General features: G+C 29.1%; 3 protein-coding genes and 1 long non-coding RNA gene across 4 annotated transcripts; 1 reads left to right on the forward strand and 3 right to left on the reverse strand.

The window, feature by feature from the left end:
• Positions 1-8,761: 8,761 nt before the first annotated feature.
• LOC113365887 (cytochrome b-c1 complex subunit 2, mitochondrial) lies at positions 8,762-13,787 on the reverse strand. Its single transcript, XM_026607427.1, has 7 exons — positions 13,593-13,787; positions 13,340-13,482; positions 12,925-13,231; positions 12,442-12,704; positions 10,701-10,965; positions 9,068-9,289; positions 8,762-8,999 (listed from the first exon to the last, which is right to left on the reverse strand). The coding sequence occupies exons 1-7, from the start codon at positions 13,635-13,637 to the stop codon at positions 8,913-8,915; spliced, it is 1,332 nt and encodes a 443-aa protein (XP_026463212.1). The 5' UTR covers positions 13,638-13,787; the 3' UTR covers positions 8,762-8,912.
• Positions 13,788-26,556: 12,769 nt separating this feature from the next.
• Positions 26,557-29,418, reverse strand: LOC113368358. Its single transcript, XR_003366386.1, has 3 exons — positions 29,295-29,418; positions 29,038-29,219; positions 26,557-26,682 (listed from the first exon to the last, which is right to left on the reverse strand). It is a non-coding gene; the product is annotated as an uncharacterized LOC113368358 (long non-coding RNA).
• Positions 29,419-29,756: 338 nt separating this feature from the next.
• Positions 29,757-30,466, forward strand: LOC113366411 (60S ribosomal protein L37). Its single transcript, XM_026608009.1, has 2 exons — positions 29,757-29,910; positions 30,103-30,466. Exon 2 carries the CDS (start codon positions 30,113-30,115, stop codon positions 30,392-30,394), a length of 282 nt encoding a protein of 93 aa, XP_026463794.1. The 5' UTR covers positions 29,757-29,910; positions 30,103-30,112; the 3' UTR covers positions 30,395-30,466.
• Positions 30,467-32,845: 2,379 nt separating this feature from the next.
• On the reverse strand, positions 32,846-33,834 carry LOC113366235 (cytochrome c oxidase subunit 5A, mitochondrial). Its single transcript, XM_026607806.1, has 3 exons — positions 33,615-33,834; positions 33,371-33,526; positions 32,846-33,310 (listed from the first exon to the last, which is right to left on the reverse strand). The coding sequence occupies exons 1-3, from the start codon at positions 33,746-33,748 to the stop codon at positions 33,145-33,147; spliced, it is 456 nt and encodes a 151-aa protein (XP_026463591.1). The 5' UTR covers positions 33,749-33,834; the 3' UTR covers positions 32,846-33,144.
• Between the last annotated feature and the right edge of the window lie 38,255 nt (positions 33,835-72,089).

The following is a 72,089-nucleotide window of genomic DNA, read 5'->3' on the forward strand; positions in this document are numbered from 1 at the left end:
CAGTCAAGTACTTGATCATTTCATTAAATATTTATGTATTGATGATAAACTAAAGATCAAGTTACAAATATTATTAGAAAAACATGTATTATATAATTTTAATTTTCTTTGCCAAAAGCATAATTTAAAACAATTTTTTTTAGATTCATTTATATTATTTTTTATTAACACTTGGAATAGAAGTGTTAATAGGTATCTCACAGGAAAGTATATAAATGAAAATGAGCAGGACCCAATAAAAAGAATGGCTTTAGCTAAATATAAAAAAAGTCTCAGATCTTATAGTGCTCGTTTGAGACACAAAAATCCAAATATTTTTTCGGTGAAAATTCATTAATCGCTTTCTCATCATAATTGTTTATTTATTTTGTTTCCAATTTTTTATTGCTCTCATTTTTATTTAATATTTTTCTGATCAATATTCATTTAATGATATTTCCATTTTCCATTATAATTTTATTCATTTTTTCCAATCTTTTATGGCTCTCATTGTTATTTTGCTAAACATGTTTTTCTAATTTATTTATAATTGATTCCAGTTATCGTCAATATTATAATATATGAAGTGGTTTCAGTAGGATGCATTTTATAAATATTTCAAGTTTTACATCTTGTTACTTGCCGGCTGTGGTCTATGTAATTTCTATATCAATTCAAGGATTCTTTCTCTCGAAATGATAAATTGTTGAAAGTAATTTAAGGCAGATTTTTAATTTTTTTTTAATTTTATTTTTATTTATTTTATTTTATTTTTCTTTTGTTAATCTTTCTTTATAATTTAATTTTTAATTTTACTTTTATTTTATGTTATTTTAATTTTTTTTTTTTTTCTTTTATGGTCTGCATTGAATACATAACTATTTTATTGACACTATTAAATTACAGATTATTACTTCGCATCTTTGTGATATTCATGCTTTTATTTTTGTTTGATGAAAATGGTCTTGACATAAGTTTGTCATTGTATTTAATAGGATTATTTTTAACATTAACAAATGTGAATAGACTTATAAAGCGATATCATGCCTGATATTTTAATGTTTTTCTATTGAAGGTAAGGTTTATAATATTCTTCTCTAAATAACTTTAGCAACATCTCAATATAGAGTTTAAATTCAGGATATATTTACTACCGACCTTGGAAATGAAAAACATTGCTTTTACCTTTTAATTCATGAACAATTGCATGTGCATAAAACTTTCTTCTGTTCATAGTAAACACAATGTTGATACTTTTTGATCTTTTATGGCAATTTTGATGATAATGTTTTCATCATGATCATGACACGGTTGAATGTAATGTTTAGAAAACATTCATATAGAATCTATTCAAAGATTTCGTCAAATGCAGCTTTATTAATGATTGATTAGATAGCAAAATAACTATTAAATGCAGAGTTAATAAAGAAGAATGTCTCGTAAATGAATTTTAATCCTAGGAATTCAGTTTACTCTCAATTTTGATATCAATATATTTATATATATATATATATATATATATATATATTATGCTCTTATGATTTTTTGTTTATGAAGTATTTGTACTTTTTAACAAGTTATTTGTTTTTTTTAACTTTTTAAATTTTTGCATTATTTGTGATTCCTTCTGAATTTGTTATTCCGAACTACACAATCTCTGTTATATATTACTGATCACTAAGTAATTCATATTGATCGTTCCTTTTAAGTTTAACATTTTATTGTAAATGCTTCTACACAATTTCTGTGTAGTAGTTGCTATATATTATTGATCATTAAGTAATTCATATTGATCGTTCCTTATAAGTTTAACATTTTATTGTAAATGCTTCTACACAATCTCTGTGTCGTAGTTGCTATATATTATTGATCATTAAGTAATTCATATTGATCGTACCTTGTAAATTTATCATACCATTGTGAATACTTTTTTTAGTTACTTATAATTGTAAAATTATAATACTTATTATTGTGTATATATTGATTATTACATTTATAAAAATTTTAATTGTTATGTAAAAATGTTTGTGATATATTTGAAAATATATTTTGTACTTCGTATATTTTTTTTCTCATTTCCAATATAAGAAATTATTTAGGTTTTCTTATTTTGAATTACGTATGCGAACCATATCTAGGAATAATACCAGCGGTTGATTTATATACTGAACAAGTGCTGCCTCCTTTAGATCGCTAAAAATATTAAAATGGCGGTAATGTCAAATGGCCTCAGATAGCGATCTATTTATGTTTACTTATCTATGGTAATGTCAAATGGCCTCAGATAGCGATCTACTTATGTTTACTTATCTATGGGTTTAGTTATAGTTTTAACTAAACTTCCTTGCAATAAAAACTGGATTAAAACGATAGATAGGTTTGAGCTACAATTGGTATAAATTAAAAATAGTTCAAGGTTTTGGTTGTGGTTTAAAAAAACACTTATACAGAAACTATTCAAAGATTTCGTCAAATGTAAGTTTATTAATGATTGATTAGATAGCAAAATAACTATTAAATGGAGAGATAATAAAGAAGAATGTCTCGTAAATAAATTTTAATCCTAGGAATTTAGTTTTATCTCAATTTGGATATCAATATATATATATATTTCGTTTTTTAAATTATTTTGTCTGGGAAGTATTCGTTCTTTCTTGAAAATTTGCTGTTCTTTTTATTCTTTTAAATTTTTGCATTACTTGTCATTTCTTTAAACTTTGTCATTCCATCGTCAATACTCCTGCGCTTTTCACTTCTTGGTTTTTAAATTTTTATTATATTATTATTAGTCATTAAGTAATTAATATTAATAAGTTCTCTTTAATTTGTAGTACTTTAAAAATATATCTGTAATATACTTTAATTAATAGTAGTCAGTTATTTCCGTTTAGTTTATAATTCTTAAAAAATATGTTTGTGATATATTTGAAAATATATTTTGTATTTCGTATGTTTTGTTCTTATTTCAAATATTAAATTTTTTTCAGATTTTTTGGCTATATTGATTATATGTACAAATGTAGAAGTAATACCAGGGGTTAATTTACATACTGTATGTACATGTGCTGCCATGTTGTGAACAATTCGTAAATTAAAATGAGTGTAACGTCAAATCGCCCGAGATAGCGATCTATTTATGCTTATTTATCTAGGCTCCTACTTCAAGTTGTATTTTTTGGTCTCTATAGGCTATGTGCGAAGGCATGGAAGGGGAAGTCAAATCGACCGAAGCGTTCGTAGTGGCTACTTTGAGCATTAAAGTTAGCTATTATAACAGAAATTTTAAATGAAAACACATAAAATATTTGTTTATTTCAAATTTAAATAGGATAATTAAAAATGAGCCACCAAAGCTGTTGTATAGTGGGTTGTAGAAATACTAGCAGGAAAAGTGACTGCAAATTCTATACATTTTCTACAGCTAAGTGGAAAAAAAATCAACGGAAAAAGTGGATCGCTGCGGTTAGAAGATTAAAGTAAGTATCATAACCTTATTGTTATAAAAATACAATTAGGAGTATTATGAATAGTTGTAAAATTGTTATGTTTAGCAAAAAGAAAAATTATAAGTCAATAAATTGTTATATTATTGTTGTTTAAAGCTTACTAGAAAAAATTGTTTTGCAAACAATGTAATTAATACAAGACTGAAATAATGAAAAATAAATATTTATATATTGTATATTGATTATGTATAACTATTATCTATATATTAATTACATTTTATTATATAATAATTGTAATTTTATGATTAAAAGAAAAATGAAAGTTATCACATAGCGCTAAAATGTTTATTTTGCAAACAGTTTATTTAATACAATGCTGAAATAATGCAAAATATATATTTGTAGTGTTGATGGATCACCGCCGTGGGTTCCCAAGACCTATGATCGCATTTGCGAACATTTCATTAGAGGAAAAAAATCGGACGAGGTATTGAGTCCTATATCTACTTGCCAACAATATTTCCTTCAATTTACAAGCCTCGAAAAGTTAAAGTAGTTTTTTTTCCTGCAATTTTATCTGACGGTTGATGGAATCAAATCATGTCTTTATAATAATGTCTATTGTAAGTCTTTAGTTTGACCAAAAATAATAAAAAATGAGTAAATTAATTTATTATTTACTTATTCTATTGATAAAATATTTTTATCATCATTATATTGTTGAAGTAAAACTTCTTTAGGCGCGATATGGGTGTAAAAATTTCTGTAGGCGCGACACGGGTGTAAATCCGTACAAATGCAACGAAAACGCCAGCGTGAAGTTGAACACTACGACACAGGTAGGCTCTGATGTCGCGAGTCGCGATCCACTCCCGTCATGTCATGCGTAAGTCAAACGCTAAACCCGCTAAACCCTATATGAACTTGCATTAATTGAATCACGTTTTTTTTTACAAAAGAAGAGGTTGCTGTATTATGTCCTCATGGAATAAGACTTTTCTTAGAGAATAAATGTGTCATGGAATATAATAAATTTATATTGAATTGAAAGTCTCGTTGAAGACAAAATAATATGTACTGCCACGGATATTTATGTAGGTTGCCATGCGACAGATCAACAATCATACATTCGTCAGCAGTTTCACAAAAATCGGTTATTGATACCGGGGGTTTGCCGCATGAAATAATTTTAGTTCTGAATAAATTTTACATAATAACAACTAATATTGATGTAAGTGATGGCTTAACTAATGGTTGTGTAGGAAAATTAATGTACATAGAACGTGGCGATAATGATGGACTTCTACGTTTATGGTTTGAATTTCCTGGTAAGATAGGTAACAAAATTAGGAAGAAAGCTTCACATCATATTCAAACTCTTAATATCAGTAGGACAGCTGTGCCGATGCTCAGGAGATCTTATTATTATTGATGTTATGTGATTATTAAAAGATGATTTTTAAAATTCAAATATGACGTTTTTTTATTTTTATCTTAATTGCCTACTCATACAATATTAAAAGTTTTACTTCAATCGCGTGTGATCCTTACGCGCACTCTTTTTTTTTTGAAGTAAAACTTCTTTAGGCGCGATATGGGTGTAAAAATTTCTTTAGGCTACACGGGTGTAAATCCGTACAAATGCAACGAAAACGCCAACGTGAAGTTGAACACTACGACGCCGTAAGCGCTGATGTCGCGAGTATCCTTTAGGCGCGAGTCATGTCATGCGTAAGTCGAACGCTAAACCCTATATGAACTTGCATTAATTGAATCACGTTTTTTATGTTATGTCCGCATGGAATAAGACTTTTCTTAGAGAATAAATGTGTCATCGAATATAATAAATTTATATTGAATCTCGTTGAAGACAAAATATTATCTACTGCCACGGATATTTATGAAGGTTGCCATGCGACAGATCAACAATCATACATTCGTCAGCAGTTTCACAAAAATCGGTTATTGATACCGGGGGTTTGCCGTATGAAATAATTTCAGTTCTGAATAAATTTTACATAATAACAACTAATATTGATGTAAGTGATGGCTTAGCTAATGGTTGTGTAGGAAAATTAGTGTACATAGAACGTGGCGATAATGATGAACTTCTACGTTTATGGTTTGAATTTCCTGGTAAGATAGGTAACAAAATTAGGAAGAAAGCTGCACATCATATTCAAATTCTTAATATCAGTAGGACAGCTGTGCCGATTCTCAGGAGATCTTCATCTATTCCAATGAATAGAAATAAAATCATATTTGCCAAAAGAAATCATTTTCCTTTAGTGTCTGCTTGTGCACTCACAATACACAAATCACAAGGTGGTACTTTTGATGAAATTGTATATGAATACAATAAAACACATAATCAGCAGCTTCTATATGTTGCATTATCACGAGGTACCAGCATTAATGGATTGTTCATCATTTCTAAAACAACGACAAAAAATTTTATCATGGAAGAAAACGGCCAGCAGGATTATTGGACTTACAAACTGAATTCCAAAGACTTTCAACTTGTAGATTAATAACACAAGAAAAAAAATTGAGTGAGATAATAAGTTTGAACGACATTTCATTGTTTTCCTTTAACTGCCAAAGTTTACGAGCTCATTTGCCTGATCTGCAAGATAAAGTGCTACAACGTTGTACGTTTTTGTTATTTTCGGAAACTTGAATTAATAATGAATAACGAATTGATATTCAGAACTATTACTGCATTACTCAATACAAACGATCAAACTCAAGAGCAGGTGGTGTAGCTGTCTAATGTCTATCATTCATGTTCAGATACTGTTCATAATGCCACTCCTATGCAGTTTCTTGCGCCAACAATATTACTGGATATTCCTAATGAAATTACACAAGTAGGTGATATATTGCAGTTGTCCGCTGTGTGAACACTCAGAATCAAACATTAATTATAGTCGTCCTTTAAATTTCTCCCAATAAAAACATATCAAATATTATTAAATTTCTTCATCAGCAGTTACTTCATTTTTCTAATGAGGGTGCAAAACTTTTAAACACTAATCACAACGAGATACCATTAATTCTTGCTGGAGATTTCAATGTCAATTTTCGTTCAGAAGAATCTCAACCATTAATTGATTTTTTAAATAATAAATTTAATTTAACCATGAATAATTCTCCATTTGAATCAACCACAAGATATGGCACGACTATTGATGCAGTTTTCTCCAGAAATGTACATAGTTTACAAAGCAAAATTTATGTCTCTCATTTCAGTTATCACAAACCTATTATATCATATATGAAATATGATAGCAATTAATCTATCGCTGTTGTTTTAAAATGTGTCATTGATGTTATGTGATTATTAATAAATGATTTTTAAAATTCAAATATGATGTTTTTTTATTTTTATCTTAATTGCCTACTCATACAATATTAAAAGTTTTACTTCAATCGCATGTGATCCTTACGCGCACTCTTTTTTTTTATTAAGAACTATTCCGAGATTATGACATAAGCTTTGAGGCACTTAACCTTAAAAATGTTTACTGCATTTCTTTATTTAATTAATCATTATACTTAATTATGTTTTAAGAACGTTGAATAATTTCAATAAACATTCGGCGTTCACATTATTACTCTGTCGTGTTTATTATTATTTATAATAATTATTTAATATCTTTTTTCTTTAACAAACATATAAAACCCATGAAAACCACACACTGATAGCCGTCATTAGTTCATATTTATTACGGCGCTGCATGGGCGCTGCAGTCACGCTCTGAGCGAATACATAACGATAAAAATGGTTGTACCAACTCTGAGTCTCTCATAGCACGGTTCCCATACTGCACTATGTAAGGTTCTATAGAACGCACTACGAATTAGCCTGAATTGTATGTTAAATACGAGTTTTTTATAGCACGGTCCCCATGCTGCACGGTACACACTTGCCGCGTAAAGCGAGGGTTTACTGTATTTCTGTTATTTTGAATATAGAATTTTGCCTAATTTGGATATAACTATTGCATATATTATAATATATCTGTTCTTTTTTCAATTAGTAAAAATAATATATTTTTTGAACTGTCATTTTTCTTCAAAAATCATAAATCGTTTTTTCTTGAAGTTTTCTTAAATATCGACATTTGTCATTTTAGTGTATAGTTTTTCTTTTAGTAAATTTCTGTCAAAATTTGTGGAAATTTATAAAAAATATATATTTCTATATTAAATGTATTTTTCAAAATTTCCAATAACCTAAGTTGGATATATACGCACACGATGAGCAAATAAAATTTAAAATTGATTCAGTAGTTTAGGCGCGTCCATCGCGAACCAACATCGTGACACGAGGTTTAAATATAGCCAATGCGTCGAATGTAGAAAGTTTATTTTAATTTTTTATACGTTTGGAGACTAGATGTGTCTCATCATTTAGCTAAAAAAAATTACAATATAAAGAAAAATTTTAAAAATTTAAATTATACATTAGAAAAACTAATTGAAAAAACCAAATTATACACAACAGATCAAGAAAAACCACACTTTACTATCACATTTTACAACACAACAATCATATGCTAATACTGTAGGAAAACAAAAACAATTTAAGAAAGAACGGAAAAAGGTAAATAATGTAAAAAACACATAATTATTTGTTTCTAACAAAGATAGCACAAGCACAATCAGCCATCGTGCGACCAATACGCGATGCATGGAGGGGACGTACGCGATTCAGGGGCATAGTAGGGAATCAGATTTACAGAAATTAATTATATTTTGATAGCTTTCTGAAAGTAAGCAAGAAGAACTCCGTTTGTTCACACAATTTGAATTTAAAAGGATAAAACAGAATTCATAAAACTTCTAAGGTCCACATTTTTTTCTTTATATAAAATTATAGGATGATCAGTATTAAAAGAGTGTTTGAAATTAATAACGTGCTCAGAAAACATTGTTTTAAATTGTTTAGGGTTTTTTGAATTATAAATATGCTGATTCATTCTCTTGCTGATGTATTGGGAACTTTCACGGATGTAACAACTGTCACAATCTAAACAGTTAATTTTATAAACGGAATCGGTGATTCTGTCAGACGGAGATTTTGATTATAATGTAGAAAACAGGGAACTGAGTGTGTTATCAAAAGTAAAAGCTAAAAGAAAACCCTGTTTTCTACTTCAAAATCAAAACACACAAACAAGTATACTTTCTAATGAATGAAAATGTTTTCTTATATGATCTCAAAATATTCAGAATGACTGGAAATGTCAGAAAAAATGCATAAGTAGTTTCATGTGTATTTATTTGAAGCCCATTGATTACTTTCCTTCAATTTTATATTCAGAATTTATTAAGACAAATTCTAGTTGGAACAAGTGGATCAAAAATTTGCTACAACATCAACAAGCAACAATAATATTAAAATTTAATTTATTTAAAATAATAATTATCTCATCTTCACTTCTGATTTATATTAAATATTACTTTTAAGCTAAAAAAAATCTATTTCAACTGATCAAGATATGGAACATTTTTCAAATTTCCAATAGCAGCTAATGATAACTTTCCTGCAGCAGCTCTCTTGGCCACCTAAATATTAAGGAAAAATCATTAATTGCAAGAACATTTATCAAATAACGTTTGAAAGATGTACTCACAGCTGTTACATCGGATACACTGACAGCATCAATAGCTGCTGCAATTACTGGAGCTGATTTCACAGTTCCTGTGAGTAAAGCTTGCATTCCCATATCACTTGTAAATGAATCTCCAGATTCCAGTGACATTAACACTGCTGACTTCAGCTGATTTTTCGCCCTTGCAACTGCTTCTGAAGAAATGTTACCAGACCTTAAAGCACTTAGCGCTTTTTCCACAGCCTGTTCAGATTGATAATACAAAATTTTATTGAACATTTGAAAATACATATTATATTTAAATAGGACTTGCAGAATTTGTGTAAACAATAGTTTTTGATACAACTCAATTTTTAATTTTTTAATATACACACACACACACACATATATATATATATATATATATATATATATATATATAGGGTGGTCCTTAAAATGGTCATTTTCGAATTTCCTTGCTCCCAGGGGCTCAAATGGTTCCATGTAGATAAAAAACAATTCTCTGAAAGTTTTAGCTCTTAATATTAACGTTTAGATAAAGCGCAATTCAATCAAAGTTTTGTATGGAAATAGCATGGAAATATTTTCAAAAGTTTTAAAAATGTTTTTTAGATGTAATTTAGCGAACAAATGAATGAATAAAACTCATTCATTTGTCGCTAAGTTATACCTAAAACATTTTTTTTTAATTTTCAAAAATTTTTCCATGCTCTTTCCATACGAAGTTTGATTGAATTGCGCTCTATCTAAACGTTAATATTAAGAGCTAAAACTTTCAGAGAATTGTTTTTTATCTATTTGGAACCATTTGAGCCCCTGGGAGCAAAGAAATTCGAAAATGACCATTTTAAGGACCACCCTAATATATATATATATATTAATTGTTTAATATGAACAAAACAGCACTCAGATTTTTTTATCACAACTTTATTTTATTATTACAAACGTTTCGAGACTAAGGTGTGCCTCATCATCAGTGTAATTTCAATAACAGTTATTTATTACTAAACATTCTTTTTAATATTTTATTTAAAACTAAATTTGGACTTTTTAATATAAAACATCAACTATACCTTGCATTGACATTATTAATAATTTATAATTTTTTCATTTATCTTGTTCTTTTCAATAAATTAATCTGTTTTTTTTTATATTTATCGATTTTTGTATGCAAGCGCCTTCCTTTGTTTACATTTTAATGTTACCCATCCTGTCTCCGTTAGATACTTCAGTTTTGTTTCAAATAATTCTGTAAATGTCACATGTCAGTCAGTAGTGTCAAGCATTGATTGAAACAATTGTCACTTGCCAATGCAAGGTATAGTTGATGTTTTATATTAAAAAGTCCAAATTTAGTTTTAAATAAAATATTAAAAAGAATGTTTAGTAATAAATAACTGTTATTGAAATTACACTGATGATGAGGCACACCTTAGTCTCGAAACGTTTGTAATAATAAAATAAAGTTGTGATAAAAAAAATCTGAGTGCTGTTTTGTTCATATTAAACAATTAATATTCGTTCCACTCATATCATAAAATTCTATATTATATATATATATATATATATATATATATATATGTGTGTGTGTGTATATATATGTACACTTTAATTTGCACAAATACATAAATATTTGAAAAATTTATAAGTTTACCTCGCCTACATGTTCTGCTGGAGCTGTTACTAAAACACCAAACAAACCATTATCACTGTAACTTGCATTAAAAGCTGTAGCTCCAACATTGGGAATATTTGATAATGCTTTTCCTAATGGTGAATTACTGTTTCCCCAAACAACATTGGAACCCGTTCCCAGTGCATGCTGAAGCACAGAAAATGCTAGAACTTCCTCTGCATTATTCAGGCCAGCACCAGATACACCCAGAGCAACACTTGCCAGATCGCCTCCTTTATCTTTTCTGAAAGTAAAATAAAACATGTATGTCTTTACTGAACTATAATTATACTCCTAGTGCAAAAGGTTTCATTTACATTTTTTTTAAGTAACAAGTACTTTATTTCCAAGACCTAGATATCTAAGATCAAAATATTCAAGAGTTTTGATTTCTATACTTTTTTAATTACAATGTTTCTGATCAACCAAATGTTTATTTGAATTTATTCAATGTAACTAAAGCTTCTCAACCTATTTATAATTAAGTTATTTGTAGTAAATGTTATATCATGTGACTATATCAATTTATATAAATTTGATATAATTTATAATTAAATTATTTTGTGACTAAATTTCAGATTCGTCCTACAATACAAGCAATAATTAACCCATTTGCGACACCATTTGTGCAATAGCTTTCCGAGACTATAAGACCAGTTGCACACCGTGCGTGCAATGATAATAATAAGCAATTACCAGTTATTCTGAGTTAAATAGTCGCCAAGATAGGATTTTTTTCAATTAATATTATCTGTAAAGTATAGAAAAACAAAATTTGGCATTGGTTTTATTGCATACCAAAACAAAACAAAACATTTTGTTTGAAATTTCGAAATCTACATTGTTATGAAATATCATTGTAAGAACCCATATTTATCGAATTCTATTTTTCAAATTTTTCACCATAGCAATAGTATCGCCTTCTATATATACCGCCTAAACAAACAATGTAAGAAGTAATTTATTTCTTATTTATATTATTTTCTTCATTATTGAATTTATTCTTTTGACTTTCTACTATTAAAAATTTTCTTTGCATTATATTTTGTTCTTCATTATTGAAAGCAACTTAACAATTTCATATTATCTAAATATTTTTAAAATAAATGTTTATCAATTTTAATAATGTCTATTTATATTACTTTACATTGCACACATGGTATTCAATCCGCTCCTCGCAATAAAAATTTTATGAGGAGCGAATTGCACACACGGTGTGCAATCATCTTATTTAAGCAAATTTGCTTACGAATTGGGTGATTTCCATAGTAAACAAGTTTTTTTTATTAAAAATGAACACAGTAAACAAATAAAAAATTCGCTCCTGAAGACCGCGTTCGAAAAAAATCGCCGTCTCGAATGGGTTAAACTCAACTAACTACAGCAATTTGCTTAATAGTTATTTATGGAATTATATCAAACTTGTTTTTGATCTCTTTACTATAATATAATGCAGATTTACATACTGATGCCACTGAATCTTATGTAACAATGAGAGTAATTAAAATTTCATCAAAAACCTACATAGTCTATAATCACAAAAGTAGTGGTGTTTCAATAATAGTAATAAATCTTATCCATAAAAATAATAGTTCATAGCATTCTATTTTATAATATAAATTATATTAATGATAGATTTACATGTAAATAATAAAACAGACAATTTTCATCCTTGCGTACAACTCAGAAATAATGAAAACTTTTATATTCCCATATTTACCTTAATTCACCGCCAACATACTTTGCTGTAGTACAGCTTGGTTCACCACACTCCAAAGCAAGCATATTTTGAGCAAAGTTCACTATTTCATCATGTCTAGTACCTAATCCCACAACAGCAGTACGATTTGTTGTGAAATTTGTTGCTACAAAATGAGATAAGGCTTCTGAGCTAATTTTTCCAATTTGCCATTTAGGACAATATATTGAATTTCCCAATCCTGTACGAAAAGCTGCTTTGTGTAACATATCAATAGCGCGGACCTAAAAGTTTTCAATGTAGTATTACGAAAATTGCTTCTATTAACAAAGAATAGGCTAAGTCGAACAACAAACGAGTTACATATAATAGTGTGTGATGTATAAAATGTGGTACATATTGTATATTTGCACATATAGTTGAATCTGATCATATGGAGTATATATTTGTAAAATGTTAATAAATTATAAGCATTAGACAGAGTATAATATATGAATAACATACTGAATGGCTGGAACTGGCTAATTCATACTTCAGTCTTGGCAAGCTATCTAACAGTTCCCAAGGGTAAAAGACTTGCTTGCACGACACATCTGATAAGAATTTCAATCCCTGCTCTAATTTATCTCTTGGTATATCTAAAGTATATGCAATAGTTTCTCGATCTGATGTGCATGTCAATCTACCACCAAGCTGTTGAATGCTACGAGTTATTGCAAACTGAGAAGAGTTTTTTGTGGAAAGACCTGCAGCAATACGTAACATGTGTGCACAGCCTTGATTGCTGTATTCTTCATATCGTGAACCAGCTCTACAATAACATGCATAAGATTGGTATGTTAAGACATGAACACAATGAACAAAACATACAAAATTATATGAATAATGTAAATGGCATATTAATATAAAAAACACATACTTTACTAAAACTGAAACTCTTGAAACTGCACTACGATTTTCGGCAGTGGCAACAGAAAGCTTGTTTGGCAAGAGAGTTCCTTCAATTTCAAGAGTCTTTAAAGAAGCAGGTTGCGCCTGTGGCTTCGCACTATAGCCCCTTGCCTTAAAATAGAATGACAAATAAAGTACTGCTTAGTTTACGTAATAATTAAATGAAAGATATACTCATTAAGAACTGTCTATCAACGACAAAATTTGATGTTATAACTTACACTCAAGCTCCGCATAAAGAACGTTTTCGAAGCGTTTGAAGTCATTTTTTGCGTAATCGAAAATCAGAACACGGTATAAATTTATTACGCAGGCTGTCACAATTCAAGGCAATGCCGATACCGATATAAAATAGACAAGATACCCATAGATAAAAATTTTATTGATTAAGATATGACCACTTCGACATATTCACTTACAATAAACTTCTCACGCCTAGGTTGTGGCCTCGTCTCGTGTGATGGCGCGGTGGCTACAAGTCCATTAGCGAATTCATATTACAAGTTTATGAAGTTATCGACAATTAAAAGTTATTAAATTAGCCCTCTGAACACTTTGAATTCTCTTCTGATGCTGTAAATATATAAATTAATAAAAAAGATATATTTTTAGTTTATATCTTGACTTGAGCCGTCTGTGGGCACTGTGAAAATACGCTTGGTTGCGCATTCATTCAGTTGCACATGCATACAGTTACGTTTGTGAACCCACGGTGATCCATCCATAGATAAAAGAAGAGTATATAGATCCATCAACACTACAAATATTAATTAATATAATAATTAAACTGTTTGCAAAATAAACATTTTTTCGCCATGTGATTACTTTTATTTTTTTTTTAATCATAAAATTACAATTATTATATTTTAAAATGTAATTAATATATAGATAATAGTTATACATAATCAATATACAATATATAAATATATTAGTGATGTGCCAAGTCGAATCAAGTGATTCGAATCATTCGAATCAAGCCTTTAACGACTTGATTCGAATCAGATTTTACTTGATTCGAATCAACTCGTATCAAGCCGCAAAATATTTACTGTGATAAAACATGTATGAACACAAATTTTCATAAATATAAAAAAATGTTTTAATTTAATTCAATATTATAATAATATAAATAATAATAATAATAAATATAAAATATTACACCGCTTTAATACGCTCAAATGTATCACCCGACTCCAATTTATATGACTTTAACCGCATTCATTGACTAACAATATCATCCGACTTCATATGACCCAAACCGAATCATTCCGACTTCAAGCCGATATAACTTCATCCGAGTTCATATGACTCAAACCGAATCATTCCGACCTCAAGTCGATATGAATTCATCCGAGTTCATATGACTCAAACTGAATCATTCCGATTTGAGTTCGAAACATGTTTCTGTGTTTTAGCGTATCGACTATCGAGATGCAGTGCGTATGGGTCTTGAAGTCTTGAGTGTTTGTTTATTTTTGACTAAGCGCTGAGAGCAAATTTGTTCATGAAATATCAAGAACTTATTTAGATAATAAATACGCGATTTAAATTTTAAATATTATCAAAATAAACTACACAACGAGTTTCATACACATACAAAATTATCATATTTTAATTATGCAAGTAATGGCAAATTCACACAAATGAAATAATATCAATCTTTACAGTATTGGATTGAATTTTAAGTCATTCGTAAGACGTTAGATTCAGCCCCCTGTTTAGATTAGATCTAAGCAATCAATAATATAAACATGCATTCGTTCAACGTAAGGTTAAGAATATTGTTTTATATGCTTTAGTGATAAAGAAGTGTTTGGTTATATTTTACTGTAAATTCATTTGAAATATTAGTTCTATTTGTAGCTAGTTTATTATTATATATATATATATAAATGTATTAATCTCTGCACTTTTTAGAATTAATTGCTTAATAAATTAATTATTTTACTTATAAAATTATTAAAGTGATATTATTTCTTGTCTTAAATTATAATTGTTCATATATCAACTTGATTTGAATTGATTCGAATCAGGTTTTTTTTTCTGATTCGAATCACTCGAATCAGGAAATTTTCGAGTCGGCACATCACTAAAATATATGTTTTTCATTATTTCAGCCTTGTATTAATTACATTGGTTGCAAAACAATTTTTTTTAGTAAGCATTAAGTTTTGATAATATAACAATTTATTGACTTATAATTTTTCTTTTTGCTAAACATAACAATTTTACAATTATTCATAGTACTCCGAATTGAATTTTTATAGCAATAAGGTTATGATACTTACTTTATTCTTCTACCCCCAGCGATCCACTTTTCCCGTTGATTTTCTTTCCACTTAGCTATAGAAAATGTATAGAATTTGCCTTTACTTTTTCTGCTAGTATTTCTACAACTCACTATACAACAGCTTTGTTGGCTCATTTTTAATTATTTTATTTAAATTTGAAATAAACAAATATTTTATGTGTTTTTGTTCAAAATTTCTGTTATAATCATGGGGGGCAAACATTGCATAGAACAAATGACCTTTTTATCGTATTAGTATTCCGCTCCTGCGATAGAGAGTTTTACTGTTCCCAAATTCAAAATGTGCGAAGGCATGGAAGGGGAAGTCAAATCGACCGAAGCGTTCGTAGTGGCTAACTTGAAGCACTAAAAGGGGCTATTATAAACAAAATTTTAAACAAAAATACATAAAATATTTATTTATTTCAAATTTAAATAAGATAATTAAAAATAAGCCACCATATCTGTTGTGTAGTGGGTTGTAGAAATACCAGCAGAAAAAGTGACTGCAAATTCTATATATTTTGTACAGCTAAGTGGAAAGAAAATCAACGGGAAAAGTGAATCGCAGCGGTTAGAAGAATAAAGTAAGTATCATAACCTTATTGTTATAAAAATACAATTTGGAGTATTATGAATAGTTGTAAAATTGTTATGTTTAGCAAAAAGAAAAATTATAAGTCAATAAATTGTTGTATTATCAAAATTTAATGCTTACTAAAAAAAAATGTTTTGTAAAACAATGTAATTAATACAAGCCTGAAATAATGTAAAATACATATTTATATATTGTATATTGATTATGTATAACTATTATTTATATATTAATTACATTTTATTATATAATAATTGTAATTTTATGATTAAAAGAAAAATAAAAGTTATCAGATAGCGCTAAAATGTTTATTTTGCAAACAGTTTATTTGATACAATGCTGAAATTATGCGAAATATATATTTGTAGTGTTGATGGATCACCGTGGGTTCCCAAGCCCTATGATCGCATTTGCAGTGAATCGGTCGAGGTATTGAGTCCTACCTACTTGTCAACAATATTTCCTTCAATTTACAAGTCTCGAAAAGTTAATGTAGTTTTTTTCCTGCAATTTTATTTGATGGGTCTTGTCTTTGATAATAATGTCTAAATTATGTCTTTATAATAGTGTCTAAGTCTTTAGTTTGACCAAAAAAAGAGTGCGCGTAAGGATCACACGCGATTGAAGTAAAACTTTTAATATTGTATGAGTAGGCAATTAAGATAAAAATAAAAAAAACATCATATTTGAATTTTAAAAATCATTTATTAATAATCACATAACATCAATAACACAGTTTAAAGCAACAGCGATTGATTAATTGCTATCATATTTCATATATGATATAATAGGTTTGTGATAACTGAAATGAGAGACATAAATTTTGCTTTGTAAACTATGTACATTTGTGGTTGATTCAAATGGAGAATTATTCATTGTTAAATTAAATTTATTATTTAAAAAATCAATTAATGGTTGAGATTCTTCTGAACGAAAATTGACATTGAAATCTCCAGCAAGAATTAATGGTATCTCGTTGTGATTAGTGTTCAAAAGTTTTGCACCCTCATTAGAAAAATGAAGTAACTGCTGATGAAGAAATTCAATAATATTTGATATGTTTTTATTGGGAGAAATTTGAAGGACGACTATAATTAATGTTTGATTCTGTGTGTTCACACAGCGGACGACTGCAATATCACCTACTTGTGTAATTTCATTAGGAATATCCAGTAATATTGTTGGCGCAAGAAACTGCATAGGAGTCGCACTATGAAGAGTATCTGAACATGAATGATAGACAGCTATACCACCTGCTCTTGAGTTTGATCGTTTGTATTGAGTAACGCAGTAATAGTTCTGAATATCAATTCGTTCTTCATTATTAATCCAAGTTTCCGAAAATAACAAAAACGTACAACGTTGTAGCACTTTATCTTGCAGATCAGGCAAATGAGCTCGTAAACTTTGGCAGTTGAAGGAAAACAATGAAATGTCGTTCAAACTTATTATCTCACTCAATTTTTTTTCTTGTGTTATTAATCTACAAGTTGAAAGTCTTTGGAATTCAGATTTTAAGTCCATTAATCCTGCTGGCCGTTTTCTTCCATGATAAAATTTTTTGTCGTTGTTTTAGAAATGATGAACAATCCATTAATGCTGGTAACTCGTGATAATGCAAATTATAGAAGCTGCTGATTATGTGTTTTATTGTATTCATATACAATTTTATCAAAAGTACCACCTTGTGATTTGTGTATTGTGAGTGCACAAGCAGACACTAAAGTAAAATGATTTCTTTTGACAAATATGATTTTATTTCTATTCATTGGAATAGATGAAGATCTCCTGAGAATCGGCACAGCTGTCCTACTGATATTAGGAGTTTGAATATGATGTGCAGCTTTCTTCCTAATTTTGTTACCTGGTAAGATAGGAAATTCAAACCATAAATGTAGAAGTTCATCATTATCGCCACGTTCTATGTACACTAATTTTCCTACACAACCATTAGCTAAGCCATCACTTACATCGATATTAGTTGTTATTATGTAAAATTTATTCAGAACTAAAATTATTTCATACGGCAAACCCCCGGTATCAATAACCGATTTTTGTGAAACTGCTGACGAATGTATGATTGTTGATCTGTCGCATGGCAACCTACATAAATATCCGTGGCAGTAGATATTATTTTGTCTTCAACGAGATTCAATATAAATTTATTATATTCCATGACACATGTATTCTCTAAGAAAAGTCTTATTCCATGAGGACATAATACAGCAACCTCTTCTTTTAAAAAAAAACATGATTCAATTAATGCAAGTTCATATAGGGTTTAGCGTTCGGCTTACGCATGACATGACGGGAGTGGAACGCGACTCGCGACATCAGCGCTTACAGCGTCGTAGTGTTCAACTTCACGTTGGCGTTTTCGTTGCATTTGTACGGATTTACACCCGTGTAGCCTAAAGAAATTTTTACACCCATATCGCGCCTAAAGAAGTTTTACTTCAAAAAATGAGTAAATTAATTTATTATTTACTTATTCTATTGATAAAATATTATTTATCATTATTATATTGTTTTTATTAAGAAGTATTCCGAGATTATGACATAAGCTTTGAAGCACTTAACCTTAAAATTATTTACTGCATTTCTTTATTTAATTAATGATAATACTTAACTATGTTTTAAGTACGTTGAAGTAAATTTAATAATTTCAATAAACATTCAGCGTTCACATTATTACTGTATCTTGTTTATTATTATTTATAACAATTATTTAATATCTTTTTTCTTTAACAAACATGTAAAACCCATGAAAAACACACACTGATAGCCCCAATCAGTTCATATTTATTACGGCGCTGCAGTCACGCTCGGAGCGAATAGGCAAACGCGTACATCAAACTCGCAGGACTATTGACGGTGCTACTCGATAACGAATGATAACGAACGAATACTTCAGGAAAACAAAAGAATTAACAATAATTTTCAATATGGCGAAGTGTCACGTACCACAGTGTCAAACAAGTGTTGTATTAAATACAGTTCATAAAAATAAAAAATTCTAACAGGGTACTAACAAAAGCCGCATGCGTTAAGAAACTGGGCTGAAAAACTATAGGGAATTTGAAACAAAAAGAAAGTGATTCCAGAATTTTATTATTCATGTAGCAGAAATCTTAATCAAGATACATTGCAGATTTTTTTGGAAAAATAAGGGTCGGAGATGTTCAATTTTCTGAATTCTTTATATTGTTTGTTGTTAATAACTGGTGCAATACTGTGAAACGATTTCTCTCAGGAAAATATATAAATGAAAATGAACAGGATCCCATAAAAAAGTAGCTCTCGAAAAGTACAAGAAAAGTCTCAAGGCCAATAAAACTCGACTGAGGCAGAAAAAACCCGTATATTTCTCTGCGAATGTTAGAAAATCTTGTCTATATATCAACAATTGTATTTTATTTAAATTATGTAAATATGTTTTATTGATATATTTTATTATTTATATTTAATTATTGCTTAAATATTAATTTTATTTCATTTTTAAAATGTTTTTAATATATATAAAAATATATTTTTTATGAGTATGTTTTGTTATCATTTGATATATTAAAATTTCAGATTTATTGTAACAATATTATATATAAATTTATCTTAGAATTAAACCTAGGGATTTGGATTTATCTAGAATTGAACCTAGGAATCAATTTTCATGCTACACACGTCGCGCCTCTATAGCAGGAGCGGTAAATTAAAGTTAAAATAATCGAAAAGCAGTCCAGTTTGCTATCTATTTACACTTGTTTATCTATGGTTATAATAGCCTACTTTAAAGCTCAAAATAGCCACTACGAACGCTTCGGTCGATTTGACTTCCATGCCTTCGCACATAGCCTTTAGAGTATATACTATATACTATAGATAATGGAATAGTATAATTAGAAGAAATAACAAGTAATAAACAAATTTAAAAAGTTAAATCCCACAGACATAATATATATATATATATATATATATATATATATATATATATTGATATCAAAATTATTAGAAAACTAAATTCCAAGAATTAAAATTCATTTATGAGTCATTCTTCTTTAACATTAACTTTGCATTTGATAGTTATTTTGCTTTCCAATCAATCAATAATAAAGTTGCATTCCACAAAATCTTGAATTTCTTATGATTCGATTGTGTCAATAGAACAGTGCTGCCTTGTTATACTTGTTTATCTATGAGTGCTGCGGTCTTTCGGCTGGTTCGTATGCCTCTTAATTGAAGCAATATAACATTTCTTGTCCTTACATTTATTGTTTCCGAAATGTTAAGAATGTTTCTGAGCATTTTATGCTATGTTGCAATTTATACCTTAAATTATTGCATTGTTTGTCTATCCTTCTTAACTTTCTCAACATATAATGGATGCGTCATACATTTTACATGCCCTCGGTGTCAAGTCACTCCTATCCTTAGTCACTACATTCTGCTGCAATTTTATATTCCCAAGAACATCTAATAAACATAAGATGTTGTAATATAATATCAAGTCGTAATAGCAAATGGTATTAAAATATTCAGAATTATTATTACCCTTTCCACTGGAGTTGCAGAGTCATGGGGAGTTATCTCCGAACAAATGTATATTACCCTGTTTTGGAAAGGACTACTATTTTTAGCGAAAAAAAGATGTCGCTACTAGTTTCAAAAAACGTCAAAATTACTCGCTTAGATTTTCTCGCCATCGCCATTTTGTATCAAAGTTTGTGGTTCGATGTTGTTGTTTCTGTAATTAATTGTATTAAAGTAAGCATTTATGTGAAATTTTATATGGAAAAATGTAACGCACCAACTTGTGGTAACTTCAGAAATAATATAAAAATGCACTTCTTTCCGGCTTTGTGAAGTGAACAAATTAGAAATGTCCAATTATATTTCACAGAATAGTTCTCATGTCTATAGTTCACAGTGATATAAGAAGTGAAAGACAATCTGATATATGCCCAGGAGAACACTCTGCAACTCCAGTGGAAAGGGTAATATTAATTCTGAATATTTTAATACCATTTGCTATTACAACATGTTATGTTTATTAGATATTCACAAATTGCAGCAGAATGTAGTGACTAAAATGGCATGTAAAATGTATGACGCATCCATTATATGTTGAGGGAGTTAAGAAGGATAGACAAACAATGCAATAATTTAAGGTATAAATTGCAACAGTGTATAAAATGCTCAGAAATATTCTTAACATTCCAGCCGAAAGGACTGCTGCACTGTTCTATTGACACAATCGAATCATAAGAAATTCAAGATTTTGTAGAATGCAACTTTATTAATGATTGATTGGAAAGCAAAATAACTATCAAATGCAAAGTTAATGTTAAAGAAGAATTACTCATAAATGAATTTTAATTCTTGGAATTTAGTTTTCTATAAATTTTGATATCAATATATATATTTTATGTCTGTAGGATTTAACTTTTTAAATTTGTTCATTATTTGTCATTTCTTCTAATTATACTATTCCATTATCTATAGTATATACTCTATATACTACATACTTAGACTCTATACTTTTCTCTTTTTGATATATTGCTATTAGTCATTAAGAAATTAATATTAGTCAGTTCGTGTAAATTAATTATACTTATGAAAATTTTTACAATATGTTTGTGTAGTTGTTATATATTCTGATCATTCAGTAATTTATATTGATCGTTCCTTTTAAGTTTAACATTTTATTGTAAATGCTTCTACGCAATCTCTGTTTAGTTGTTAAATATTATTGATCATTAAGTAATTCATATTGATCGTTCCTTGTAAATTTATCATACCATTGTGAATACTTTTTTTTAGTTACTTATAATTGTAAAATTATAATACTTATTATTGTGTATATATTGATTATTACATTTATAAAAATTTTAATTGTTATGTAAAAATGTTTGTGATATATTTGAAAATATATTTTGTACTTCGTATATTTTTTTTCTCATTTCTAATATAAGAAATTATTTAGGTTTTCTTATTTTGAATTACGTATGCGAACCATATCTAGGAATAATACCAGCGGTTGATTTATATACTGAACAAGTGCTGCCTCCTTTAGATCGCTAAAAATATTAAAATGGAGGTAATGTCAAATGGCCTCAGATAGCGATCTATTTATGTTTACTTATCTATGTGCAGAGTGTTCTCCTAGACATATATCAGATTGCCTTTCTCTCCTTATATCACTGTGAACTATAGACATGAGAATTATTCTGTGAAATATAATTGGACATTTCTAATTTGTTCACTTTATAAAGTCGGAAAGAAGTGCATTTTTATATTATTTCTGAAGTTACCACAGTTAGTGCGTTACATTTTGTTATATTAAATGTCACATAAATGCTTGCTTGAATACAATTAATTAAGCCGGCCACAGACGTAACTGTATACTTGCGCAACCTGCGACTTGCGCATGTATTCTGTAGCGTCTGTGGAGTGTTTTTTGCGCAACTTGACAGACTGGTGCAAGCGAGTAGGCATGAGCACTTTTTCATTATTTTAATTGCGCAATCATTCAAGTCGACAAGTTCATTCGTTGGCCGCGTGTGGCAGCACATATCCCGTTTTTATTTTACTTTGTAGCGAATTCATAATACAAGTTTATGAAGTTATCGACAATTAAAAGTTATTAAATTAGCCCTCTGAACACTTTGAATTCTCTTCTGATGCTGTAAATACATAAATTAATAAAAAAGATATATTTTTAGGTTATGTTTTGACATTTATTATTTGACATTTGTGATATGCTTGCGCAAGTACTTGAACATAAACTTGAACCGTCTGTGGGCGCTGTAAAAATACGCCTGGTTGCGCATTCATTCAGTTGCGCAAGTATACAGTTACGTCTGTGGCCGGCTTTACAGAAACAACATGCGAACCACACACTTTGATACAAAACGGCGAGCAAATCTTTGTAAGTTTGACGTTTTTCATATTTTGAAACCAGTAGCGACATCACTTTTTCGCTGAAAATAGTAATCCTTTTCGAAACAGGGTAATATACATAGATAAACAAGTATAATAGATCGCTATGTCTGGCGGTTTGACGTTACCTCGATTGAAATACAAATTTTTAAAAATAGATGGCAGCACATGTATAATATTTAAATTACCCCTGGTTTTACTTCTTAATTTGTACGTATCGTATACAGCCCCAAAAACCTGAATAATTTTTAATATTGGAAATAAGAACAAATCATACGAAATACAAAATATATATTTTCAAAGATATTACATATGTTTAAAGAACAATTAAAATTATGTTTATATTAACAATTATAATTACAGTTATGGAATGTTTGAAAATATAATTATTATTATACATAATTATAAAAGTATTATAATTTCACAATTATGCTTAAATAATATTTCAAAAACTAAATATCTAAGTGAAGAAAATCACAGAAGTATTTAACTAAACTAAGCACAAATAACTGACTAATATTGATTACTTAATGACTAATATTAATATATTAAAATCTTAAAAACTAAGAAGAAACTACAAGCGCAGGAGCACGCAATGAAATTACAAATTTAGAAGGAATGATAAACAATACAAAAATTTAAAGGGTTAAGAAAAAAACAAATAATTTGTTAAAAAGTACAAATACTTCACAAACAAAAAAGTCCTAAAAACATAAAATATATATATTGATATCAAAATTGAGAGAAATTCAAATTCCTAGGATTAAAACTCATTTACGAGACATTGTTCTTTATTAATTCTGCATGTAATAGTTATTTCGCTATCTAATGAATTAATAGTAAAGTTGCATTTAACAAAACCTTTGAATAGTTTCTGTACGAGTGTTTTATAACATTACATTTAGCCATGTTCCATCATGAAAACATTATCATTGAAATTGCCATAAAAGATCAACAAAGTGTTTACAATGAACAGAATAATGTTTTATGCACATACAATTGTTTATGAATCAAAAGATAAAAGCAATATTTTTGATTCCCAAGGTCGGTAACAAATATATCTTGAATTTAAACATTATATTGGGATGTTACACAAGTTTTATTAGAAGAATATTATAACACTAATCTTCAATCAAAATACATTAAAATATTATGTATGGTATAGACTCTCTTTATAAGTGTTTACATTTGCTAATGTAATAGATAATCTTATTAAATATGACAATAACATTTGAACCATACTAGCTGAATAACTGTTTTGCAACTTCAACAATATGAGATTCAATCCAATCATATAACAATTCCGAAGATAATGGTATTTCATCAAACATCAAAACACAGTATCTGCTACTAATACTTTTTAAAAGAAATAGCTGAACCTAATGTTTTAAATAGACACTCATAAATACCGCTATACACTTGTATCTCTGAATGCAACTTTCTCAATGTTTGAGGACATGGCAAAATAAATATTTGTCTCCAAAAATAGTAGACCTTTGGAGACTTTTTGTACGACTTATTCCTTAAATTATTGCATTGTTTATGAATCCTTCTTGTCATTACATATTGCATTCCTTGGTTGTCAAAAGTACTCCTGCGCTTTGTTCGTGCATTTTCCAGCAATTTGCAGGTACCCCCAAGACACCTATTCAATATAATAACATGTTGACATATCTTGATTATATATAATTATTGCTGCAATTATTATTAAAAAATACCTTTGCGGAAACTTGTATTGGAATAGCTAAATATTTTAACCCGCACTTGACACTTTTTTGGGTACTATAAAAACACTTTGCCATATTAAATTTCACAAATGTTCACTTAAACAAAATTAATTAATTAGAAACAACATGAGTTCACAAAGTTAGGTTATTCGTACAGCGATCAAATACTTGACAGCCACTTGCATGAACCACGAACAATTTGTAGTGGAAATTGAGTGCACATGAGCCATCTGTTTTTAAAAATTGAAACTACTCAGGACCAAAACAGTGCAACGCGCATTTGTTCGAAGATAACTCCCCATGGTAATATACATTTGTTCGGAGATAACTTCTTATGGTCTCGTCTCCACTGCACGAACGCGCACGCGAATACTGTTTTTGACATGCGCGAGGTTTGCTTTTGCTTGCAATAATTTAGTCTGCGCACATTGCAAACAGATTCGCCGTATGGATTCGTGCAATGGAGCGAGCCAATCATAGTCGCTCAGAGCGTGACTGCAGCGCCCATGCAGCGCCGTAATAAATATGAACTAATGACGGCTATCAGTGTGAGGTTTTCATGGGTTTTATATGTTTGTTAAAGAAAAAAAGATATTAAATAATTGTTATAAATAATAATAAACAAGATACAGTAATAATGTGAACGCCGAATGTTTATTGAAATTATTCAACGTACTTAAAACATAATTAAGTATATATATATTTTTTTTTTTAATTTCAATAATTATTACAACTGCTAATTTATTAACATCAAGTAATATTGATAAATAATAATATAAATTTAAATAAATAAAATTTATATTAATTTTAAATAATTAAGTATAATGATTAATTAAATAAAGAAATGCAGTAAACATTTTTAAGGTTAAGTGCCTCGAAGCTTATGTCATAATCTCGGAATAGTTCTTAATAAAAACAATATAAAAATGATAAAAATATTTTATCAATAGAATAAGTAAATAATAAATTAATTTATTAATTTTTTATTATTTTTGGTCAAACTAAAGACTTACAATAGATATTATTATAAAGACATGATTTGATTCCATCATCCATCAGATAAAATTGCAGGAAAAAAAAACTACTTTAACTTTTCGAGGCTATTAAATTGAAGGAAATATTGTTGGCAAGTAGATATAGGACTCAATACCTCGTCCGATTTTTTTCCTCTAATGAAATGTTCACTGCAAATGCGATCATAGGTCTTGGGAACCCACGGCGGTGATCCATCAACACTACAAATATATATTTTGCATTATTTCAACATTGTATTAAATAAACTGTTTGCAAAATAAACACTTTAGCGCTATGTAATAACTTTTATTTTTCTTTTAATCATAGAATTACAATTATTATATAATAAAATGTAATTAATATATAGATAATAGTTATACATAATCAATATACAATATATAAATATATATTTTTCATTATTTCAGCTTGTATTAGTTACATTGTTTGCAAAACAATTTTTTTCTAGTAAGCATTAAACAACAATAATATAACAATTTATTGACTTATAATTTTTCTTTTTGCTAAACATAACAATTTTACAACTATTCATAATACTCCTAATTGTATTTTTATGACAATAAGGTTATGATACTTACTTTAATCTTCTAACCGCAGCGATCCACTTTTCCGCTTTTCCCTTTGATTTTCTTTCCACTTAGCTGTAGAAAATGTATAGAATTTGCAGTCACTTTTTCTGCTAGTGTTTCTACAACCCACTATACAACAGCTTTGGTGGCTCATTTTTAATTATCCTATTTAAATTTGAAATAAACAAATATTTTATGTGTTTTCATTTAAAATTTCTGTTATAATAGCCAACTTTAATGCTCAAAGTAGCCACTACGAACGCTTCGGTCGATTTGACTTCCCCTTCCATGCCTTCGAACAATTTCATATATGTATTGTATAATGTCTATGGAGCCAATACATAGCGAATAGAATTTTTTTTTTTTTTTTTTTTTTTTTTTTATTATTTTAATAATTTTTACAACTGTCCTGAAACGGACAACAAGTAAAATTTTTGACGTGAAACTGAAGGCGTTGGCAAAATACAAATCATCTGACCATTGCCAGTGAATTGTCGAAGGTCTTATCTATTGTTGATTAATGCAGAAGAAATTTTCTTTTTAATCGGGCCCTGGTAGGGTTGTTCTGAAGTTTTCTCGCAAGCAAGTTTGGATGTTCAGCTAGGCGATTTCTATATTTGTGTGAGTAAGCGATTATTTCATCCTTAACTGTGCTAGTGCCTGTGTCTTTGTGTATTAACCAATTTGGAACATATTTTGGTGCTTTCAAAATTTCTTTTAATAACTTGTTTTGAAATCTTTGAATTATTAAGGCGTTTGAGTTGGAAGTTGATCCCCATAGCTGTATGCCGTATGTCCAAATTGGTTTAATGATGGCTTTATAGAGGTAAATTTTATTATGAGTGTCAAGTTTTGATTTTCGTCCAAGGAGCCAATGATATCTTCTTCTGGTTTCTTCTAGCTGCTTTCTCTTTTTCTTAATGTGTTCTTTCCAGGTTAGTCTCTTATCCAGGTGTAAACCTAGATAAGCGAATAGAAATTGATTCATAATTTAAAACTTATTTGAGTGCCATCTAACGATGCAGGTGTAAACTACGTGTCACTGAAGTGTCAAGTCGCCGGAATGAATATTTTTTACACATGTGTAATACAATTTGTTTAAACTTGTTTATAGCCAAAAACGAACTATAAATCATCTCTCAATTTAAATCAACATTTTGACCACATATTAAAATAAAATTGATATAGGGAACGGGCAAGCTCATAAAAATGTCAGTGAAAACGCCATGACTTCTCTGGGTGGCGAAAAAGTGCAAACAAGGATTCCAAACAAGATGGCGTTTGACAGGTTTTATTTCGTATTTTGACAGGTTTTATTCAAACTTATGTGCTTGTTAAAGATGGTTATTGCTTCTTATAATCGCAATTTTTATTTATTTCTAATAATAATGCGGTATATCTGAGTCACCAATCATGTGGTATATTAAGTGAAGAAAGCGCATGAATAAGAAAGTGAATTTTGTTATAATTAACGTAGAAGAAATAATTGCTTCGTTGGATATTCATTGAGGTATGTACTCATAATTAAAATGTATTTGCTATTGACCACCATATTAAAACAAACATGTGTTGCTTAAAGGTATGATAAAATTTTCAGACAAGGCCATAAGATATTTTATGATTTGCATGTTGTGTTATCAGCTGAACAAAGTTTAGATCTTTCTATTAGTACTTTGTTGCAGAATGAATCTCATATTTGATAGGATGTCAGGACTTACAGGATTTCTACACTGCAATTTGATTTGATTTATTGTTTTGTATTATTGCATTACTGCAGGTATGTTTGTTTTATTGCATAAAAAGATATTACTTTTAAAAGTTTTAGGAAGCTATTGTATCAGTATATGCACGGTTGAAGAATTTCTCCAAAATTTTATACCGATGAGCAGTATTTGCTAATATTGATAGAAGAGGGTCTCCTCCATAGATTGGTAATTATTTGTGTGAATTTAATATTACATACCTGTTAAAATTTTATACTTTAAATTATATGCTCTCAATGTTTTTTCTTTCAGATTAATTTAGGTACATATAAGAAGTATTCATCTTTGATTTCCAAAAGCTTTCAATTTATGTATTACATATAACATTTATGTACAGTTAATATTATTATACAAGCTAACAGTCATGATACATATATATTTAATCTAATATAAATTAACATTTCTTTCATTTACCATCCCCATCTTATCCAATAATGAAAGTTTGAAGATTCACCAAAATAGGACATAAAAAACAATATTTTCACCAGAAAATTGATAGTCCTTTGGTATATTACATAGAAGTTTTAAAATTTTCATTCTGTGTATGACTCATTCTACATGTATACGCACACTAGCTTCAAAGTGAGTTTAATTAATATCTCCTGGTGAAAATAATCCGTTTTAAATTTAATTTTAAACAATAGCATATGCACAAGTACTGCTATATTTATTAATTTGTCTAACTCAGTCCATATTGATGAAAATCCTGACTATAAAGTACAATTAAAAACTTTGTCTTTTTTACTCATGAATTTACCTTTGTCAGTTAATACAGCACATCCAGATATTACTTTTTTTTATTACGCCCGAGAGTACATTAATTTGGGTTGGAGTGATTCTGCCTAAGCCCACATTATTAACAAATGAAATAAAGCCATCTGGAGTGCAAATAAATAAGAACCTACTTTCAAATACCCTGGAAACTACCAACGAATGAATCTGAAAAGTAAAACCTAAAGCAATATAACTAATTTCTAACTTTCATAATTAGTGTTTTCTAAGAATCAAACTCACAAATGGATTTTTAATAATGTTTTTATGCATGTATATATGATCATTTAAGCAAATATTGATTTAATTTACTAAAGCCTCTTCAAACTTTGAACTTTCAATATTTTTCTGATTGAATATCCTTCCTGAATGTAAATAGTATGCATATTGGTAGTAGCAAACAAAATTTATATTTTGAATTTCATTATTCTTACCTCTGTTATTGTAAAATCATAAAAAATAAATGATGAAAATATGTAAGAAATATGAATTATTAAATGTTTAACCTAAAAATGCACGTTTTACGTCAAAACAAATATTAGTTGACAGCAAATTCAACTCATAAATGTGTCATCCGCCATATTTGTTGGAATCCAAGTTGCACTTAAAATCCGCTAGAGGAGAGCTTGCCCGTTCCCTATTTAATATCAAATTTACCCTAAGTGGATAGCCCCTAACATGACAATTTCCAATATTTGTTGGAGAACTTGAGCTCTGAAGTTGATCACAAGTGACAACACGATGTATTAAAAAGGTGAACGTTTCCTTTCTGTCGATAACACTCTAAGTGATAGATGGTGGTTTCGAGTAATTTCTAGTTTCGTGTCCATTTATAACATCCATCGCAAGATCGCTTAAGGTAATATTTAATATTTATTTTTAGAAGATATGAAATTTTGTCGTGTACATATTTTTATTTTAACCTTCAAAATGATGATTGTTTTTAGTCTCGTTCGTATGAACTCTTTGATTAATATTATTAATTCTGATTAATTTTTTGTTAATACATTTTTATCATTTACGAGCCACAATATATCAAGTCTTCTTTTAGGTAATCCAAAATGACCAAGGGAACCTCTAGCTTTGGTAAACGCCGTAATAAAACTCATACACTCTGTAGGCGTTGTGGTAGATCTTCGTATCATATACAAAAAAGTCAATGTGCTCAGTGTGGTTATCCGTTCGCAAAATTACGCTCATACAACTGGTCTATTAAAGCAAAACGTAGGAAGACCACTGGAACAGGCAGAATGCGACACTTGAAAATTGTTCGTCGCCGATTCCGAAATGGATTCCGCGAAGGTGGTAAACCTTCACCAAAACAAGTACCTTCAACGACTTAATTATCAAACAAATGATTAATGTGTAATGTACTTATTTATGAGTGATGTGGTAAATATATCTGTTACACATTATGTTCTTTGATATTCAAATTTGTTTTTTTTTTTGATAGATTTCAGGTGTTTTACATTAGCTTGAAATATGTTAAATACATTTGCTAGTTTTCCATTGTCGATAGTGATATCTTAAATATTAGTTTACCAAATATCAAGCATATTTTAAAATACTTAAAAACTAATCACTTAAAAATTAATTTTTTTTTACAACTTCCTGAAATAAGTTATTTATATGCTTTTTTTATATTTTTGTACATGTGAGTATAGAAATATTTGCATGTATACAATATTGACAATTACAGAAATAAATCAATTATTCATGTCTATTAAATGTTTATTATTTATGTTCTCGGGACATCTTAAATATAACTTACCAAAAAATTACTTAAGAATAAAAAATATGGAATTAACAAACATGAGAATAATATTTAAAATAATTAAAATAAAATTTACTTCTACATGTTTCTCATTTTTCTTTTTATTTAGAGTTCAGCATTGTTTTAAACAAATTTTTATTAATATCAATAATTGGTTTATTGACTTGCATTATTGCTTTTAATTTGTTGATGTTCCTAATCAAATCATTCAAAATGTTTCATGTTCTTTACATATGTGATAACCATGTCTAATGTTTCTATGGGGTGATGCCATTTCCATTTTGTAATGAAATAATTGATACTAAACATACTGATTTATTTTGTTTTTTTTAATTCAGGTGATATATTGATTTGTTATTAACACTTTTTTTTTCTTAGATGTTTTTGATATATGCTTTTGTATCTAAATTCATAAACTGGGTTTTGCACATATAAATTACAGTAGAACCTCGATTAATCGGACTAATTGTTGTCGATAAGCATTTGGATAATCGAATGTATGAAGAATAATGTCGTGTGTTTATTAAAAATAACAAATGCATACATAGATATCAACAAAAATCAATGTTTATTAAAAAATTGAAACTTCCTTATGTATGTATATATATATTAGATTACATTACATACATATACTAAATTGTAGCATTAATCGTGCAAAAATTCGAATTGTAGGTATTTACATACATAGAAATTGGTTGCGGTTAATAGTCCGTATAATCGCAAATCCGTATAACCGAGGTCCGGATAAAAGAGGTTCTACTGCAATGTAGAAACTACATTGTAGATATGCATAATGCCTTACAAATAACAATTGGTATGGAAGTATGATTACATATAATTTTTATAAGTCTGAAATATTGTTAACAAAAACATAACTTAGCAAAATCATACAATAAGTTGTACTAAACAAAAAATTTACTCTGTTTAAGCTTGTTTCAAGAAATTTTGTTCGAGTGACACATTATTGACTTCTGTTTATGAGTAATGCAATTCTACAAAAAATATTTTTATATATCCTTTATATATATATATATATATATATATATATATATATAAAATAACAAATTTTCTGTCAGCTTTTTAAAAGTTAATTTGAATAATATAATTAAATATATAATGAACTGTATAGAAATTTAAAATGTATTTTTTCTATGGTAAGGAAGAATGACTTCTCAGAGAATGAATCAAATTTAAAACTACTATGCACATTAACAAGCCAATTTTGTACTATACTAAAGGTGACAATATGTCCCAGGTTTGTTTAAAAGCAATTTTTATCTCGTATTGGGTCTTTTGTCCCAAAAAATTAATTGCCTGGCTGGCATTAGTGCTAATTTTAATAAGCGGATGATAAAAAAAAATATAAGTTATAAGACTTAACAGCGAAAAAAAAACATATCAGATTATAAAGTTAATATAATATACAATTATTCAAATAAAATGTCTATTTAAAAAAAACTTTTAAAAATTTTTAAGTTATTATTTAGCATATACCCTTATCGTCCCGGATTAGATTAACTACAAGTTGCCATTCTGGTTTTAACCTAAAAAAATATAAAATGTGTAAAAACAGATTTACTAAATTACTACCAAAAATATGAAATTTATTTGACAATTGAATGCTTGATTTTTATAAGGTGTTCAAGTTTCCACTCTAAGTGATCTAACCACAAGAAATATTACTAATTGTAAGTTGATTATATTAGAGGTCTGTATGCAGAAGATAATACAATGAAAAATTAGAAGTAGAATTTCTTATATATTTAAAAGAAATTTTATCTTTTAACATTTAATATGTTAACACTTTGTTGACCGGTTACAAGTTAACTCGTGTTTTTATGGCTGAATGTTGATAACCGGTCATGAGTTAATTCATGTTTGTAGGTAGGGCTAAACATTGCTGACTGAAACCAGATATATTTAAAAAAGCTGTTGTTTATCATTACATATAGATGATTTTTATACTATTTATCATATAAAAAAGCAATAAAAGTTTAATAATTGAAATTTTTATTGTTTTACTTCCACATGCTGTTATGATGTAATAGCCGGTGACATGAGAAATTTTCAATGAATTTACTGGTCTACAAAGCATTAAGTGCTGAAGCTATTTTACATATTGCTCATTAAAACTATTAAAAAAAAATTGGATAAAATTTTATATGTTTATTTCTACTCATACTTGAAATCTTCAAAGAAATTCATCAATCTGAATTATCAATCAATTAATTTTGTAAACATTCTTCAAGCTTATAAGCATCCTAATTGTAAAGGGATTCTAAACATTTTAATTGTAAAGTAAATAATTTCAGTGTTGAATCACTGTTCAAACACACTCTCCAAAGCTAGCTCAGGTTTATCATAACCAAGTTCCTCGGGTGTTTCAATTCCCAATTCACATAAAATAGGAGTGCATTCCTGTATAATATAAGGATAAATTTCTTTTTGCCGAGGTCCACACTTATCTTTGCAAGCCTCCAAGAACCTAAAATAAGGCATGTTAGAATTGTGAGAAGCATAAACAATTGTGTTTTAGACATCTTACCTCACTGCCAAAGCATAATCATTCAACCTACGGCAAGCCTTCATCGCAGCAATTATAATTTTTGGATCTGGAACCAAATCCATTCCACAAAGATCATTCATGGCCTTACGAGCCTCCCAGTGATCAATATCCGTTCTGTTGAAAAAGGCTTCATATCTGAAATAAAATATGTTCGAATGAAAACCATCAGTACTTTATTAATAAACGAGCATTTCGATGTTATGTACTTAAGTTACATAATCACCTGCAGTCAAATTCTTCATCTGTTTCAGTACTCCCATGATGCGCCATACGTTTTTGATTTACTGACACATTAGACGCAGGAAAAATATTTGCTCGAACAACTTTCGACAATCTTATTGCTCCGCTTCGCAACATGATTAATGGCAGTTTTTACTTTACGGTAAGTGTGACTCCGAACTCAAACGAAATGTCAGAAGGGAATTTATATTTCAGTATTAACAACCAATACAAAATAAAATAATCACGATTCGAAATAGTGTTACCCGACACGAAACAATATTTCAAACTTATTGTCAAAAATTGACAAAAGTGAAATATATAAATTTATTATTCTCAAAGGCTACTGAGTTTTTTTATGAAAATTTATTTTAGGATTATATGAAAATTTATTTACTATATATGATCAGCATTGAACTAAATATAGCAAGGATAAATGTAATAATGATTAATGAATGCATATTTAATTTAGTCTAATTTAATTTAGCTCCGTATTTCTAAAATGTTTAGGTACCTCCACTTTATACTTGTTTATCTATGGGTGCCCCACACATTTCTAATAAAAAAAGTTCTTAGTATTTGTATTATTAATAATTTAAATTAGTTTAATCACACTACACACCATAAATTCTTCGCGTTCACAATTATTTTTCAATTATCCTACCCCTAAATCTAATTCTCTCTTAAATTCGCCAATTTTACTTATGTCATCTAACTTTAACTTAATTAATAATGAAATAGACATTCACAACACTTCACCTAATCAAATAATCTCCATCTGCACAAGTTAATCTTTTTATTTTCTTTCAAATATCTCATTATTTTCTTATTCTGTTTATAAATATTATTGTTACATTCTGCATTATATGCAATTTTATCTTAGCATTTTATGTTACTAACTATATATTTTAATTGTTATTCATTATGTAAAATAATTGTATTTTTGAGTCCTCTTGGAGAAATCTGTGGGCTATATATTTAAATAAATAAATAAATAAATAAATAAATAAACAAGTATAAAAACTTGTGATACTCACGATCACACGAATAATATTTTTTGTCTAATAATATGCATTACTTATTTGGTGCACTCTAAATCTAAACCTGACTAAATTTGATATTATTAATTTCCACTAGGGTAAGTTATAGTAATGGGCCAAAAATTTTGCATTTCTTCAAGTTTTTCAGAGGTTTCTGAACATTTTGGCATACCTCAGAAAAAAAATTATGTGGGTGTGTATGTATGGAGACAATTTTTCGTCGACGATTTCAGGCGTACGGATTATCCGATTTGAATGATTCCTATTGATGATGAGACGTGCTGATTAGTTTTTGACGAAGACAGGTCTAGCGGCTTCGGAGATATTGTGCAAAAAGTGCTAAAAATTATAGATTTTGAGAGAATTAAGCATTCGAATTGAATGATTTAAAAATTTCAAATTTTGAGCAAAGAAATTTTTTTGGATTTCAATGATTTTTTTAATTTAATGCAAATTGCTAAAACTTCCCGTAACGTAACGAAATGTTCAAGGAATATTAAATGTTTTGAAATAAATTATTAAAAATTAATACTGTAACATTCTCTAATATTTGAATGATTCCTATTGAAGATGAAACGTGCTGATTAGTTTTTGACGAAGACAGGTTTAGCGGCTTCGGAGATATTGTGCAAAAAGTGCTAAAAATTATAGATTTTGAGAGAATTAAGCATCCGATTTGAATGATTTAAAAATTTCAAATTTTGAGGAAAGAATTTTTTTTTTATTTTAATGATTTTTTTAATTTAAGGCATTAAAACTTACCGTACCGTAACGAAATGTTCAAGGATCGGTTGATCCGTGTTCCCGAAATCGTCGATAAAAATTTGTAACCGCACATACATACACGCACGTACATACACACACACACATACATCCATTTTTTCTAAGGTATGCCAAAATGTTCAGAAACCTTTGAAACGTAAAGATATATAAAAAATTTCATTTTCTGGAAGTTAATAATTTGAACATAGCGCTATGCCCAGGTTCATCAGATGTAGCCGAAAACCCGCTAACAAGCTAATTATCATCAATATGCGACGTTGTAAATAGTAAAGTAGAACCCATGGCTAAACTGTCAGATATTTCCGAAAACGTCACTTTACAACGAAATGAGACATTAAAGAGCTTTAAAAAATTGATAAATGAACTGCACAAAATTGTTAAATCAAAGTCAAATATACATAAAGAAGTAAAGATAAAAACAGGCAACATAGCGGCTGTAATAAAAATATTTATTGATTTAGACAACCAATGGATAGAGGCGAAATTAACAATTTTCACATATATTCACGTTTTGAAGGTTTCTGAACATTTTGGCATACCTTAGCAAAAATGGATGTGTGTGTCCGTTTTCGGGCGCACGGATCAACCGATTTGAATGGTTTAAAAAATATTCGATTCCTATTGATGTGCTGATTAGTTTTTGGCAAAGGCAGGTCCAGCCCTTTCGGAGATACGGAGCAAAGAGTGCAGAAAATAGAAATCGAGTTTTTTAGAGAATGGAGCATCCGATTTGAATGATTTAAAACACATTCAATTTGTAATGAAGGGGAGAAGTTTTGATTAGATTTTGGCAAAGGCAGATCCAGCCGTTTTGGAGATACCGAGCTAAATGTGCAAAAAATAGCAGTTTTTGAGAGAACTAAGCATCCGATTTGAATGATTCAAAAAACTTTCAGCTTGTTTTGACAAAATAATTGCTTTTGGAAAATTAATATTTTAATTTTTGTCATTTATTTAATTCTGGCTAAAGTTCTAAAACTCACTCATATACTTTAAATAATTAATTTTAACTTTTAAAAATATTAGATAATGTTACAGTATTTATAATAATCTATTTGAAAACATTTAATATTTTTCGAACATTTTGTTACGCCTTAAGGTACGATGCCATACACAACTAGTTGATGATTGATTTGATATTAAAATATAACTATTAAATGCAGAGATAATAAAGAAGAATATCTCGTAAATGCATTTTAGTCCTAGGAATTTAGTTTTTTCTTAATTTTGATATCAATATATTCTTTTAAATATATGCATTCTTTGTCATTCCTAAATTTGTCATTCCATTGTCAATACTCGATCCTGTGCTTTTCTCTTCTTAGTTTTTAAGTTTTCAATATATTATTATTAGTCATTAAGTAATTAATATTAACAAGTTTTCCTCCTTAATTTGTAAAATATGTCTGTAATATATTTTAGTTAATATTAATCAGTTCTCTCTGTATAGTTTACAATTCTTCAAAAATATGTCCGTGATATATTTGAAAACATATTTCGTATTTTGTATGTTTCGTTCTTAATTCTAATATTAATTTTTTTCAGATGCTTTGGCTGTATTGATTATATGCACAAATGTAAGAGTAATACAAGGGGTTAATTTACAAAATGTACATGCGCTGCCATCTATAATCAAAGTTGCGCATTTCAATTAAGATAACGTCAAATTGCCAGGCATAGCAATCTATTTATACTTGTTTATCTATAGAGCCATCTATAATCAAAGTTTCAATATAATAATCTCCATGGTAATGACTATCTGCACCAGAGGGTTTTAAAATTTTCAAATGGATATACCTAAATCGAGTAAATGCCAATGCAAACCGCATTGGTTTTCACGTACACACATACTTTTTCTTGAACTCAAAGTCGAAAAAGTATCAAATTAACGTAGCACATTTTTTGGCAAAAAGTTAAAATTCTTGAAAACGTTAAAAAATTATGTTATTCAAGTACTTATCATCATGTACTTATGCATAGAAATTTCTTTGCGACTTGTTTCAATTTATGATGAACTATGGTTTTGTGTTTGCCGTGCCTGTACAAAAATCATGTGTGCAAGCGCCTTATGCATATAAATTGTGTGACTAACTTCCGCCTGCAACTCTCGTCAAGAAATAACACAGCGCACGCGGATATCTAATGCAATATAGAAGACAGAAAATATTACATGAGTATTAACATAAGCGCAACAGTGATAATAATTTAGTGTACATAAAATGTCAAATAATGGTGCACCAGAATGTTGGGAAATGCAAGCAGATAGTGGGTCTGGCGATCAAAGTAGCCCGCAAGACCCCAATGATTTGTCGGCGAAATTTTCCACGTTGAACGTAAATGCAATGGAGTTTGTGCCTTCTTTCTGTCTGCCCTCACAAACAAGTGATGTTGTAACTTCTATTAAATCATTACAATCAAGTTGTGAAGATAACTCATCCTCGATGCTACTGAATGGTAAATGTAATATTCTAGTTTGACAAGAAATATGCTAAACAATTCATTATATTTAGGTTAACTGTCTGAGATACTTACGACAAACAGTATTATTATTAACATATTTTTTATATTCTGATTACAAGTACATGGTGATCCATCAAAATCGCAAATGTATGTAACACATATCTGGAAAAGACATCTGGAAATATGCGATTTTTCTTAAATGCATCAAATCGTATGAATGGCAAATAGTTCCTTATATTTATTTCATATTGAATGTTAGATATATAATATATTCTAGAGCACTCAACCACTGATATATTAAGTTCTTTCACATCCGGAAATATGCGACATTTTTACTGCGATTTTTCTTAATTGCATAAAATCATAACAATTTATGAAGGACAAATAATTCCTTGTTTTTGTTTTGTATTCACTGTTATATTCTAGAACACACAACCACTAATATATTAAGTTCTTTCTATTTTGGCTTAATAATATTAGATAAATTTTTTTTTAATATATTATGAAGCTGCAATAACATTAAGTTTGTTCATTTAAGAAATAAGTTTATAGTTTTTTTTATTATAACGTAAGAGCAAAAAGCTACATTAATTGGATTATTACTTGAAAAGTGTGATATAAATTTGTTACATTGTATAAAATTGTATGGCATGGCCTTTAATAACATACTAGTTTTATTAATTTAAATATTTGATTTATTATAGTTACGTGAAATTAATGTATCGGTCTAATGCAACATAATTGATGAGCAACCTGCCGCCCGCCGTATGTTTTTTGCGTTTTGCCAAGCATTTCTCTACTGCAGATTAATTTTTCTATATATTTTATCGAATACGGCAGTAAAAACTAATTTTGTTCTCAGTCAAATACTGGTAAAAACAATTGTTTGTATATCCTTATAAAATAAATATTATTTTAAATATTAGTTTGACAAGCTTCAATATTGCAAGAATAATAGATGACTTGTCTATTATGACAAGAAATGAGAACATAGCTACAATGCATTTCCAAATTTAAAATGGGTTAAATCACCGTAAATTTAAATAATTCCTGAACAATTTAGAGCATGAATATGGCGATATGATTTTCAATACCAAATTACATTAGCTCAATAGAGGTGCAATGCTTAAAGGTGTATATGATCCAAATATTCAAATACAATTGTTCTTGAATATGAAGGAGTATACCTTTCTAATGTATTAATAATTCTAAGGTAATAATGAATGGCTTGCAATTTTAAATTTCTTATCAAAATCACTCACAATCTCAATCTCAATGTGGAACTTCAAGGAAGATATTTTATTTACAATTTGTATGATAAAATTCAATGCTTTGAGTGCAAATTAAAATTGTGGAAAAATATCTTTTACCTAATCTTGTTTCACTTCCCAAATTTAGAAAAAGAGAATGTGAACAATTTTCAATCTTGATTCTAAATGTTCAAAGCTAAGAGGACAGATGTTTTCATGGAAATGTTTTCTTCTTCTATTTAACATCTATGTAGGTACACCTTATGAAAACCATCATAGGGAAGTGATCAGTATGCAAAATAATACAGATTAAGAAACGTATTTTTTCAGTAAACATTGAAATATTTTGTAAATCTCATGTCAATCCTGAGAAATTTCCGCTTTTGAATAAAAAATACACAAAGAAAATTGTCTTTTTTTGGAATACGTACGTGTGCAAACAATTAAACAAATCCACAAAAGGAAAGTTGCCGGAAAATAATTATTTAATTCAGAAAAATTTCCAGATTTCAGTTTTTAAATGTTTCTCAATATTTTGCTCCCCCAAAGAAAATGCAACGGCAAATTTCTAATTAAAGTTATCAAGTAAATTAGTTTTGTTCAACTATTATTTGATGTCATTTTCAATCAATATTTATATCATACACTTGTAATTATATAAATATATACTTTTTTAAATTTTATATTTTTGTGGTTTTCTTGTTTCAATTTTGTTGTAATAACATTATTTCCGCGCTCAGTCAATGAATGTTTTTGACATAATTTTAGATCAATTGTTTGCTTTTATGAAAAAGCTTAATTAATAATTAATTATTAAAAAACAATTTATTAACTTCCCGTAGAGTAAGTTATAGTAATCGCAAAAATATCGAAAATGATAATTTTTATATATCTTTACGTTTCAAAACCTTCCTAACATTAGCCATACCTTAGAAAAAATGGTTGTGTGCGTGTGTGTGTGTGTGCGTGCGGATATAAATTTTCGTCACCGATTTCGGGAACACGAATCAACTGATTTGAATAATTTAAAAAACATTCGATTAGTATTGAAAAGGAGACGTGCTGATAAGTTTTTGGTAATGGCAGGTCCAGCTGTTACGGAGATACGGATCAAAGAGTGCAGAAAATATGAATCGACGTTTTGAGAGAACGACGGAGTATCTGATTTGAATGATTCAAAAAACATTCAATTTGTAATGATTGGTAGAAGGTGTGTTTAGTTATTGGCAAAGGCAGGTCCAGCCGTATTGGAGATACAGAGCTAATTGTGCAAAAAATGGCAGTTTTTGATAGAACTAAGCATCCGATTTGAATGATTCAAAAAACTTTCTGCTTGTATTGACGAAACAATTACTTTTGGAAGAAAAATATTTAAAAAAAAAAATAAATTTGTATACCGAAAATAATTCAGATTTTAATTTTAATTCTTGCTAAAATTCTAAAGCTCACTTATGTACTCTAAATAAATAAATTCTTATAAATATTAGACAATGTTACAGTATTAATTTATAATAATTTATTTATTTCTTTCAATTTATTTTACATCCATACGTTTTGGCTATAATCTTCATTCAGTGGAAACTAAAAATAAAATTAAAAACTAAAACTATTGAATTTGGTTTCCAATCTTGGGCATTTTTGCAAAATAACTCTTTCATGTACTTTTGTTGTTGGTAATTGAAATATTACGCCGTTGTAATAAATTTCTTGGATGCATATTAATTGAGTGCTTATATAGGTGGCACCTCCGAGACGGAAGCATGCCCACGTATTGAAGAGCCTCCTCCAGTCCCACCATCCTTAGAAACGGTCAGTGAATCTTATAGTCCAGCATTAATTACACCTACTGGTTCTGGTGGTGCAGGAACACCAACTGCCGATTCATGGGAAGCTGAAGCTGAAGATACTATTCTCACTCCAGATCAAGAGGAAGATGAGGTTTGCTTTCCTTTTATTGGTGATACACCTATATGAATCGAAAATATAATGAAACCTAAATATTATTTTGGAATTACATTCAATAAATGATGAATTCAAAATTTATTAAATCGATATCACCTGGATATTTTAATAAATTGATAAGGGTTTCTTCTCCGAACAATTAATCCAATAAATAAGTTTTTTTGTAAATGTTTAATTACTACGTTTCGGAACTGAGTACATTCCATCATCAGATTCTTCTGTCTGTTATGACAGTATTTAACTATTTGGTATTGGTATTTTGCCTTGAGGCAAGTTGCATGAACTTCCCGATATGTGTAAATAATTGGCTTAATCAATGAAAAATAAATTAATTTATGAGTGATTAAAAGTATTCCGAGTGGATCTATTACACATAATTGATCACGAACGAACACGTTAACTTGGAGTATTTTTTAAAAGCAAAATTTAAAAAAAAATTATAATTGAACCAGTTTCCGCGGGACTTCAATGGTGTAGTATGTTCATTAGGACCAAGTACTTTATCATTATACCAAGTAAATCATCCAATTTTAATTTTAACAAACATCAAACTATTTGTCGAATACTCATTTTTTCAAACTTTGATGAATTTTTAATATTAAACTATTTGTCGTAAGGCCATAATATCTTAGTAAGTTCTATAAGACCATGATATATATCGCCAAAAGTTTCATACAAATCAGCTTAAATTTTTTAACTTTCCGTAGGGCAAGTTATAGTAATCGCAAAAAAATCGAAAATGAAAATATTCATATATCTTTACGTTTGAAAACCTTCTGAACATTTTGGCATACCTTAGAAAAAATGGATGTGTGTGTGTGTGTGTGTGTGTGCGTGCGTGCGTGTATGTATGTGTGTGCGGATAGAAATTTTCGTCGACGATTTCGGGAACACTGATAAAGCGATTTGAATAATTCAAAAAACATTCGCTCGTATTGATAAGGAAACGTGGTGATTAGTTTTTGGAGAAGGCAGGTCTAGCCGTTCCGAAGTAATGGGGCAAAAAGTGCCAAAAACGGTAACTCAGTTTTTAAGAGAACTGAGCGTCCGATTTAAATAATTCAAAAAACATTTTACTTGTATTAATAAGATGAACAACTGATCAAGTTTTCATGAAGGCAGGTCTAGCGGTTTCGGAGATCTAATGAAAAAAGTTAAAAAAAATGCCATTTGGCAGTCAAAAATGATCATTAGAAATTTTTTTTACGAACATTAAATCCCCTACCCCATCCAATTTCAATACTAACGTAGTATATTCTGTTTTTTTAATTCTTGTACTGACTGTGCTTTCCAATATATTGGACAAACCTCGCAATATGTACTCAAAAGAATGAGAAAACATGAACTAAGTGTGGTCCACCATAAACAAAAAAAATTCAAAAGTACCCTAGTACAGCACTCTATTGAAAACGTTCGTTTAATTCGTTTAATCGTTTAATTTTACTCCAAAGATCTTATATCATGAAAGTTGCATGTTTAGGAGATTATTTGCGGAAAGTTGCCTTATTCTTATGAATGTTTCTAATAGTGTCAACATTAGATCAGATCACAATCTATTACATGATTCATATTTAAATTTTTTACATTTTTTGACAAACAATTAATATCGACTTCCATTTAAGATCAATAATTTAAGTATTCACATCCTAACATATAAAAACACACACATACAATCTCACAGTAGTTCTCAAGGGTTTACACGTGTTGCGTATGACTCAGATTTAGTTAGTTCGTTTCCAATAGCCGATCTCATAACATCGAGAGAATAATATTGTTTGGGTTTTCAAATAATAATTTTACAAAAGACAAAACTTATAGTAATTTTGATTTACAAAATTTACCTATTAGGCGGAAAAGTAACTCATAAATTCATTTTTTGTTAAAATCTTGTTTAGTGAAAAAGTGCTAACGTATATTCAAACATACAGGTAATTAATTCAATTTTGTCATTAACCTTTTCTTAAAATTTTCCATAACTTTCAAAAAAATTTTTATCATTTTTAATATCCTGTTAGATAATCCACTCATTTATTTTTATTATTTTCATTTTGATCATATTATCATAGTTGTGTACATTATTATTTTGTGCAATAATTTATTATTTAAGAAAAATCCATTTTCTTTTTTTAAACATATTGTTTGCTTAAATCTCATCAAGATCATGTTTCTTGACAGATGTCCTGAAGATGGAACGTACCTAGTTCCGAAACGTCGACAGTAAATAAATAAATAAATAAAGAAAAAGTTTTTTAAAAAACTTTTCTTGTTTTTTATTACTTTTGGATTCTTGTTCGAAACTCTACAATATATATATTAGGGTGGTCCTTAACAAGAACATTTTCGAATTTCTTTGCTCCCACGGGCGCAAAAGCTTCCAAATCAATAAAAAATGATTCTCTAATAGTATTAGCTCTTTGTATAAACATTTAGATAGAGCGCACAATGATTTTTATATGTACTAAGTTTCATATATTTATTTCTAAAATGTGACATTAAATTAATTCGTGCGCCATCTGTCGCGTCACTCAAATATTATGATACATGGCATCGTGCCTTAATGCAAATTGCTGGGACTTCACGCACCGTAATTGAAAATTCGAGTAATGACATTAGTGAGAATTATAAGAATTATGCTTGGTTAAGTCTACGAGCAATTCTTGGTGCAAAGAATAATGATGTACACGCACTGAATTTCACCATTCAATCAAAAATTGCTGGCGATTTGGTAACATACCAATGATTCCGACTGGTCTTCCGTTTGACTTCAAACGATTGCAATTTCCAGTTCACCTTGCGTTCGCAATAATAAGTCGCATGGCCAATCGCTTAGTGTTTGCGGGATAAATTTCAAATAGATTATTTAGAAAATCATTGTTTTTCACATGGGCAGTTACACGTTGCCTGTTCACGAGTTGGAAAATTATCTGCTTTGTTTGTTTTAATGTCAGACCAAAAAACAAAAAATGTGGTTTACCAAAGAGCACTTCAATGAAATGGATAATTTGTGGATTCACTTTCATTTACTTAGAGAAGTTTCACTAAAAAACACTTCATTTTTGTAATCGAAATCAATTCATTACTGTTGTGTAATAAAATCAAATTTTTCCTTTTCAAATATAAAACAAACAAAAAAATTCTTCATCTTTCTCACGAAACCATCTGGTGGCGAAACGGAGTTCGTCGGGCTTGCTAGTATGATATATAAATTAGACAAGGATGCATCAGTAAACACAGCGGAAGTGTATGCCATAAACAAATGCATAAAATTCATTGATACAAATGCCCTGAACCAGTCTGCCATAATCAGTGATAGCAGATTGGAGCTAGAAGGCATGTTATTGCTGGAAAATAACCCGACACTGATTATATTAGACTCTCTCAATTATATATAAGATAATAGTAAAAAATTGTGAAATAAATTTTATGCGGGTGAAATGCCATGTAGGGATAGCCTAGCCGGTAACGAGGCAGCAGATAGTGGCGCCAAAAATGCAATTGATACTGGCATCTCTGCAGAGGATGGGTTATCCTATAAAGACAAAAAATTATTGTTTATTAAACAGGTTTCAAAACAGATCACAGGTAAATTCTACGGCATAATACAATAAGCAATATCTATCAGACCATGGTATGACTAGTTTACTGAATATCGATCCTTTTTTTTTGACGATATGTAGGCCAATTTAACCATACATACACTCCGTTTTATCTGAGTAAAATTGAGATCAATACCGCTCCTAATTGCTATTGCTTGGGTCTATCAATGTGATGAAACTAATGCAAAAGATAACTTATTTGATATTTATTATTCGATAAAAAATTCTAGGGTTAACTGAACAATTTATCAATTAGACTTAAACAAAGATCCTTTAAATAAAATAAGCACATAATTTTAATAAAGATAATTTTGTATGTGGTAAATATATAATAAGCTTTTCGCTAAAAGCAAGTAATCGCAAATATTTTTTTGCAAAAAATAATGCATGGAACTGGAGGTAGTACAGAAAACTGCTAAGGAGGTGAAGATATCTTGCAAAAAATAAAGGATCATGTTGGGTAGCACTTATTTGTTAATTATGACGAAAAAATCATAAAGTAATATATATTACTTCTTAAAAAAAAAAGGATAAATATGACAATTCTTATTATAAAATCATGACATGTAGCGTGTTTTTTTTAATTCTTGGAACACACCCCCTCTTTTTGTACTAGTTTCTTGTTCCATATAACACGGATTCGCATAACACGCTAATTCTTTGGAACATATCTACAGTGTTATGCGGGGGTTACCTGTATTTAAAAATATTTATGTATATGTATTTGTGTCAATTGTATGTGTTTGCATATTCTTTTCAGGAATGTGAGGATGGAGATGAGATAGCTAAAATTCCAAAAAAAAAAACTTTGAAAGTAGAAGATACAAAAAGCAAGAAAGAGCATATAAATGTTGTTTTTATTGGGCATGTTGGTAAGGATTATTGGAGCTATCATTATTCAAATTTTGATGTGTTAACTAACAATTTTAATTCAACCATTTGTAGATGCTGGAAAGTCTACCATTGGTGGACAAATTATGTCTTTGACAGGAATGGTTGATAAGAGAACATTAGAAAAATATGAGCGAGAAGCCCGAGAAAAATCTCGAGAGTCCTGGTATTTGTCATGGGCCTTGGATACAAATCAGGAAGGTAATATATATGTAGAAATTTGACTTTGCGTAAATGGTTCTGTAAGCTTTCATATGGATTGGCGATGAGCCGAAAAATTTAGTAAAATATATTTGCAAAAAACTGCTGAATTATACAAAGAGAAACTAATATTAAGATAGATCATTTAATATAAATTAAATTAACTAATAAAGATAGATCATTTAATTAAAATTCTTCAGTTTTTTACGTAAAAAAGGGTCAGGAAGCCAGAGAGATTAGACTTTAATAATAATAACATATGTCTCACACCCAATACAGCCGACTTTTTTGAATCTTGTGAACATGTTATTGTTTGGTAGAAATCGTTCAGGCCGTTTCTTCATTTTTAGTTGTTGGGATTTTTTTGCGATTTTTGTAAAAGATTTTTTTATGATACAGTTTATGGTCTATTTGTAAGTAATTCTTTTGAAATAATATACGCCTATAAAAACTAATTATAATATAAAAATTCATTAAAGTTAGGAATAGTTCATGAAATTTTCAAACTTTTATAGTCACAATTTTAATAGCACCTTAATTTTAATTTATTGATTAGAATATTCCAGATGTCGGAAACTGCTTGCAACTTGCCTCTTACACCTAAATTATTTATACAAATTATTAAGATCGTTAAACATTACTAAATACTTTAAAATCAATTTAAAACTAATACCATATGATTCATGACCATAGCAAAAACAAAACATTTGTTTAATGCTGGGAAATACTTTAAAAAAAAATGGATTGGTTACATTGTGCTAACAAAGGTTTACGTATCTGAAATAATGAAAAAACTTTATGTGGTGGTGTAGTTGATAGTCAAAACAAACCGGCAATAATCTTAATTATTGCCGGCTATTGAAAAAGGTTTGAATTTAAAAATCAATATAAGTTTGAAATATTTCACACGATTTTGTTATAACTGAATAGCTCAAGGGTAACTGACACCATCATGCTCATTATTGTAGGTTTAAACTCTGTGAGGGTTTATTTTTTGTTATATTCTATTTATTATTATTCCAATTAAATTATGCAAAAGTCGGGAATGGCATACAAGTCGAACTATATGCTTCATACTTTAAAAGCTGAAAACATTCAGTAAGCACACAATCTAAATGAAAATATTCATTCATTTTATACTCAACATGTTTAATCAGTTTATTGTTACTATAGAACGTGACAAGGGAAAAACTGTGGAAGTTGGGAGAGCATATTTTGAAACAGAAAAAAAACACTTTACTATTTTGGATGCTCCTGGTCACAAAAGCTTTGTGCCCAATATGATAGGAGGTGCAGCCCAAGCAGACTTAGCTGTTCTTGTATGTATTTTACTATTGTTTTTGTAAGATCTATATTTTTTCTGGACTTTACATAATTATTTTATCAGGTGATATCTGCTCGTAAAGGAGAATTTGAGACTGGTTTTGATAGAGGTGGGCAAACAAGAGAACATGCTATGTTAGCTAAAACTGCTGGTGTTAAACACCTTGTTGTACTTGTTAATAAAATGGATGATCCTACAGTCAATTGGGATGAGAACAGGTATGCAAAATATGCATAATTAATTGATTTCAATGTAACTTACAACCTTCCTATAAGTAACATTTCAATTTTAATATAGAAAATCTGACTTACAGACAGTATCTATAAAAGAATTGAATTGAATTGAGAAGCTCATACAAATTGAGCAGATCATCCATATTTTAATCGTAACTATTTTTGTAAAATATTAAAAGCAAAATCTGTAATACTTGTCAAGTGATTTTATGTATAATATCTCATGCAGTTAAAGCAGTACGATTGCTTTGAAAAAAAGTTCAGAACTTCCAAAATATTGAAAAATAATTAAAACATTTTTTTCAAAAAGTCTTTTCCAAAAAAAATTTTTTTTTCAAAAATTCATAGTTTCTCAAAACTCTTTTTTTTTATCAAAAATGTTAATCTTTTTAAAAAAATAATTTTTGGTGCAGGAAGTTCCAGCAATTTGCCTTAAGGCACGATGCCATGCGCCCCACTAGTTAAGAATTATATAAACTGGATTGCAAAGTTAAAATTTTTCATTTGAAAATGAGTCATTTTTGATATTCAAAAATAAAATGATTTTTTAAATTCAAAAGTTTTTTTTTGAATATTTGAAATAAAAAAAATATTATTTTTCTTTCCCAAAATCTAATTGTTACTTTACCAGCAAAATGTTTTTCAAATCATTCGAATCGGATGCTTTGTTTTTTCACAAACTTTCATTTTTTACACTTTTTGGTCCTCATTATTACAAATTGAATGCTTATTTAATCATTCAAATCGGTTGCCCTGTTCTCTGGAAACCGTAATTTTCTTTTTCTGGCTAGACCGACCTTTTCTAAAAACTAATTAGCAGTAATTTCCATAAGTAGCATATGACTGCTGTTTCAATGCCAAAATCTTCAGAAACATCTGAAACGTGCAGATATGGAAAAACTCCGCCTTTTGCTCGTATAACAGCAGCGATTCAGTAGGAACGTTCAAAGCTGTTTCGTATTAGTTGGTTGCAATTTTCTCACTTCTCTTTCCAACTCGTCCAGCAGCAACTCATCCGGCGCTGAGGAGGCCATTCAATATATTTGAGTTCTTTCTGCTTTTCTTTGACTGAGAAGGAATTTAGAATTGTGCTTAGGATCATTATCTTGCTGGAAAACGAATCCGCGACCCACAATTCTTTTCCCACACGGAAATGCGTGCCGTTGAAGGATGTTGTGGTAGACTTTTTCGTCCATTATACCTTCAATTTTCACAATGTCATCAACAATGCCCCCAGCAAATCATCGCCAGACTAACACTGAACTTCCACCATGTTTGACTGTGGGTATCACACATTATTTTATCATGCATTCGCCAACCAAACGACGATGTCGTTGCGCCGTCGTTCGTTGAAAATTCCAAATTTTGATTCGTCCATGAACAAGACTTTAGACCAGTGATTCCCAAACTTATTCCACCTACCGCCCCCTTTCCAGAAAAAATGTTACTCAGCGCCCCCCCTCACAAACTTTCCGAAGGAGAAGTTTGTTTTCATCAAAAAATCCGACTCGATAATTGTATATTTTCTCGACGTTTCAAGCCATTCTGAATCGAATGAGACCCATTTGGAAAAAGTATGTGTTTGTGTGTATGTGTGTGTGTGCGTGAACAGATTTTTTGCCGTAAATCGACGTTTTCTCAAAAACGACTGGACCGATTTCAAAAATCTAAAAGCCATTCGATGTATCTCGATGAGGACTATGGTTTGTCAGTTTTGTGCGACGATCGGCCAAGCCGCTTCTTTATAAATGGCAGAAAAGTGAAAAAAAAATCGTCCACGTTTAGCCCGCAATTCTGAATCGATTTTGAAAATTCAAAAACCGTTCGAAAGGTATTGGTTGGGAATCGACCTGATTAGTTTTCTTGTAATAAAGTGTTTTTATTAATATAAGTAGTAGTAATTTTTTAGATAATTTTTATATTTTTTTTTTGACGGTCCTACGACAAGTCGTTAAATTTTGAAAATTCGTCAAAGTTTGCAAAAATTAGTATCGTTTTTATGGCGTTTGTCAAAATTAGAACTTTCAACAATGTTTGCTTAAAAGCGCATAAACCGATTTTAAAAATTTAGAAGCCCATCGATGTATTTCGATTATAATTTTAATGTGAAGAAAAGGGAATGTCGGGGTGTGCGCTCGTACCTACGGTAAATTTGTTCGCAAAAAGTAATAAAGAGAGTCGCATTAGAATTCAAGTAATAGTGGATTTAGACTCGGAAACTAATACAATATCAAAATCGCTATTCCAAAAATTATGCGTTAAATCTCAATCCAGAAGCCAAGCTCCACGGTGTTGTTGGAATTTCAACTAAATCGAATAATTTTACAAATTTAGAAATATTTAATGAAGATGGTACATTTGCAAAAAATAAAAAAATATAAATGCCTTTGTGCTTACGAAAATATTGAGTCTACTACCCGCGCAGCAAATCCAAATTGCTGAACTAAATCTTCCTAATAGATTAAAACTTTTTGAATTCACACTTAAATATTCCGCGCGAAGTAGATATGTTGATAGGTGTTGATACGTTTTTTGAAATTTTAGGTAACGAAAGAATTTTACTAGGCCCCGATAAATCTATTTTACAAAACGCGGCATTCGAGTGGACAGTTACGGGTAGATATCAAAGAAATATAATTAATAGCACGACAAATAGTGATCACATATCCGCCAATCTTACAGAATCTCTTACAAAAAATCTCTTAAAGAATCCCTTACAAAATTTGGTAAAGTTACACACTTTGAAAAGTTACACAAATTATTGACATACAAAAAAACATATGAACCATTCTTTTCATTAAACCTTTTGCGAAACAAGAATTGGCGGTGCATAGTTTTAAAACTGATTTACTTAGTAATACATCTATGCAAATACGATATGCTTGAATACCTTCAACTAAAATATTATACTTATATAATTCAGTGTTAATTTTAATCATTTATTTATATATAATATTAATATTACAATATTTTTTTTTAGTTTTGTGCTTTAATCGCCCCTTACAACTAAGCATCGCCCCCTAAATACACCAAAGCTCATCACCGCCCCCTAGAATCGCCGCAGCGCCCCCAAGGGGGCGCTGGCGCCCACTTTGGGAATCACTGCTTTAGACCATCGTTCAATTGTCCAATTATGTTTTTTAGCCCAATTCAATCATTTCACTTCGTTTTGTTTGCAATAGTAATGGTTTTTTTTAGAGGCGACGCTTTCTTTAAAACCGTAATTTCATAGACGTCGCTGTACAGTTGAAACCGATATGTATGAGTAATGAATTTTATGTATGAGTAAATGAGATTTATTTCTAATCAAATATTTACACAAATTGTAATAGACAAAAATTACACAAGTTAAAATAAACATACTCTTCGGCAAAAATTGTTGGTTCTCCAGACATATAACGTGAATATATATAAAGTGAATTTGAATAAAAATGGTTGGATACTACCGACTTAATCAATAACTAATTAGACAAAATTTAAATCGTTTATTTCGAAAAAAAATTTCTTTCACTAACTAAAAATGAAAACTACAATTGACTAATTAGATTAAAAATTTTGGAATTTTCAAAACTGGTTCAGAGTTTTTGTCCAAAACGCGCACAATTTTTTTTACTTTTTTCTGCTAATTTTAAGAAACGGCTCAGCCAACCGTCTTGCTAAATTAATCAATGCAACCCCTCATTGAGTTTCATCAAATTTGATTAGGACGACTATTCACTCACATTGGGATGTTTTTGCAATAGCCTTAATATGAAATATTCTACTGATTCAGCGTTCTAATGTTTTATATGCTTTAGTAAAGCAGAAGTGTTTGGTCATCTATTATTAACTTCCCGTAGGGTAAGTTATAGTAATCGCAAAAAAATCGAACATGAAAATTTTTATATATCTTTACGTTTCAGAGGTTTCTGAATATTTTGGCATACCTTAGAAAAAATGGATGTATGTGTGTGTGTGTGTGTGTGTGTGTGTGCGTAGTATGTATGTGTGTACGGATACAAATTTTCGTCGACGATTTCGGGAACACAGATGAAGAAATTTGAATAATTTAAAAAACATTCGATCCGTATTGATAAGGAGACGTGCTGATTAGTTTTTGGCGGAGGTAGGTATAGCCGTTTCGAAGATATGGGGCAAAAAGTGCCAAAAACGGTACCTCAGTTTTTAAGAGAACGGAGCGTCCGATTTTAATAATTCAAAAAACATTTTACTTGTATTGACAAGATAACGAATTGATCAAATTTTCATGAAGGCAGGTCTAGCGGTTTCGGAGATCTAATGATAAAAGTAAAAAAAAAAGCCATTTGGCGGTCAAAAATGATCATTAGACATATGCACATCAAATTATCAGATATTTTATAGAGATTTTAACAATAAGTATAAATTTTGTTTAAAAAATAATAATTTTTGGTACGGGAAGTTCCAGCAATTTGCCTTAAGGCACGATGCCCTAATTGCCTTAAAACAGAATTCCACTTACAGCTAGTTGTAAATTAATTTGAAACTAGTTGTGGAAGCTGGAACCTTCCGTGCCATAATCAAGGAATAAAAATAATCAAACAACAATTATTTTAAATGTTTTCAAATATATTGTTATAAATACTGTAGCATTGATTATTCACATTTTATGTATAAAATATAAATTAGACGACGACGTGTTATATTTACAAGAAAAGTAAACATACAATACCTAATCAAGCTCTTCACCTAGAATGAAGAGCCTTACTTCACTTTTTTACATGCATTAGGGAAGCTTATCTTATATTTCTGAATATTATATTAACAGAATTGCAAAGTTAAAATTATTTAAGTATATAAGTGAGCTTTAAAAATTTTGAATTTTAAAACTTTGTATATTTTTGAATTTTGAAAAGTTAGATTTTCTATCTAAATCACTGCGCAGTAACTACATAGCATGTTGTGCTTGTTACAATTTTCAACTATTCAATATTCTTTACAACAACCCTAAACCTTACCTTATACATAACACTCGTCGACATTGACATAATCAACAAAACAAATACTTATACAATATATTAAATAAATAACCAATCTTTATTTACATAATATATTTATCTGACAAAGTAAGAATATTACAAAAATTATCTTACTATTTATTTTGTGATTTTGATTTCGATGTCTGTCTGTACATTAATGTTTATATATATATATATATTTTTCATTAGGTATAATGAATGCAAGGATAAAATCCTTCCATATTTAAAAAAATTGGGTTTCAATCCTGCAAAAGACTTAACATTCATGCCATGTTCAGGACAAACAGGACAAGGATTGAAGGAACAAATAGAAGAGTCTGTTTGTCCTTGGTACAGGTAAATATACTAATAATAGATACTGTGTAAACCATTATACATGTTTTGTTGTTGTAGAGGGGTAGCTTTTATTCCATTTATTGATGACATGCCTTCTTTTAATCGCAAAGTGGATGGACCATTTATAATGCCTGTTGTAGACAAGTATAAAGACATGGGTACTGTAGTTATGGGCAAGGTTGAGGCCGGTATAGCGAGAAAAGGACAACTATTAATACTTATGCCAAATAGGGTAAGTGTTAATCTTTTTAGTTTATATGGGTATATGAATCCATATCACTAATTCTTTGTCAAAAGCACTAGCAAACAATTAGGTTCTTATTAGGTCCAACGCAAATATTATTTTATGAGAAAAATCTACTATCAAAAATGTCATTTTTAGGTTATGTTATATATTCACTAATATATATATATATATAAGAACCGTGCGGACGTGTTTTTTGAAGTGTCGTTTTGTCTCTGACACAATTCCGGATTTGGATTCCAAAAAATCCTACAACTGCTGTGATACAAAACCTTCTGCAAGTGTGATTATTTGTAAGAACTGTGGCAAAATTTACTATGTGAGTTGTGCAACAAGAATAGGTTTCAAATTCATTGATGGAAATTTGATACAGTGCTGTGATGTGAGCAGTGAAGTGCCAAGTGACAAACATATAGATACTATAAACAACTTAAATCAAACAATTATCGAATAAAGGACAAGGAATACATAATTCAGCAGGTTGAAGAAAAAATTAAGATGCTGCAATTATTAAAGCCAAATGAAAAGAAAAAAGGTTTTGTCAGCTGCACCCAGTATTGATAGTAATACTGAGAAAGCAGCATCCAAGAAATCTAAACATAATTCTACCAATAAAAACAGAGGCAATGCTAATAAGGTTTCAATTCGCTTTGAAGAAATTAGTTTGCGGTTTGTGGTTGTCAACACGGAACTACCTATTAAATCGACTCAAGCTGAACAATCAATCAAAGCAAATGACGATGGAAATTGAACTTTGGTCCAGAAAAAGAAGCCCCAAAAGCGAAAAAACAAAGCCATCGAAGGAACAAATGTGAGCACTATACTCGCGGGAGTAGTGAGGAAGGCCCACCTGCATGTGTTTCGCCTGGCACCGGAAACGTCGACGGAAACTTTAAAAAATAATAATTTAAAAAAAATTATTTAAATGAAAAAACTTCAAAAATATTGAATGTGAGAAAATGGCTTCAACACATCCGGAAACATATGCCTCTTTCAAGGTCTGCATTGCAGAGAGTGAATTGAAAAGGAGTCTATGTAGACCGTTTTTTATTCCATCTGTGAGAAAAAGCAAAGAAAAATTGTCAAACTGGATCAATATGATGTTCTTGAATATTCAATATATATCCAATAAAATGGAGGCATTAACAAAGGTCGTCCATGACAATAAAATAAACATGACAATAAAATAAACACTGTCGTAGTTAACATATGTACGGAGGTGTTGCTATTTACTGTCGAAAAGAGATAGAATGTTTGGAGTTAAATTACATAACATCACATCCCGATGAGCTGACGTGCAATATGGCCGCATGCTACATAGTCCAGTCATTTGGTCGTTTTGCCGGTACAGTACTCCGGGAATTCTGAAAATTGGTAATCTTATAGATTTCGAGGTGCTCTTTACGAAAATCAACTTTACCACCTCAAATTTGAACGGCAAGTTACCACCATATTGGAAAAATGGCGTCAAACAACAGCTTTTTTAAAATATCTCCTTTCTGGTTGATTCTACAATAAAAGTATCTATGTACGAATTAAACTAGATAAAATTTCCTATAATTCTTCAGAAAACCGTTTTTTTTTGTAAAATTGATAGTTTGAGAGTACGGCCGCCTCAAAGTCTTTGCTGCTCTCGCCGTAGTATCAAATCTGTCCATATATGACAGCACTTTGAACTTGACCACATTCTTTCTAATTAAATATTTTCAATGATAAATTAAGCGAATAAGATCTAGAAATAAAATAATTCAAATATTTTTCTGTTTTTTTGACGATTTTTTAACACTTTAAGCTACTTACTTATAGCCACTTTGCCATTGAAGTGTTAAAAAATCAGCCGTCGTCCTGTACCCACATCTACGTTTTTTCAATATCTTATACTAATATTTACCGTTCAGTTAAAAATAATAATTATTGTTTTTCGAATTACTATTTACACAAATATATGAGTGATGAGAAATGTAGAACCGTTTCAAATAAAATGATTATTCTCAATTCCCACAGTTAACACTTTTTATCCTTTTAACAAATATTAAAATATGGTCAATAAAATTGTATATTAAAAATTATACACTGCTAATTTATTTGCAATAGCTCAATTTATTTTAATGCCAAGGGTTATACAATTTTTCAATCATACCTGTAGATGTGGATGTATAAATAAATGATTTTTTGTTTTTTCACAACTAAAACATTGATTTTCCAAATGTATCACACAAAAATGATCGGCCGCCTTTGTGATTTATGGTAACACTTGCATAAGACACACTTGTTGAAAATTGCAGTCTTTTAAAAGGTATAACTAATTCAGAAAGAATTAATATATAGCATTCGCGGCAATGGTAGAATATCACCTTGGATTTTTCTACCCAAAAAAATTGCTTCAATAATGTTGCCTATAATTTTTATAATTTCGTACCATATTTTAACTTGCTTCTAGTAATTTACTCACTATAATTCAATATACATTATTATTTATGTTCATATTTGAAGTGAATTAATTTGTCAAATCCTGTTCACATGTGCTCTATTCAACCTACGATCAACAAAATTATTGCAGTAAATGGAGAGGAAAAAAGCGTATGTCGGAAATAGGCTAATCTTTATCTTAACTTTAGAAGTGAAAACAATTTGCACTCTGTCACCACCCACCGCATTAATTGGATTATAACTCTTTTAATTCTGATTTCATCAGAACTTGTAATACACTATTTTAAAGGTAATTAAATGAGCTACAACTTTCTCTATCATAAATTTTACCGTAACTTCTCTTATTTTGAAATGGCAAAGGATTGAAGGACTCAAGACACTCTGGTTGGACACTGTCAATATTTGTGTAACAAAAAAAAGTGATGAATAGTCAGAAAAAGACCTTTAAATTTCATTTAATTTTAATTTAATAAATTTATACGTATCTTTTATTTTTTTAAATAGATTTTCATGAAATCATGAGCTTTTCGGAAATTGTTTGCACTAAAGTTGTGGTATTTTCTAGAATCTGTCAAGATTTCTTAAACCAAATTGATGCTAGCGGGAATACGATTATTTTTAATTTTGGTGGAAATGGCACTCAAAAACGATTTGCTTTAAATGAAAAAAATATTATATGCGTCTTTTATCTGCATGATAGCTCACTCATTTTACATGCAGAAGTACTCATTTTAAAGCTTATTTTGAGCACTATCAAACTCGATTTTCATATCTAGCCTAATATTATTCTTAGAACAATTTATAGAACAGCGATTTATTAGGATTTTGATTGATATAATTTTGTTCATTACATGATTTTCGTTTGAATGTATATTTTTAGAAATATTTGCAAAAAACGATGAAAAACGTTAAAAAAAAAACAAATTTTCAGTAGCCAGTAACTTGAAAAGTAATCTTTTTTGAAAAACATTATTAAACATTTTTCTCTTTTAATTAGTTCTTTTATCGATATCCGACGTTAGTTTGAAAGAGATACAATTGCACTACTGAAAAGGGATGTCATTCCCCCGGGAAGTGGCAAAGGAGTCTAAATTATTATTACTTTTAAACTTGAAAGTAAGATGAACCTAATTCCAAAATTTCATGCAAATTGGAGCACATTAAAAATATTCAGACCTAAAACGCTCCATTGACTTGAGTAAATAATTCGTATCCAATGCCAAACATATGAATTTTTTACATAATAAAACTTCTAAATAATTGTTTGAATAAGTAAATTATTTTTGTATCGTGATTTAGTAAAGTAAGGCAAAACACGACAGCATTTAAAAGTTAAAAAATAATAATCTGTCAAAGTGAATTATAGGCTAAGTTTTATGTGCGATCACTGACAGACGCATGCGCAGACTGCATCACCTGTCAGATGTTGACTGTAAATCTTAAATTATTATAATTTTTGGGACATCCCAGCTGCTTTTCGACAATAATAATGTAGTCATTACATTTTTCTTAGACATAATCCTAAATATATTATATTTTAATATTGTCTTAGCTTATAAGTGAATGGAAATGTGTGGCAAATGAAAGTCTTCACTTGTTTTTAATGTCAAACTATGCTTTAAATATTTTCAAGGTTATTTTTTCTGAATTTGTTATACTTTTTAAAAGATTTCAATTTTCAACACGTGTATCTGCGCTATGACAATAAATACATCACAAAGGCAGATGATGATTTTTGTGTGATAAATTTGACAAATCAATGTTTTAGTTGTGAATAAACAAAAAATCATTCATTTATACATCCACATCTACATGTATGACTAAAAATACTATATTACCCTTAAATGCAATAAAATAAATTGAGCTATTGGAAATAAATTTGTTCTATAAAGCGCAGTGTATAATTTTTAATATACAATTTTATTGAACATTTTTTAATATATGTGAAATGGATAATTAAAGTGTTAACTGTGGGAATTGAGAATAATCATTTTATTTAAAACAGTTCTTCATTCAACATCACTCATATTGGTTTAAATAGTAATTCGAAAACCAATAATAATTACTTTTAACGGAATGGTATAAATATTAGTATAAAACGTAGATGTGGGTACAGGACAACGTCTGTCGGGTCATCTAGTATATATATATATATATATATTGATATGTATGTATATATATATATATATATATATATATATATATACTAGCATACCCAGCCTTGCGTTGCAACGGCCCTTATTAAAATCCACCTGATTGAAATTTGAATCCGTTTGACAACCAAATTTCAAACCTTTTGTTATAAAAAATTCATATCAATCCAAAAATAAATAAAATCCGGATTGAAATTTGAATATGATGCATCAATACTATTGATTAGAGTGTTTTTTTTTAAACTTAAATAATAAATAAACTGAATTAATTAAACATTTGAATAAATGAGTATATTACAAAATGTATAATGAATAACTAAGTGATTTTTATAAATTTGTTATATCTTATTTGGTATCACGTCCTATTTACCTTTAGCTAACATTTTAACATGTTCTTCGATGCTTTATTTAGAAATGGTTTCGCATACTATTGGTCACATACTATTGGGAACTTGCTATAAGCCTTTAATGTTTTCTTTGAAAATTTTCCATAAATTTATGATTAGACACTCATCGATTTCAATGCATTTTTTTTAAATTTGTGATTACTTACAAAACACTTATAATATAAATTTCCGACTATAAATTCATATTCATACTATCCCTGAAACTAACATGGATAAAGTTCTGAGGAATTCGAGTTCAAATCTATGTTTGATTTTTAGCACTTTGAAATTTAATATAATGTGATATAATATTCAGTTTTCAATCATGATTTATATTAATTTTGTGATGTTTACCTGAATGAACAACTTAAGCAAATTAAATCTTAATCATAAATCAATTTATTCATAAATTTTCCGGAATATTAACAAACGTCATTTTCGGCATTTGTTTTAAATTCGCAACCGCCCAAATTTATTTAAATTTGATAAATTTTATTATTCTGTATCTTAAATGTGATTTGTAATATAAGTTGGAATAATTAATGTATTTGTTCCTATTTGAATTCGTTAAAAATATTAATTTTTTTGACCTGTCAAAATTTTGACGTGTTAGTATCCGAACTAATATGTTAAGCAAACCAAATAAATATAAATTATAAATTTATTCATTTAATACTTTCCATATGACATTTCACTTTTTTTTAGTTTACAACTATCAAAATTTATTTAAATCTATAAATATTATATATTTCTATTATTTTGAATATAGCATTGTGTCTAATTTGGATATAACTGTTGGATATATTATAATATATCTGTTCCTTTTTCAATTAGTAAAAATCATATATTTTTAGAATTGTCAATTTTTTTTCAGAAATCATAATTCGTTTTTTCTCGAAGTTTCCATAAATATTGACATTTGTCATTTTAGTGTTTTGTTTTTTGTTAGTAAATTTCTGTCAAAATTTATGGAAATTTATAAAAAATATAAAACTAAATAAATATTTCCTTCTTGGTCGAAATTTAATATAATGTGATATAATATATTTTTCAATAATCTTTTGTATATACAATATTGACTATAACAAAACTTGGAATAATTAATGTATTTGTTTCTTATTGAAGTCGTTAAAAATTCAATTTTTCTGACCTGTCAAAATTTTGTTTTTTATTAATATTAAATTTAATATGTCGTTTTTTTATTGTGATGTATAATGTTTTTAATGAAGTTTTGGTATCCGAACTAATTTCGTAAGCAAATCAAATAAATATAAATTATAAATCTATTTATCTAATAATTTTTATAAATATTGACAAATGTCAATTCACGTTTTTTTAATGTCAACTTTTATAATAAATTTATAAACATTGATTTTTAATTAGATTTAAAACTATAAACAATGATTTTTATATATATGTTTTTGAATTATATGTTTTGAGCTGTCAATTTTTTTTCAAAAATCATTAATCTTTTTTTCTCGAATTTTCCATTAATTTTTGACATTTGTCATTTTAGTGTTTTTTTTTTTTTTGGTCATTTTCTGTCAAATTTTTTTGAAATTTATAAAAATTATGTATTTATATTTTAAATTTACTTTTCAAAATTTCCTATAACCTAAGTTGGATATATATGCACACGATGAGCCAATAAAATTTAAAATCGGTCCAGTAGTTTGGGCGTCCATCGCGAACCAACATCGTGACACGAGATTTATATATATATATATATATATATATATATATATATATATATATATATGAGCCGCTCAGTGCACACATCGACTAACTCCACTTTTTGAAAAAACTGAGATATTAGTGGGAAAGAACTTGGTATAATCATAACTTTTAGTGTTTATAATAACTTTCCGGAATAATAAAGATTAGCACCGTTAAATGGCAAATTTTTTTGGCCATTGAATAATAAGTAATTTATTTCAGAAGCCATTTCGATTAACTCCATACTCTAATGTAAATCGTTTCAGTATACGTATATTCGGATTCGTGTACCGGGCAAAACAGAAATATTAAAACCGTCTTAAGTTTATTGAAACTTATTCAAAGCACGAAAATCAAAGCTAAATCAATTGAAATGAAATTTTTGGTAAGTGGACACAGCTATTTGCCCAATGACTCAGATTTTTCCATTATTGAGTCATGTGCGAAAAAAAATCAAAACATTTTTTCACCAGATGATTGGTATCATATAATCTAAACATGTAAAAAGAAAGCGCCATTCCATCTAATCCAAATGACTCGCCAAGATTTTTTGTCAACAAAACCTTTAGAACAGTCTATCATTAACAGAAAAGTAACCGTCACAGGGCTTCCAGTAAATTGGCTTAAAATGCGCTGGATAAAGTTAGCAAGGTCCAAACCCTATCTCATACAATTCAAATGTGACTATAATGAAGATACAGAATTTCAAACCATTAATATAAGAAAATCTTTAGTGGGTAAACCGCAAAGTTTGAAAAATATAGATCAGCCTTTATTATATCCTAAAGGTAGAACTGTGACAAGGGACATGATGGACCTGCTAAAATTCATTCCTCCTGTTAAACACGATTACTATAAGAACTTGTCAACAAATCGAAATGTCGAATCTTCGCATACAGCTGATGAAGAAGACATTATTTATAATATTGCTGAATTATCCCAAAGAATAATGCCGCTGACATAAAACTGCTATGAATTAATTACAAAAATTATATTATAACAGAACTGACAACGTACATTTTTATGGAAAAGCTGTGATAAAAATGTATATTAACTAACTTTTTCTGTAATAAAAAAACTTAAAAATGTAAAGACTTAATTTAACTTTATTACTTTTTTCAGTTGCCAAATCGATTAACTCCACCAGTCACATAAAAACTATAACATTACTGACGATTATTTGTTGGCTATTCTTTCTTATTAATTTTATACACCGTTAGATGAAAGCTATATCTGCAATTATGCATTCTACATTATATATTTGACTTCATATTATCAGGGGAATTTTAAAAAACAATATACATTTCATCATCGCGTTTCTCAACTTTTTGTATTATGGGGTTAATCGATGTGTGCACTGGGCGGCTCATATATATATAGGGCCGGTCCTGGGGTCCTTAGCGCCCGCATGCAACTTTTTTTCTAGCGCCCCCTCCCATTAATTTTACCTGTTTTAACAGTTTATCATTTAAATTATATATTTACATAATTTTTTAAAAAAATATTTTTAATTATTCTGGATTTAGTACGCAAAAAATTAGTTACAATCTAAAAGCGTATAAAATTGATAATAAATTTATTTAGAAAATCGAGGCGATTCGCGGGTTCATTATAATCAAATATTTTTAAATTTTCAATTATTTTTAACGTATGTGCAATATTAATATTTTGGTTTTAAAACATTTCACTTATTTATTTGAGATTTATTCTATTGAGCAAATCATGCTAAGAGAGCTGAAAAAAACTAGAACTCATAACACTCGTATTTAATGTTGCATTTTTTAAATTTTAATTTAATTTAATTTTTCATTATTTACAATATCCAAAATTGCGTTGTAAACTTCTCCATATTGATATCGTAAGAGCCGAATTGTATTCATCTTTGCTTTCTCGTTATATTCATAGTATCAGTTTGTTGTTCTAAAGTTAAATTTTTAACATATTTTAGAAGTATTGTCCAAAAATCAGTGAAAAATGCAAAGAAATTACACATTTCTTGAATTATTAAAAAAAAAACTAATTATTTGTGATATGTATTACTTCTGAAGATTTTTGTTCCAGAGTAAATTTTGCTTTCATTTTTCATATGTGTTCCATTTACATAACCCTGACGCATGTCTTCAACATTCAAAGTTCATCAGATGCGAAACATTATAATATATAAGAAAATATTAAATAAGTAGAATAAGCAATAAACAGAGCTGTTATTTACTAATTTGCAGAACTATTAATCGGTTAATTGTTTCTACTGATATCACATTGCAAAATAAATACGCTTTTTGTGTCTGCGTATCCCTAGTTAAGTTAGATTGTTTATTATAATTTATTAAGTATTCTAGATTTTATATAAATAATAAAAAATATTATAATATATTATAAATTTAATTTTCAAAACTCGTTTTGGCGCCCCCTAAAGCCCTAAAGCGTGCGCCCGGATTTTTTGCATATATATATATATATATATACTAGCTGTACCCGTTCACGCTTTGCCGTGATTTAGTTTAAATTAAAAAGTTGAACAAAGATGTGTATTAGTTACATTTAGTTTAACGTTACTACTATCTGTTCAACAATTTGTCTACGAATTTACCTATAAACTTATTAATCAGTCTACTATTTTACCGATTTACGAATTTACCTATCAACCCGTTTCACATGTCTACCAATTTACCTGTCAACCTGTTTATCCGTCTTGTTATTTGTCTATTTACCAGATGTCCTGCCTACCATTTTACATATTCTCCAATTTACCTGACCACCAGCTATCTAACAAATTACTTTTTCGCCAATTTACATGTCTACCAATTCACCTGTCTATCAATTTACCTGTCTACCAATTTACCTATCGACCTGTTTATCAATACACCATTTTAACGGTCAACCAATTTACATGCTTTCTAATTTACCTGTCATCCCGTTCTAAATATCTACCAATTAACCTGTTCAATAATTTACCTGTTGAACAATTAACCTGTTTAACAATTTGTCTACTAATTTACCTATCAACCTATTTATCAATCTACCATTTTACCGGCCTACAAATTTATCTAACATTGCGTTCTACATATCTACTAATTAAGCTGTCAACCTGTTTATTTATCTACATATTTGTCTATCTACCAGTTCTTCTCTCTACCATTTTACATATCCTTCAATTTATCTGTCCACCAGTTTACCTTTATAAATTCTCTAATTCACCTTATTTATTTACGCATTATAAACAAATTAAAGCTCAAATTGATTTCACGTTTTAGTTGGAAAACGTTTGTATGTAAAAAATAAAAGGGCTGTTTTTAGGGTTTTCTCGGCAATTATTCGGTTTTTTCTCGCCGTAAGAACCATCCTTGGACTTCAACAAACATTTTAAAAAAATAATTGACCAAATTGGTCCAGGCGTTGTTGAGTTATGCGCTTACCAACACATTTTGCGATCCATTTTTATATATAAGATATATATATATATATATATATATATATATATATATATATATATATATATATATATATGCCCATAATAATGAAAGTCGTCTAAGTCAAAATTTAAAAAAAATGAGTATATCAGTTATTTCATACCACATTAGTTTAAACTACACGTATTCAATGTAATTTTTACGAAATTGTCAAAAATGAACCATTAGATAGTGGTTGTAATTTCAACATTATATGGTGGAATTCGTTTAGTGTTAATTATGAAAGTGGTCTAAGTCAAAAATTTGAAGAAATTATATAAACATTTTGAAAATGGCACGTGGCCTTCTTTGACGCGTTTCTGAACATAGATAAGCAAGTATCAATAGATAGCAACTGGACCGCTTTTCGATTATTTTAATTTTAATTTCCCGCTCCTGCTACAGAGGCGCGACGATTGTAGCATGAAAATTTACCCCTAGGTTCAATTCTAGATAAATCCAAATCCTTAGGTTTAATTCTAAAATAAATTTATATATAATATCGTTACTATAAATCTGAAATTTTAATATGTGAAATGATAACAAAACATACTCATAAAAAATATATTTTCATATATATTAAAAACATTTTCAAAAATGAAATAAAATTATAATTTAAGCAATAATTAAATATAAATAATAAAACATATTCACATAATTTAAATAGAATTCAATTATTAATAAATAGACAAGATTTTCTAACATTCGCCTTATTGAAAATTATCATTAATTCTTTTGTTTTTCTCAAGTATTCGTTCGTAATCGGTCGTTATCGAGTAGTACAATAACAAGAAGAGTAAAAAATACCGCGGGCGAATCTGTCTCTTGGCTACAAATTCAATGGATGAGATTCTCGAAAAATGAACCTTATAAAATGTTTTATAAAACTTCTTTAGATGATTCTATATTTCACGTTTTGGATCTTTCACCTAAAAGAGGAAGACCAAAAATATACGGAAATATTAAATTACTTCCATTATACACCACCATTAGACCAGTATCGGAAGAAAAACATAAAGATATTATGAGTTTACTATCGTACATCCTTCCAGTTTTTCAGGAACATTTTAAGAATCTTAAATACTCGAAATAATGATAAAAATGGATTACCGTTTAAAAATAATTAATAAATGCTCACGAATTATTTCAATAAAATGATTGTTTCAAATAAAACCAAAGTTCTTTATTGCTTTAAGTCATTTATAGGACATTCAGTTAATTTTGAAAATGGTCTAAGTCGATTCAAACTTTAAAAACAATATTATCGTATGAAATTCACACAAAATTTCATATTCATTGGCAATATACACTACAGTTAATGCCAAACCTGTAGTTGTAGTCACACCTGAAGATGTAGATGTATAAATAAATGATTTTTTGTTTATTCACGACTAAAACATCGATTTTACAAATTTATCACAAAAAATTCATAGTCTGTCTTTGTGATTTATAGCATAAAATATACGTATTGGAAATTGCGATCTTTTAAACAGTATAACCAATTCAGAAAGGATTAATATATAGTATCCACGGTAAAGGTACAATATCACCTTTCTTCACTCAAAATAATAGTTTCAATAATGTTGCTCATAATTTTTATAATCTCGTACTATAATATATATATATATATATATATATATATATATATACAGGGCCGGATTTAGAAATTTGGCGCCCCGGGGCACTGACAAAAATGCCGCCCCATCCCTGAAATTTTACGAACTTTCGCACTTTTTTTTAAAGCAATCGCGCTGCTTCAGTTGCGAAGGGACAAAATATAGAAGCGCGTAAGCGCCACGTCGCAGTCAACTGATAAACAATGTTACAGAACGCATATAAATGTAAACAAAATTTATGCTTATTATTATAATATCTTTAAGATATCTGATAATTTAATGCGCATATGTCTTATGATCACTTTTGTCCGCCAAATGTTTCTTTCTCAAATTTTTTATTGGATCATCGAAACCGCTAAACCTGCCCCCCACAAATCTAAGCAGTTATTTATTCTGTAATTTTTTTGAATGATATTGTACGCTTTTTTTCTCAAAAACGGAACTATTATTTTTGGAATTTTGACCCGTATTTTCAAAACAGTTGGATCTGCCTTGGCCAATAACTAATCAGCACGCCTCCTTATCAATAGCAATTGAATCATTTAAATCGGTTAATCCATGTTCTCGAAATTGACTTGAATAATTAAAAAATATTAGATTTGTATTGATGGAGAGACGTGCTGATTAGCTTTTGGGACAAGCAATTACGAAAAATGGTAATTGAATTTCGATATTTCTTCTCTGAAACAGTTACGCAGCGCGGTTGCTTTGCAAAAAGTTCATAATTTTCAAAAAAATTCAAAATACGAAAAATGTCTTTTAAAAGTCTTTTTTTTCATTTTTCAAAAAATTTTAAAGCTCTTTATAAAATGTAATTTTTAATACGGGATGTTTCAGTAATTTGTCAGACACAATGCCATGAGTCAGTAGTAAGCTTGGAAGTGCACAAATTCGTCATTTTAAGAGGGCTCGAGAACTGAAAAACATATTTTTCTTAAACTTTCAGCTTGTTTACGGATCTTTATATTAGCCAACTTGCCAAATTTGATAACTTATTAACCAATTTGATAATTTACGTTCGGAGAGGGAGGCAAGGCAAAATAATGAGTTTTAGTTAACGTTTATTTCAACCCAAATTTTGCATTGCAATCGTATTATGTTTTGTTAATTAGATTTCTTGAAATAAAAAATGTTCTTAAAAAAAGTTGATTATATTGTATAGAATTTTTTTTCTCACTATCCAAATTTTGCCGCCCCCCAAAATCTGCCGCCCTGGGCAGTAGCCCCGATTGCCCCTACTGTAAATCCAGCACTGTATATATATATATATTCATTGTTTCTTTTCCGAACAGTAAATCCAATAATAAAAAACAATTTGTTTTTTGAAGATGTTTAATACGACGTTTCGGAACTAGGTACGTTCCATCATCAGGTTTATTCTGTCAAATACGATGTTTTTTTTAAAATATTGATAACATTAATTAATGATGGTCAATACAGATTAATTAGAAAAAATTTTTTATAAAGGAATGGATTATGTACCGGGGTAAAGAGTAATAAGAATTAACTAAAAAAGGTTTTATATAAAATTAAGAAGCAAAAATTATTTACCTGTAATAATTTATATATCCATATTACTAATATTTTTTTGTTAAAAACACTCGATTTTTTTGGAGGATATTTGTAGATGTTACGACTACACAAGACTTAAACACACTGATATATATAAAACACTGTAGATGTTACGACTACACAAGACTTAAACACACTGATATGGAGTTCTGTCGGCCAGATGTAAAGGACAAACGTACGGAATTCCTGGCAAAAATGATTTTTTATGGCTCTTGTATTAGTAATTTACGAAAAAAGAGGAAATACTGCTTTAGTAAATGTTGAGAAATATTATGTATATATATATACATGCACATGCATATGCACCCTTACATACTCATACATACATATGCACATATCTATATATTAATGTATCTACAATTATATACATGAACATATATGTTCATGTATATAATTGTAGATACATTAATATATAGATATGTGATTATATACATGAACATATATGTTCATGTATATAATTGTAGATACATATATAGATATGTGCATATGTATGTATGAGTATGTAAGGGTGCATATGCATATGCATGTATATATATATATATACATAAACTAGCTGTAAGTGGAATTCTGTCTTGAGGCAATTAGGGCATCGTGCCTTAAGGCAAATTGCTGGAACTTCCCGTACCAAAAATTTTTTTTTTTTCAAAAACGATTAACATTTTTGAAAAAATTTTACTTTGCAAAAATAAGATTTTTGAGAAACTATAAATTGGATAAAGAATTACTTTTCTTTGAAAAAAAAATTAAAAAAAAAAAAATCTAAAAAAATTTTTCATAATTTTTTTTTTTTTTGAAAAAAAAATGTTTTCTTTATTTTGACATATTTTGGAAGATCTGAACTTTTTTTCAAAGCAATCGTACTGCTTTAACTGCATAGAGACAAAATATAAAGCGCGTAAGCGCCGCGACGCTGTCTAACGGATAAACATTGGATCGGGACCCATAGGAATGTAAACCAAAATTATACTTATTGTTAAAATCTCTAAAATATCTGATAATTTGATGTGCATATGTCTAATGATCATTTTTGACCGCGAAATGGCATTTTTTTTAACCTTTTTCGTTAGATTTACGAAACCGCTAGACCTGCCCTCATGAAAATTTGATCAATTCTTCATCTTGTCAATACAAGTAAAATGTTTTTTGAATTATTAAAATCGGATGCTCCGTTCTCTTAAAAACTGAGTTACCGTTTTAGGCACTTTTTGCCCCGTATCTTCGGAACGGCTAGACCTGCCTTCGCCAAAAACTAATCAGCACGTCTCCTGATCAATACGAATCGAATGTTTTTTGAATTATTCAAATCGGTTGATCCGTGTTCCCGAAATCGTCGACGAAAATTTGTATCCGCACATACATACACACACGTACATACATACACACATACATACACACACATACACACACATACACACACACATACACACACACACACACACATACATCCATTTTTTCTAAGGTATGCCAAAATGTTCAGAAACCTTTGAAACGTAAAGATATATAAAAATTTTCATTTTCGATTTTTTTGCGATTACTATAACTTGCCCTACGGGAAGTTAATAATATTTCTTAACATTTACTAAAGCAATATTTCTTATTTTTTCGTAAATTACCATTACAAGAGCCATAAAAAATCATTTTTGCCAGGAATTCCGTACGTTTGTCCTTTACATCTGGCCGTCAGAACTCCATATCAGTGTGTTTAAGTCTTGTGTAGTCGTAACATCTACAAATATCCTCCAAAAAAATCGAGTGTTTTTAACAAAAAAATATTAGTGATATGGATATATAAATTATTACAGGTAAATAATTTTTGCTTCTCAATTTTATATAAAACCTTTTTTAGTTAATTCTTATTACTCTTTACCCCGGTACATAATCCATTCCTTTATAAAAATTTTTTTCTAATTAATCTGTATTGACCATCATTAATTAATGTTATCAATATTTTTAAAAAAACATTGTATTTTGATATTTGAAACCTGATGATGGAACGTACCTAGTTCCGAAACGTCGTATTAAACATCTTCAAAAAACAAATTGTTTTTTATTATTGGATTTACTGTTCGGAAAAGAAACAATCAATATATTGAAAAAATCCAGGACTTATCTATTGAATATATATATATATATATATATATATATATATATATATATATATATATATATATATATATATATATATATATAGAATTTTATGATATGAGTGGAACGAATATTAATTGTTTAATATGAACAAAACAGCACTCAGATTTGTTTAACACAACTTTATTTTATGATTACAGACGTTTCGAGACCATGGTGTGTCTCATCTTCAGTGTAATTTCAAAAACAGTTACTTATATACTACACATTCTTTAATAATTTATTTAAATTTCATTTAATTTTTGATATACAAAAAACACCAACTATTCCTTGCAATGCTTGACACAGTACTAAAGAAACATATAACACTTACAGAAATATTCTAAACAAATTTGAAGTACTTATCTAGATGGAGACAGAATGGGTATCATTATAATGTAAACAAAAGGAGTGCTGTTGCATACAAAAATCGATAAAAATGGAAAAACAAATTAATTTATTGAAAAGAATAAGATAAATGAAAAAATTTATAAATTATTAATGGTGTTTATATAAGTGTCATGTAAAATATTTGTGTCGGTTCTTAGATTTATGCTATTGTTAGTCCGAACTATTAACATTGATTCTGCCATGCTCCAAAGAAGCAAAGAAAATTCTCAGTGATGAATCTCTATATGAAGAATTGGCATCGGATCCGAACAACTATCACCATAGACAAGTTTTTAAATTTATAAATTTATTAGAGAAAAAGGGACATATCAATAATACCATAGCATTAAAGTTAAAAGTACAACATCCTTTAACCCCAAAATTCTATTGCCTTCCAAAGATCCATAAACCTAATTGCCCATTTAGACCAATTGTTTCCTACATTGATTCGCCATACGACTTTTTAGCAAAATATTTTTCAGATATTTTAAAGAATGTCACCATAGATTTTCCATACCGTTTAAATAACTCTTTCCAGTTAATAGAACATATAAAACATAAAGTAATTCCTCCTGATTGTTCCTTTATGAGTCTGGACGTCATTAATTTATTTAATAATCTTCCACATTATCTAATTATTACAGCTATAAAGAAAAGATGGATGCAAATAGTTGAATTCACATGTTTACCGATGGAAATTTTTATTTCAGGAATAGAATTACTTTTAAAAGCATCATATTTCACTTTTAATAAAAAATATTATACGATGAAGAGAGGTTGTCCAATGGGCAGCCCATTAAGGGGGTATTCTACTGTAGAATTTTGAAAAAATCAAAAAATTTCATATTTTCAATGTTTAGTTATTCAAAAATATGTCATTAAAAGGATTTTTCAAAATTACTATTATTTCCTGAGTTATAGCCGTTTTAGTGACGTGGCCTCGGTTCGGGTCCGACTTGTCTCAAAACTTTGAACGCGTTTTTCTCGGAACTACTTTTTTCGAGCTGGCGATAAGGATATCTCGAGTTCTAATGAACCGTTTTACTTCAAATTTGGAGAGAATCTTTTCTATACATTGCTTTATCGTATGGACCTTGCCCAAAACTATAACTTTTCATTTAGTACGAGGTCTGTTCAAAAAGTACCCGGAATTTTCGTTTTTTCAAAAAAATATTTATTTATTCGTCTACATTAATGTGGTCCCCTTCAAAGTAGTCCCCCCCAGATATAATACACTTATGCCAGCGTTTTTTCCAATTTTCGAAGCACCCTTGATATTCACTTTTTGATATGTCCTTGAGCACTCTCAGCGATTTTCTTCAATCGAGGAAAACCGCCGTCCTTTCATGGGTCTCTTCAACTTTGGGAATAGGAAAAAGTCACACGGAGCCATATCTGGTGAATATGGAGGTTGGGGCATGACTACGGTATTGTTTTTGGCCAAAAAATTACGAACAAGCAACGACGAGTGAGCAGGTGCGTTATCGTGGTGCAACAGCCATGAATTGTTTTTCCATAAATCGGAGCGTTTTTTTCGGATTGCTTCACGCAAACGTCGCATCACTTCAAGGTAATACTCCTTATTAACCGTACGACCTTGTGGTAAGAACTCTTGATGCACTATGCCGTTATAATCAAAGAAAACAGTAAGCAAAACCTTGACATTCGATCGAACTTGACGTGCTTTTTTCGGTCTTGGCTCACCTGGGCTCTTCCATTGGGACGATTGGGCTTTGGTTTCGACATCATAACCGTACACCCATGTTTCATCACCAGTTATGACCCTTTCAAGCAAACTTGGATCGTTGTTGACGTCATTTAACAGCTCTTGAGCGATGTTCATGCGATTGCTTTTTTGGTCAAAATTTAGCGGTTTTGGAATGAATTTTGCTGCCACTCGTTTCATGCCCAAAACATATGAAAAAATGTTATGACATGAGCCAATTGATATGCCAACTTCATCAGCAACTTCTCTAATTGTGATTCGGCGATCATTCATAACCATTTTTTCCACTTCTTTCACATTTTCATCGTTTGTTGACGTGCTGGGTCGACCGGAGCGTTCGTCAACTTCAACGTCTTCGCGGCCATCTTGGAAACGCTTATACCACTCGTAAACACTTGTTTTTTTCATAGCAGACTCACCATAGGCTTTTTGTAACATTTCACACACTTTGTTACACTTTATTTCATTTTTTACGCAAAATTTAATACAAATTCTTTGACTTTTCAATTCTTCCATTGTAAAAATCGCCGAGCTCAGAAAAACACGTCGAACCTTAGCGACTACCACAGACAAAATAAACAGTGAATATAGCTGAAAATTTCATCATACTTTAGGGGCATGTATACCAACACAATAAAAAAAAAATTTTGACAATCAGACACTCCAGACCCGCGAAATTTAAAAATTCCGGGTACTTTTTGAACACACCTCGTACATTATTACTTAATTGCATGATATTTTGGAATCTCTGTCCACAACACTCAGACGCATGCGCAAACTGTTTGTCAAATATGTAATGTATATTATATTAATGTTTGGCACATCTCAGATGCTTTTCGGCAATAATGTGATATATATATATATATATATATATATATATATATATATATATATATATATATATATGCATCTATATATATATTGAATGGTAGAGTCTTGGATTTGTGTATATTTTGTAGAGTTTCGAACAAGAATCCAAAAATAATACAAAATAAAAAACAAGAAAAGTTTTTAAAAAAACAATTTCTTTATTTAATTATTTGTTTATTGTCGACGTTTCGGAACTAGGTACGTTCCATCTTCAGGACATCTGTCAAGAAACATGATCTTGATGAGATTTTTGCAAACAATATGTTTAGGAAAAGAAAATAGATTTTTCTTTTTTTTTTTTTTTTTTTTTTTTTTTTTTTTAAATAATGAATTAAATTGTAAAAAATATAATAATGTACAGAATATGATAATATGTTCAAAATAAAAATGATAAAAATAAATGAGTGGATTATCAAAACAGGATATTAAACATAATAGAAAATTTTTTTGAAAGTTATGGAAATTTTTTAAGAAAAGGTTAATGACAAAGTTGAATTAATTACCTGTATGTTTGAATATTTGTTAGCACTTTTTCACTAAACAAGCTTTTTTAACAAAAATGATTTTGTGAGTTAATTTTCCACCGAATAATTAGATTTTGTAAATCAAAATTACTAAAAAACTTTGTCTTTTTTAAAATTATTATTTGAAAACACAAATAATATTGTTCTCTGGATGTTGTTCGATTGGTTTACGAAAATTAACTAAATGAAACTGGTGTGCCCTTTGT

Source organism: Ctenocephalides felis, unplaced genomic scaffold (assembly GCF_003426905.1).
Source record: "Ctenocephalides felis isolate EL2017-DRISC unplaced genomic scaffold, ASM342690v1 CF-g0.4_SCAFFOLD_01170, whole genome shotgun sequence".
In the NCBI taxonomy this organism is placed as follows: Eukaryota; Metazoa; Arthropoda; class Insecta; order Siphonaptera; family Pulicidae; genus Ctenocephalides; species Ctenocephalides felis.

Coding starts and splice junctions, on each gene's coding strand:
- LOC113366235 (XM_026607806.1), bottom strand. CDS start 33,748: ATGTTGCGAAGCGGAGCAATAAGATTGTCGAAAGTTGTTCGAGCAAAT. Junction 33,527..33,614: donor GATGAAGAATTTGACTGCAG/GTGATTATGTAA, acceptor ATTTTATTTCAG/ATATGAAGCCTTTTTCAACA. Junction 33,311..33,370: donor GATTATGCTTTGGCAGTGAG/GTAAGATGTCTA, acceptor GCCTTATTTTAG/GTTCTTGGAGGCTTGCAAAG.
- LOC113365887 (XM_026607427.1), bottom strand. CDS start 13,637: ATGACTTCAAACGCTTCGAAAACGTTCTTTATGCGGAGCTTGAGT. Junction 13,232..13,339: donor AGAGTTTCAGTTTTAGTAAA/GTATGTGTTTTT, acceptor ATGTTATTGTAG/AGCTGGTTCACGATATGAAG. Junction 9,000..9,067: donor GTGTATCCGATGTAACAGCT/GTGAGTACATCT, acceptor CTTAATATTTAG/GTGGCCAAGAGAGCTGCTGC.
- LOC113366411 (XM_026608009.1), top strand. CDS start 30,113: ATGACCAAGGGAACCTCTAGCTTTGGTAAACGCCGTAATAAAACTCAT.